Source organism: Hippoglossus stenolepis, chromosome 21, assembly GCF_022539355.2.
Source record: "Hippoglossus stenolepis isolate QCI-W04-F060 chromosome 21, HSTE1.2, whole genome shotgun sequence".
NCBI classification, from domain to species: domain Eukaryota; kingdom Metazoa; phylum Chordata; class Actinopteri; order Pleuronectiformes; family Pleuronectidae; genus Hippoglossus; species Hippoglossus stenolepis.
In genome coordinates, this window is record NC_061503.1 from 10,328,138 (window position 1) to 10,389,323 (window position 61,186).

The 61,186-nt window shown below is 41.7% G+C and overlaps 5 protein-coding genes across 18 annotated transcripts; 3 read left to right on the top strand and 2 right to left on the bottom strand.

Moving 5' to 3' along the window:
- Positions 1-3,093: 3,093 nt before the first annotated feature.
- Positions 3,094-11,512, top strand: LOC118100272 (testicular acid phosphatase homolog). Of its 5 annotated transcripts, none has more exons than XM_035145182.2 (13): positions 3,094-3,153; positions 3,250-3,306; positions 3,846-3,971; positions 5,734-5,829; positions 6,759-6,845; positions 7,953-8,108; positions 8,340-8,438; positions 9,378-9,473; positions 9,913-10,045; positions 10,275-10,357; positions 10,463-10,569; positions 10,817-10,998; positions 11,174-11,512. In XM_035145182.2, exons 3-13 carry the CDS (start codon positions 3,882-3,884, stop codon positions 11,281-11,283), a joined length of 1,239 nt encoding a protein of 412 aa, XP_035001073.1. In that variant the 5' UTR covers positions 3,094-3,153; positions 3,250-3,306; positions 3,846-3,881; the 3' UTR covers positions 11,284-11,512. The 5 variants fall into 5 exon arrangements, with proteins under 5 accessions (XP_035001073.1, XP_035001071.1, XP_035001070.1 ...); XM_035145180.2 differs by having other exon boundaries at positions 3,119-3,153; positions 3,250-3,603; XM_035145179.2 differs by lacking the exon at positions 3,094-3,153 and having other exon boundaries at positions 3,160-3,603; positions 3,849-3,971.
- Positions 11,481-34,858, bottom strand: mybpc2b (myosin binding protein Cb). 9 transcript variants are annotated; one of them, XM_035145169.2, is made up of 32 exons: positions 34,632-34,858; positions 30,605-30,622; positions 30,113-30,136; positions 29,298-29,321; positions 29,139-29,159; positions 28,475-28,495; positions 22,829-22,897; positions 22,578-22,726; positions 22,384-22,501; positions 22,220-22,271; positions 21,944-22,003; positions 21,683-21,852; positions 21,381-21,513; positions 20,248-20,372; positions 20,034-20,139; positions 18,036-18,202; positions 17,515-17,680; positions 17,276-17,382; positions 17,143-17,172; positions 16,867-17,009; positions 15,457-15,616; positions 15,251-15,355; positions 14,942-15,130; positions 14,699-14,833; positions 14,307-14,474; positions 14,068-14,156; positions 13,052-13,247; positions 12,796-12,935; positions 12,456-12,615; positions 12,184-12,320; positions 11,868-12,054; positions 11,481-11,636 (listed from the first exon to the last, which is right to left on the bottom strand). In XM_035145169.2, the coding sequence occupies exons 1-32, from the start codon at positions 34,651-34,653 to the stop codon at positions 11,611-11,613; spliced, it is 3,417 nt and encodes a 1,138-aa protein (XP_035001060.1). In that variant the 5' UTR covers positions 34,654-34,858; the 3' UTR covers positions 11,481-11,610. The 9 variants fall into 9 exon arrangements, with proteins under 9 accessions (XP_035001060.1, XP_035001062.1, XP_035001063.1 ...); XM_035145171.2 differs by lacking the exon at positions 30,113-30,136 and having other exon boundaries at positions 34,632-34,857; XM_035145172.2 differs by lacking the exon at positions 29,298-29,321 and having other exon boundaries at positions 34,632-34,857.
- A 9,719-nt stretch (positions 34,859-44,577) lies between these two features.
- LOC118100655 (stonustoxin subunit beta) lies at positions 44,578-46,205 on the bottom strand. The gene is made up of 4 exons (XM_035145971.2): positions 46,066-46,205; positions 45,664-45,726; positions 45,436-45,578; positions 44,578-45,353 (listed from the first exon to the last, which is right to left on the bottom strand). Exons 1-4 carry the CDS (start codon positions 46,163-46,165, stop codon positions 44,925-44,927), a joined length of 735 nt encoding a protein of 244 aa, XP_035001862.1. The 5' UTR covers positions 46,166-46,205; the 3' UTR covers positions 44,578-44,924.
- Positions 46,206-48,229: 2,024 nt separating this feature from the next.
- LOC118100791 (stonustoxin subunit beta) lies at positions 48,230-51,817 on the top strand. Its single transcript, XM_035146204.1, has 5 exons — positions 48,230-48,457; positions 50,223-50,255; positions 50,347-50,409; positions 50,495-50,637; positions 50,939-51,817. Exons 1-5 carry the CDS (start codon positions 48,409-48,411, stop codon positions 51,365-51,367), a joined length of 717 nt encoding a protein of 238 aa, XP_035002095.1. The 5' UTR covers positions 48,230-48,408; the 3' UTR covers positions 51,368-51,817.
- Positions 51,818-52,509: 692 nt separating this feature from the next.
- LOC118100790 (tripartite motif-containing protein 16-like protein) lies at positions 52,510-54,366 on the top strand. Of its 2 annotated transcripts, none has more exons than XM_035146202.2 (5): positions 52,510-52,669; positions 53,054-53,095; positions 53,193-53,255; positions 53,356-53,495; positions 53,586-54,366. In XM_035146202.2, exons 1-5 carry the CDS (start codon positions 52,615-52,617, stop codon positions 54,009-54,011), a joined length of 726 nt encoding a protein of 241 aa, XP_035002093.2. In that variant the 5' UTR covers positions 52,510-52,614; the 3' UTR covers positions 54,012-54,366. The 2 variants fall into 2 exon arrangements, with proteins under 2 accessions (XP_035002093.2, XP_035002094.2); XM_035146203.2 differs by having other exon boundaries at positions 52,537-52,669; positions 53,002-53,095.
- Positions 54,367-61,186: the final 6,820 nt, after the last annotated feature.

Sequence of the window (61,186 nt, forward strand, 5' to 3'; positions counted from 1 at the left end):
GGCTGCTCCACCGCCGCTGCTGCCGCTGCTACCATTAGCATTAGCATTGTTCACACATCCTCTCATCTTAGGCCGCTTCCACACCCCTCCCCCCTTTTCCCTCCCTCTCTCTCTTTACCCCCTCCACCGCCATGTCTCCATCCTCCTCTTCCTCCTCCTCCCCGCCTGCCTGCGTCCTCTCTTTCCTGTTCTCGCTGCGGTGTTGCTATAGCAACGGAGAAATGTGGGAATACCTCCGTCCTTCAGAACGCAGGAGAGAGAGAGAGAGAGAGAAAGAGAGAGAGATGGAGGCAGAGAGGAAGAGGGGAAGGATGGGAGACAGACATAGAGTCAAGGGGTAGACAGCGGTAGAGACGAGGCGAGAGGAAGAGGAGAGGAGAGGAGAGGAAAGGAGAGGAGAGATGAGGAGAGGAGGAAGTGTGGAAAAGACTGTTAATTAAAAGACAGAGAGCAAGTGGCTGTGACTCACTGCCTGAATGGACACCATTGCCTGTCACTTAGCCCCTGACTCCGAGCAGTTGTCCCCCTCCTCGGTCCCCCTAAAAGCCGCCTTCCCATTGATATTCAGGCTCGGCGATGGAGAAGACGCCGCCGCCGTTATCCGACGGGAGGGCGGGTGCCAGTGTGGGTGGGGTGGGTTCGACTGGGATGGCATGGTGTCACACAGCCATTGCGTAGCTTCACGCTGGGCCCTACGCACGCCATTTGTTTGACAATCCATGTGTTCTGGATGTCTCCATTTGTAGTGAGGCTGCAGTTTCCATGACAACGCCCAGACTAAAATAGCACCCCGCTTTCTTCCCCCTCTCTCTCTCTCTCTTTTCTTTCTCCCTCTGTCCTCCGCTCACAATACACTCATAAAACTGTTCATTCCTGATCTTGGGCCTTGTTTTATCAAGCAGAGATGTCCCATACTGCTCATCTCCATTCATCATATGGATTGAGGACATGTAACACCCCCCCTTCCCTCGCCCCCCACCCATCATCACCTTGACACAAACACACACAAACACACACACACACACACACACACACACACACGCACGCACGCACGCACGTACACAAGCATCACTTCTCCACCTACCTCTTATCTTCCATTTTCAGTCTCTCGGTCGCCCTGCAACAGATTCTGTCAACATGCATCAACCTCTGCGTTGCCATGACAACGGTCTTGAAAATCACTGCAATTATTTCAACAAAGACAAAAACACTGCAGCCACTTGGGGGAGAGGGAGGGAAAGGACGGAGGTGTGTGCGCCCGTGTGTGCGCGTGTGCGTGTGCGTATGTTTCATGTTTTTGTGAGTGTGAGAGAGAGAGACATGCAGGGCTGTGAGTGTGTGCATGCATGTTTAGTGACCCTTCACTGAACTGTTGTGTATCAACTGTAGCAGCAAATGTGCATATGTTGGTGTGACTGTGTGTGCATATATTAGAGTACAGCGTGTATGTGTGTATGTGTGTGTGTGTGTGTGTGTGTGTGTGTGTGCAGGCCTCATATGATGAAACTCCTGTCATCCACTCAGGCCTCTGAGTATGTATATGTTGTTCTGTGGTGCAGCACAGGTGGACTCACTGATGCATTTGTGCAGGTGTATCAAAGCCAACCTGTACCAGCTACAGTGCCACGTGTGTACAGCATGTGTGTGTGTGTGTGTGTGTGTGTGTGTGTGTGTGTGTGTGTGTGTGTGTGTGTGTGTGTCAGACTGTGACAGGATTGGATTACAGTACACCACTGTGAAAGGCTGAGTCAAGCAGATGGACACAGGGAGATTTGCACAAGTACAGTTAATTATTTCCACATTAAGCTACTTTATTCTTTTACTTTACCATTAATACAAACATTATGTAGTCACTACTTCCACCTTGGCCTCATGTAACAGTAAAGTGTTGCACATGAATGCATATCTAATAATCAATAAGGAACTGTGAAGTATAATGTTACCAATGCAGACAGTATATATAATAAATTATATTATCAATACTTACGGCCCTGAGAGCTCCACGCACTGCAAATTATGAAAACATGTGCGAATAGACACAACACATGCAAATGGAGAAAGCATCATACATTTGAAAACCAATAATCAGCATATAGAAAATCACATCAGATCAACAACAGACAATACACCGTGATGTGAAAAAGCTAACATGACGTAAGACTGTTTCTCAGTTACTTAAGTGTATTTCACCAGGTTACTTGAATTGGCAAGTCAAAGTCGTGGTGGCTTAAGTGTCCCGACCGTATTCATCACCCCTTGAATCACCTCTGTTGTGTGGTGAGTATTTGCAGCACTTGCGCATGTGTAATCGTATTGACAAAGATGTGCTTTCTCACGTTGCAGTGTGTTGAGCTCTGTGGGCCACCGTACTCAGTACTATCCTGACTGGTGCTGCAAGCCCATTGGTTTCCACGCAGGATATAAATATAACAGAATAATACAAATCTAACAGACACTAATTAAAAGTTTCATTTATCTCTTTTATAAAGGCTGAATAATACAGAAACGCAGAAATTGTGTATTTGTTGGATCCATTTTCAGTGACAGGGAGTATAAGCAACAGTTACATGATGAATATGGAATAAACTGCTGTGTCCATGTTTATCATAATATAAGAATATGTTTTCCAGTATATGTGATTTTGAGGAATAAGCTAAGTCAGATTTTGGCTGTAGATTCAAAACATGGAATTTGTTGTAAGACAAATATATGGTTTCACCTGAATTATCTTCTACATAATTTTGGGATTACCTCTATCTGTAATGGAGTGTTCTAACATTGTGTTGACGTCAAGTGGATATTTCCACCTCCAGCTGTCAAATGTGGCCGCGCCGTTACTGCACATCAATTGTTCATTTAATGTTTAGATTAAACATGTTGCACTGACAAGCCGCCTCTGTGAATACAGTGCTGTGTGTTACTTGGTGCAATAGATCCTATCTTAAACTTATCAAACATGATGTCAACGCTGTATGCCTCTAAATCTTCACACTCGCTAATCCCATTGTATCCCATAAAGCTGCTTTGATACTAACAGATACTTACACGTGTGCCGAGTCAGGAAAAACACTCCAGGCACTGTAATTTCGGGGTTAAACCCATGACAGATGACATAGCAAATTATAATGAGTGTTTGTTGCCTGTGGCCAGTGTGTAAGTATGTGTGAGTGGGTGTTTACGCACGCAGAGAAAAGCCAGGTGGTCGCGTCTTATCTTAACCAATTTCTTTGTCGTTTTGTTCCTCTAAAGCTGTAAAAAGTCCTGCAGGATCCGTATCCGTGGCTCCAAAGTGGATTTATCCAACATGTATCCTTGAGTTGAAAAGCTGACTCAAATATGTATGCCAGGGTGAGCTGTCATGTCACTGCACGGCGAGGAATTGGCAGAGACAGTGATTTGGACTCCAGTCGACTATGAAGTAGATTGGGACCAGAAATCCCCGGGGAGAGAGAGTGAGACGAGGTCAGACAGGAGGGCTATAAAAGCTCTGCCTCCTTTACTGGAACATGCACTTAATGTCAATCCGGGTATGACTGGAGAGTTTGGGATGCACAGCAGTGAAGCCTTTGGCTAAAACAGCTAAATGTGAACAAGTATGCTGAGGTGAGTGCACGCGTTCTTTTATTCAGTCTGTTAAATATTTTGGTGACAAGGCCTTTTTTGTTGTTGTTGTGCACGCACTGGAAGTGACAGGGCGTTCACACATTTTTAATGAATATGGAAATCAAGATTATGTAAATTATGGACACATTTGAAATCAGGACCAAACATACCTGTTCTAAATGTTTTATAATTGTTTTATCACAACCTTGAATTTTTCTTTAACATGGTTTCCTTCATATCAGCAGAGGAACTCCTGAGGTTGAGAACGAGTCAAAACAATGTGGAAGTTGCAAAAAAGTTCCGGCTGTTTATTCTTCCTCTGTTGCATCTGCCTGACCGAGTGTCGGGTGCTGAAGTTTGTCGTCGCTGTAAGTTTTTATTCCGCTTAATAACAATAATAATTTTGTTTTATACTTTCACATGAAATTGTCCCACACACGTTTACAAGATGCATCTGTTGAATGTGAGAATTTCGGTATAAGCTCCTTTAGATTACACGAGCGGGACGCTACTGTACATGGCAGCTGATTCCACTGTACTCGGCTGCTGCTCGGTGAGCGGTATTACACTCACACGTTTATGTGACAAAGGATTACTTTGAGTCTAAACTCCGACAGTGTCGAGCGTATCTCACTCAGACACCACAGCTTAGTTCATAAACCTCTTTGCATATTTTTTTTCTCTCGCACTGGAGTTCAGTGGTAGAAGGAAAAAAAGAAAGTGATTGAAGGATTTAAGTGAAAATCACAAATGTGGAAAAAGTTGTTTTTCATCCTTTTAGGCTCCTTATCTGTTACCTCCCATGTTGTACTTATGTGTTTTACACTTACTACTGACTTGTCTTATAAAACAGGATGACGACAGTTTACAACTCAAAGTACAACATGACTATTAACATTTACACTAGTGAGGGTTAAGTTTACCACTTAACACCTACTAGTGCAGAGATTCTCAATACTTCGACACCCTATTGTCAATAACCCAGAAAGATGTCCTTGAAATATAGGGACTCAAATAATTTTCATCATGTCACCCATATTATATAATCATGAGTTTAAAGAATGAATCTGGAAATTTTTCTCAGACCACCTGTCAGTGTGCTGCGGGCCCCCTGAGGTCCATGGACCCCCATTTTGGAACCACTAGTGGAACCTTATGGTTAATGAAATAAGACAATTTTAAAGAATTACTTCAGTTGGCGACACACAAATTGTAAGACTTACAAGTTGTAATTCCTCAAAATTGTGTTGGTTCTCATGGAGAATTGTAGTTGACTATTGATTTTAAACAATGTATTTTAAATTAGTTTCAGCTTGACTTTCTATACAACATTTGTTAGTAAGTAATAATAAGTAGCTGTGTGTTATATTTGTACTTTTGATTTTATGTAGCACAGATCAAAAGAAATATATAAAAAAACGACAAATAATACACAGTGTAGAAAAGCACTGGCTTATTTTAAAGCCTCTAACTAAAAATGTTAAAATTCCCTGAAATTAGAAAATACAAAATAAACATGCAGAAAATAATAGGACTACCCTCTTTTAATACTAAAATTCAGATAATTAAATATTTTTTTTATTAAATGAACAAATTGATTAATTCATTTTAAAGTTTGCTGTTAGAGTATATGTGAATTTTGCCATTTTATTTTGTATTATCTGTGAAGTTTGGGCTGATTTCAGTGTAAAATCTTAGTTCCACTCCTAACGATTGTTTTTGGCATCAAAACAACAAGGATCTCTAACAGGGAACCGTGACTTTGTTGACTTCACTTTGTGCTCTGCTCTTTCCTTGAGCTTTCCAAGTCGCTGTGGCGCAAAAGCAGGAGTGAATCAGATGTGTCCGTAATCCGGTTTAATCAACCTGTGTGTAATGTCACTGCTCAGAAAGTGAGTCCTCAGTTTAATCACACTAACGGAGCCGCTCTCAGCGTTTGTGTCTCGGTGACATCACCGCTGTGACTCCGCGCCGTCTTAACTCACAGGCCGAGCTGCCCTGAGATCTCAGGGTTTCTATTTCTGACTTCTGTCCCAGGGTGTATTTCCTCCTTTAAGTACACAGTGTAATGGCTGACACAGCAGCGGGACATGTGCATCCAAAGTGACATCATGTGTTGTGAATTTTCAGGTGTTGCGCCACGGCGACCGCTCACCTATCGAGTCGTATCCCAGGGATCCACATGGGGCGGACGTGTGGGCTCAGGGCTTCGGACAACTGACTGAGGTACTGGGTGTTATTCTGTCTGTGTGTGTCATTAGTAATGTCTTGGGCACAGGCCTTGAACCTGTCGGGTAACCTCCAGATGTAGGTGTATGTATGATGTCCCCGCTTTTTTCTTTTTTCTGAAGTAGGCCTAAAGCAGGGTGACATTTTTTTTCGTTTCGTGGCTGCAATGCTTTATATGGTGCTGCATTACAGAGCTTCCTTATTTTGAAGAGTTGAGAACTTGGGTCTGATGATTGTGTCGTTTCTTAACAGAAACGCCAACATGCAATATATGGGGAAAAAAAACATCCGTTAAGTTAATAATCTTATCATATTTAAGAAAATGTAGATAAACCAGGTAGGATGAACGCAAAGTTCACTCTGCATCAAAGTCTATTTGTAAAAAGCTCTGCACAAAATGTCCAGCACACAAACAATAAGAAAGTAACTGTTCAAGGAAGACTTACTAATGACAAGGAATAATCTGGAAGTAGCTCCGGAGCATTAACACAAGAAAACGTCAAATAAAATGTGTCTTACAGAAAAAGGGAACTCACAGTGTAATTATGATCAAGGCAAACGTCCAAGGTCCTTTAGTGTTGAGCTGTTAGGTGGTGTCAGAAATCACAATAAATTTCACTTACCACGTTGCATTCTAAAATCTGTTTCTAATGAGTCCTGAGATGCAAGAAAAACGTCTCGCGCAGAGTTTTAATTAAACTCCTTCCTACTGTGACCCTGCTCCGCTCTCAGGCAATTAGGCCGTTTGCTGTGAATCAACGTATTATTTTGGGCTCTCGGATGCCCCGCAGAAGGGGGTGAAATAACTTGTTTTGTGTAAATAACGTCGAGGCTGACTTCAAATCTGCCACGTCCTCGGCGAAAAGGTCCGATTTTTACCCCCCAATTGTTTTTTTTACTAACAACAAGGGCAATTTTCCTTTCAGCTGGGCATGAAACAACAGTTTGAGCTGGGCAGGTTTCTGAGGAGGCGCTATGGAGAATTTCTCAGCGAGGACTACGACAACAAAGAGGTGAGCGTGTTTCCGTATTTGTGTACGCGTACTGTGGGATTATTCCATTTTTTTCTCTGCTTAGCTGAACTCCCCTGTGAGCCATGTGGGCTTCAGTGTCACCTAATCCTGTTGCCGTGCCGGGCCCCCTCGCCCCCAACATGTGAAATCAGGTTCATGTGTGGCCCCGGCAATAATCTGTGACGCCTGTAACCACGCTAGGTTAATGAGCATGACTCATATTGGTGGTATCACCGGCGTGGCCCTGGTAATGGGCTGTAACATGTTGGGGGGGGGGGGTAATGTTGTTCCATGTGCAGTGCAGTTGGCAGCATGCATGTTGCTTCAGTGTGCCCCTGGGCTACATGCTCAGCACACTGTCATTACCAAGATATGATTTCTTTTCCTGCCTGTTTTTTTTTCTCACTGTGTTCCCTTTTTTCACTCCCCCATCCCCCCTTCTCTTTGCACCCATGCATTAATTTCTCCTCTCTCTCCCTCTCCCTCTTTTTTAAGTAACACACAATTACCACAAAAATAACAACTCTTCTCAGGACCTGTCATTGGCGATTTGTCGCCCAAACCTCAGTCAACTTGTAGCGTACATTTCCCCGCGCTGCCATGTCTGTTTTAATTTGACAAAAGCAAAAGGGGGGGAGGAATAAGCCTCCCCTGCATCACAGGGACATCCAACCTTATCAGCGTGATTTACTGTGTGCAAAAACCTGACACGGGGTGACAGAGAGATATAGACGAGCGAAGCCTGATGTCAGAAGAGATCACAGCGAAGACGGATGCTGTTCCCCCTCCTTCTCTCATCCATTTGGATCCTTTCTGACTCCCCTGCTTTCCATGCTCAGGGAATACCTCAGTTAACTTGGGATAAATGCAGCTCACTCATGATACACTTCAGCCTTGCTCCGTGCATTTATTAATCCGAAATAGCAACAGAATTATGTGCATTTCTGCTGTGCAAATGCAAATTCATTCCTTTTGAGTTTCCAAAATACATTTTCCTTTTTCTATAAAAAGCAAACATGTCCTATTTGGAAGAACGCAGTGGAGTGAGGTATCTAGTATCAGCACATGCTTTCTATTTTAACACAATCTTTCCTCCATGCTTCACAGTTTTATGTCCGGAGCACTGACTACGACCGGACTCTGATGAGCGCCCAGGCCTGCCTCGCTGGAATGTTCCCCCCATCCAGACGCCCGCCTCCCATCGTGCCCCAGTTGCTCTGGCGGCCCATTCCAGTGCACACCATCCCCAGGGCTCAGGACAAGGTGCCGCTGCAGGGCCACATAAATATTTCCTTCCACCAAGCCGCAGCACAGAGCTGAACAAAAACCTGCACGGGTTCATTCGAGTCTGTCCTCACAGCTCCATGCTCACCTCAGCCATGTGACCCCTGCTGTTTTAAAGTGTGAAATGAACATATAATTGTGCCTCAGAAGAATTGCAGTACCTGCAGTTAAAATGCATTGATGTTGTGCTGTTGCTTTCGATCCCTCAAGCTGCTGAAGTCTCCGGGCAAAGACTGTCCAAGGTTCAGAGCGCTGATGACGGACACCTTTGAGAGTGAGCATTACCAGAGGTTCCTGAGGACTCACCAGGTGAGACAAAGCACAGAAAGGGACGCCTACCTCTAATCACACAGCTCTGCAGCTCGTCCCCCAGCATCTGCTCGGTGACGCGAACGCTCCACTCGCAGCACAGTTTGTGATAAAAGTCACTTTTCTATGAGTCATGTGCCTGTTAACCACCGAAGACTAGTTTGTAACTTGTTGTCTTATAGCGTCAGCATTATATAATCAAAGTTGCTGTGAATAATACTTTTCCTCCTCGGCCGCGTCTTTTGTTCCCTGCGTATTCATACCTCGATTTGTCAAATAACAAACACTGTGAAATGCGCATTTCTGTTAAAAAACGGTGAAATATAAACTTCACACACAGTAGCTGGTGCCAATGTTATCGGCACCTCCAGCGGACGTGTTAGTTATGCCGTAGACATCGCGTCCTCTCAGTGATTTTTCTCAGGCACGGTGACTCTAGTGCCTACAAAAAGCTGCACGGTGCAATTTCTCTCACATTCTCAGAGACACTAATTAACGGTTGGATTGAATTAGATTAAGAATTACGATGAAAAGGTTTTAATTAAACCGAGTCCCACGTGTGCTGCCCAATAAGGTGGGTGTTTGAGATCAGGACAGCAGGGTCTCCTGGATTGAATTTTCACACCCTCTGCTGGAGGCACAGCACCTGCAAGTCACATGCAACAACTGAAATGGTGCCATTTTTCATTGCGCCGTCAGTCCAGAGGTTAAACCCGCCATGACACCAGTAAACTATATTAATCCATCGAGTTAAGTGGCTTTTGTGCAACTTTGCATCCTCGACACAGAGCGAGAGATATTTTATTTGCGGAACTTCAAAAACAACCACAAAAATGTTTAATACTTCTCGTAAAAATGATAATTAGTGTCGTATTTCCTGGAGCTTTTTCATTCAGCGTGAAGATTTTAATGCCTTCTCTCTTCTCCTTCACCCTGCAGCACTTTGTGGAGGGACTCTCCAACCACACCGGCTACCCTGTGTCCAAACTGGTCGGCAAAAAGATATGGAGGGTCTACGACACTCTTAACTGTCAGGTGTGTGGATATTCTCTCTCGTTACGCTACCTGGGTTCTGCAGTTTACAAATGCCTCAATTATTGACACAAGCAGCAGCCGCGGAGCAGAGAGAGAGGAGAAGGAAAAAAGAGCTTCCTTCAGCACATCTGCAGAGGGACGGGGCGGCAGTAGGCGGTGTGGAGACATCATTTTTATACACCTAGTGAGACATGAATAGGACAACATATTGAAAGGATAATTAAAGCATTATGAGATGGGAGGATTCTAGGCCAGGTTGAATACACTCATTCAACACTTGCAAAAATGAGCATCTGTTATCTTCAGGACCAGCGCTAAAAATAGCCGGGATAATAGAAACCATGAAACGCTGCCTTTTTATTTTATTTTATTTTTCCATGTGTTGTGTAATGTGATTATTAGCATGATGCTGATGTTTCGTGCATTTGTGTGTTTGCAGAGGGTCCATAACTTAACCCTCCCACGTTGGGCCACACAAGACGTCCTGGACACCCTGAAGAGAATCGCGTCCTTCGAGGTCATGTACAGCATCCTCAGCCACAAGAGGAAAGAGAAGGCCAGGCTCTCGGGAGGTGGGGCTTCGCATCAGTGGCGAAGAATGTGACAAAAATCTTATTAGAGCAGAAAAATGATCTGTATTGTTGTGACTGCTGGCGGAGCGGGGTCGTGTTTCCCAAAAGCATATTAGCACCTTTGCGCTGATGAAGAGGATGATTACAGATGCTCAATAAGGTCAAAGAGGATTGTGTTAGTGTGTGAAAATACTCAATTCACACTGTTGACTCTGTGTTAATGCACCAGGGGTTCTGCTGAATGCCATCCTGAGGAATTTCTCCCGTGCCGTCGAGCAAGGCAGCAGCCTGAAGTTCATTATGTACTCAGCTGTGAGTTGAGTGTTTGGACAGAGCCCACACACACATTTATAATCTATTGCACAAACTGTGTCTCCTCAGCTGCTCACTGCCGTGACGTCTTGTTTCTCATTCCAGCATGACTCCACACTCATCACCCTCCAGGCAGCGCTGGACGTGTATGACGGCCTTCTCCCGCCTTACGCTGCCTGTCAGCTCTTCGAGTTCTACCAGGAGTATGATGGGTAATGACTCTCCGTTATGACATCGCTCTTCTCTATGCATATTCAAGTGCGCTATCACACACCACAGTTTGAGTAACCGCATTCCGCTGCCGAGCCACAGCAAACCATTCGAGTGCAGTCGCTGTTTTTTCAATTCGATTAAAATCTGGCCAAAGCTCCAGGAAACATAATGGACATCAACACATTTACATAATGCTCACCATAATTGCACGTCATCTCATTCTATTCATCCTAATAATCCCCCTAGGTCCTATTCTCTGGAGCTGTATTACCGCAACGACTCCAGGCGGGAGCCCTACCCCAACGCCGTGCCGGGATGCAACGGGCTGAACCCCTGCCCTCTGTCCCTGTTCAGCGAGCTGGTGCGGGACGTGGTGGCGGAGGACTGGGAGGCTGAATGTGGGTTTCGGACAAAATGGTCCAGCACAGGTGAAGATTTTTTTGTATCACACCACAAACCTTGGCACTGTTAATTGCTTCAACCGCAACACCTCTATACCGTTATTTATCCGAGATCCAGTTTGGGGACTCGACAGGGGTTTTGGAGAATCCCCCAAATGTGCCATATCCACTTGTACTTAACCAGGATCGTTGTCTCTCACAGGTGTCATAACAGCTCTTGCAGTGGCTGTGGGTCTCCTGGCAGTGGCGCTGTTGTTCAGCATAGGAGTGGCAGTCCACAGGAGGAGAGCGCACTACTCTAGGGAGGTGTAATGCAACGTGCCAAAAATACAGAGAGGTGCTCAGGAGCTGTGGAAACAGCTCTAATAATAATGACGTGCCATGTATTTTGATAATTCACATGCTGACTGTGTGTGTTCATGAGCTCTTTGCCTCATGTGCGGACGACGAGAAGACTATGCATCATGTTCGTGGATTGTTAATGAAAATAATTTAACAGAGAAATGAAATGTTTTGAAAATAAATGATAATTTATAGCAGACATCACTACATTTTATTTGAATTATTATCACAGTGTGAACTCTACATAGTGGCATTCACCGTTCATTCACTGTTTCACATTCGCTGCTGTTGGGTTTCTCACTTCTTCTCCTGTTCTACGAAAGCTGTGGAAATAACAGGACACAGGATGAATGAAATTAGACCTTTATGTAATTGTGGTCAGAATCAAGGTGACTTCTTATGTTCATACTCATTAAATTCATATTCATTCTATAATATGATCAAAACTAAATATCGTTCAGCACAAACAGAGAGACTGATTTAGCAGACTCCTCCCAGTCTGCCCGTCTCCCACCCTTGCCGCCCTCTCTCCTCCCCCTCTGTTCTTTTCTTACCTTTGACGTCCAGTCTGCACTCCACCTCGTCCTTGCCCAGGTCATTGACAGCCATGCAGGAGTATTTGCCGCCATCAAAGGCGCTTGGCTTGCGAATGTTCAGGGTCAGCACTCCTTGGTTGTTCTGCATCAAGTACTTGGGATCCCCGCCGATGATCATTTTGTTCTTCATCCAGACAATCTTAGGCTGGGACACAGAGAAGTCAAAATATAAACTTCTTAGATATGATAGAGCAGATTTTTTTTCCCTTGTGTCTGGCCGCTGCAGGAAAACACAAAAACAGGCGTCCTGCTGGGAATCTGGCCCCACATTTACCTTGGGGTAGCCTCTGACGGCGCAGCTGATGGCGGTGCTGTAACCGGCAACCACAGCTCTGTCGATTAAGGGCTGTGTGAACTTGGGCATACAGGCCATGTCCATCTCCTTGTAGGGGTTTCGTTTGATTTCCAGGCCTATGGAGAGGAGTGAGAGGGGGGGCAAACGCAGTCAACCCCAATAAATCGGAGCAGAGAGGAGGCTCATTTCACTTAACCTTTGTAGTGCTAGTGGAAAAATGCACCCACTACTGATGCACAAACTGCCCGCACCTGTCTTGGCGATGTTTGCCGTGTTCTTGCTGAAGCGCACCTCCTCGCTCTTGCCACAGAGGTTTTCACTGTAGACGCGGAACATGTATTCATTGCCCATGATCAGATCTGAGGCAGTGCAGCTTGGCCGTCTGTTGTGTTCATACACGGTGAACCATTCCTGGATCAAGAGGAGAAAAGTCAAATTATTATGTTAAAAAAAACGTAAATACCACAAATTGAGCTGGCAAAATGAGCCAAGTGTTGGTATCAAACACTGGCAGGAGGTTGATTGGATCCTTTAGCAGGAAACTGTCGGGGTGATCGAGGTTTGACACATCACCCCTTCTCCCTCTCTCACCTTGGTCTTCATGTCCGCCTTCTGGATGGTATATCCGGAGATCTCACAGTTGCCATTGTCCTTCGGGGGCTCCCACTCCAGCGCCGCATTGAAGCCCCAGACGTCCATCACCCTCACGTTTATTGGAGGCCCAGGCTTGTCTGTTTGAATCAAGCGTCAGTGACATACAGTATCTTAGTAAAAGATATTAATTTGACACAGTCCAAGATGTAGGCTACTCGCGATGAGAATTAGCGTGGGATCCTGACAACATTACCAACAATCCGGATGAGGATGGAGGCCCTGTCCTCCAGGTTCTCAATCTGTAGAACCAGCTCATAAGTTCCAGAGTGCTCTCTCTCTGCTGAGCGGATGAACAGGATGGTGTCCACGTTTGAGTTACGCACGCTGACCATCTTGTCGTCCACGGGTTGACCATCTTTGTACCAGGTCGCGATGGGACGTGGTTTACCCTACGAGACAGAGGCGTGATCCTTCGTCATGTGACATTTACTAAAATGACTGACGGCACACCACACATAAACAACTGCTTTGTTTTCTGGTGATAGGTGAAAATGAAAATTACATTTCGAGGTAAAATGGACAAAGAAAATACAGTCATTGCATCTCATTAAAGTGAGATGGGTTGTGAAGAAGACAAATTGATCACATATGGTTAATGTCACCGTTAATGTCTTAAACTTAACAACATTCACAGCAACATTAGAAAGCACTGTAGAAAACAACCTGTAACAAGAAACAGGTGCTTCGAACATTTGTTTTAGTTTCTCATGAATTATGGTTATTTATACCTCTGCCAAGGAGGTTATGCTTTCACCTCTGTTTGTTAGTTAGCAGGAATAAACAACTGAATGGCTTTCCATGGATGTGGTACAGGTCAGGGTAGAACCCATTTGGTGCGGTCATCAATTTTAATTTTTTATATCTTTTAACACTGAAAGACCTTCTTACCGTTTTCCCAGGAAAAACTCATAAATCTTGATTTTGAATAATCTGGCACAGGGTAATGATATCTGTGAGTGTGTGAAATTTGGTGCAGCTTGGTTAAATTTAATGGGAGTGTTGGGCCTTGGTGGAGGTATACACTCTGCTGAAGGCCATTCTATTTTTACTATATATTTTAGTATGATCTCCAGGGTATAACCCCGCCTTTTGCCCAATGTCAGCTGGTATTGGATCCAGCTCACCTGCGACCCTCAAAGTACAGCAGTACAGATAATGAATGGATGGATGGATGGATATTTCAGTACGCGTTAACGCAGCCTATCTCACCTGGAAGGGGATGGTCAGGTTGAGCTTTTCTCCTACTTTTCTGATGTACTTTGTTCTTAGTTCACGAGGAAGGCGGATCTTTGGATGTTCTGAAGCAGAAACAGACATTAAAACAGGAGACAATGTCATTATACATAAAGATGATACATAAAGCACAAGCCCGTAACAAATGCTGCAAAAGTCAATCAAAATGTTATAAAATATAATAATATGAGGTGAAATAAACTCGACTGACTCACCAACGATCTCGTGGATGGTGACAGGCTGCTGCAGTGTAGCAGGGGCACTGCGTCCAGCGATGTTTACAGCCACCACCCTGAAGTTGATCTTCTCTCCCATGGGGAGGCCACGCACCACGTATCCCTGTCTCTCACAAAGTTCCTTGTTGGCCACCACCCACTCAGTGTCTGAAATCCAACAGAACAACATGCGGTAAATCACAGTGAGTGGGATTTGAATCTTAATACTTTTTTTCTTTGTTATCATATATAATCTGCCCTTTTAGACGTACAATATATGCTCTGGTTATTAAGTGAAGGTCCTTAAATCATAATTTAATTGGAGGATGTTTTTAAATGGTCCGTGAAGGTTCAAACTATTATATTCTAAGCATGATGTGTGGTCCTATCACCTCCTTCCTTGCAGTATTCAATAATGTAACCATCCAGGCCTCCAGCTCCAATCTTCTCCGGGATGAGCCACTTCAGCGTGCATGAGTTGTTCGTCGTATCGTACACTGTCAGGCGCGTCGGCTCACTGGTCGGGGCTGAGTGAGACAGAAAGAGAGAGTGAAAGAGAATCCCTGACAGGGCGGGCAAAGGACGGGACAAGGAGAAGCTGAGAAAGAGGGAGTAAAGACGCCGGGGAAACGTACCAATGGGCATGAAGGGTTTGGAGCTGAGGCTCGGCGGAGACAAGCCGATGCTGTTGACGGCGAACACCCTCATCTCGTACAGGACGCCTTCAATCATCCTCTTAGCTTCGTATGTGGTCGATTCGTAAACGTCGAAGTTGAGTTTTGTCCATCTGGAGGAGCCCTTCTTCTTCCTCTCCATGAGATAACCTGATGGTGGAAAAACACAAGCAGAGTAACAATTAAGATATGTGACTTTTTTGGGAAATGTAATATAGGTTCCGTAGAGTTAAGTATAAAAAGCTGGGGGGAAAAAAATCCATCGTTGACCTTTGACTATGACACCGCCATCAAATACAGGGGGGTCCCAGACGATGGTGCCGCAGTCCTCTCCCACGGCTGTGCATTTGACATTCTCAGGGGGGTCGGGCACATCTGAAATAAGATTACAATATGTTTTAATGTGCATCAGAAAAGATCAAGACACAACAGAACAAATCACCAGCTGATATTTTACTATAAGAACATTCACTTACCCACGATCTTCACTAACAGCATAGCCTTGTCCTCTCCGGCGGGGTTAGTGACACAGATGGTGTAGTTGCCCTCATCCTCCCTCTCCGCTCCCTCAATGACGAAGCAGCTCAGGTCTTTCCTGGCCTCCACCCTCACACGGCCTTGATTTTCTGTGATTGGCTAACAAATGGCAGATTGTGGCACAGTAACAAGACCTGTAACTTTTGACAAGTTGCGGCATAATACACAAAAAGTTGCAAAAAGCTCCAAGTTAAAGGGTTAAATGGTAAATGGACTGTATTTATATAGCACTTTTCCAGTCTTATCAACCTCTCAACATGCTGGACAGTAAAAGTTGCTTTCACCTGTTCACACGTACACATTGATACATTGCTTCCTATCTTCCTATCACACACTGCTCCCACGCAGTCGGCGCAGCTGTCAGGGAGCAATTTGGAGCTCGGTATCTTGACCATAAACACTTTGGAATGCAGACTGGAGGAGCCAGGGATCAAACCACTGACCTTCTGGTTAGTGGAAAACCATCTCTACCTCCTGACCAACAGCTGTCCCAGTTCATGTTTGGCCTCAAAGTGGCATTTCAGCCCACGACACCAGGGCAAACCATAGGGGCACTTGGGGGCCACTGCGGTTGACCTTTATATGACGAGGGCAGCACTTGGATGTCTTAAGTGACGTACTTGTGTATTATTAGGGTAAAATAAGAAGTCGTCCCACTTAGGAACAACAATGTCTTGTTTTCAAAAAAGGGCACTGTGCTTCTCCAAACAAAGAAATGTGGGGAGGCCATTATTTTTCTTGCACCCCTGTTCCCTTTACGGGCAAATACTCCCCAATGATTGGAGCAAATGTGTTTTTTTTCTAACCTACGACTGACGCCCAGTGAACGAGACAGAGAGGAAGAGTCACAATAACTAGACTAGAACCTGCTGACCCTCCATGATCATGACAACAGGGTTGTTGCAACAGGGTAAGGAAAGCAAGCAATTGGGTCCCAGCTGAGAAGGGGGCCCCCTGAGAAAGCTCAATTACTTAAGAACACAGAAATGATCATTTTGCGGGAACGACTTTAAATGCTATGATTGGCTATAGAGATTCCCATGACACAAAAGTTGGAAACCTTCTGATGAGATTTGGTTGAAGACTATAGTGTTTATATGCACATATTATGTAACTGCGATGGTGGTGGGGGTTCATTTTGGTGCGATGTAGGGCCCCCCAGGTCCCCCTTTTACCTTTGGCCCTTAAGGTCCCTATTCACACTCCTGTCGTAAACAAAATGTTAAAGATGCTGTTTTTCTATTTAATACAATTAGCTGATGTGTCAAATATTTGTTTCCTCTATGTAGCATTGCTTTGTTAAACATAAACCTACCCATACTGTATCGTGACCCTCTTCCCATCCTTACCTTATCTCCTTTGGACCAAACAACAGTGGGTGCTGGTTCTCCTGAGATCTCCACATCCAGTCGCAGCTTGTTGCCCGCCACCACAATGATAGTGTTCTGGGAGACCATGTTTCCAGTGGTGTCCAGGTGGATCTTTGGAGGATCTGGTTAATGTATAACATATATATAAAGAGAGGGCTATGTGGAAGTGGCTTTCTTATGATGGGCCAATGAACTACACACAAGATTGAAAAGTTTTAAATTATTTGTAAATCAAGGTAATTTAAGTTGACTTACCTTGTCTAGGCACATAGTCGATCTTAATTTCTGTTTTAAGAGGAAAAAAACAAGAGTTGACAATATTATCCGGGCTGCTGATGATTAATGCATCCACAGTAAGAGCCTTTTGTTATCGCGTCGTCTTTCTCACCCAAGAAGTTGAGTTTGGCAGAAAGTGACAGAGCGTATCCATCAGGAACAAACGTGTAGTCTCCGGCATCGTCCGGCTTCACATCCTCAATAATCAGCCGGTGGAACCTGAAACAAGCAACAGAGGCGATATGATGTCGGGAAAACACGTGTCCCGTGAAATAAATAGGCTGTTTTTCCGTTTTAGCAAGTATACGGATATTCTTTATAATCTGTGTGTATTCGCCCTCATCTTAGTACCTTCCAATGTGAGTCATTTTGATGCGTTCGCTTGGCAAAACCTCCACGCCATCTTTAAACCACTTTCCTGTGACCTTGTCGTCGGACACTTCACACTTGAACATGGCCTGGTCTGTCGCCCTCACTGTCAGATCAGCGATGTCCTGCAGCACCTCCAGCTCTTTCTCTGAATGACACAGAGGAAACCAGGGGGGGAAGAGTTCAGGCACGACACATGAAGATGTGGGGGAGAGGGAGGTATAGGGGCTTTATGACATACATGACATACTGTACACGACATACATGACATGGCGGCCGTTGCCACAAGTTGCTTGTTTGATTGTAAAAAGAGGCGTTAAGCCCTCAGGCCGCATAGTTAAATTCAGCTGCATCCTCAGCACTAAACAAACATTTTAATGACCAGACTAAATAAATAGTAAATCTAGTTAAAAAATACAGTCTGTGCTTGATTAGCATTATCTTTTTTAAAAAACTACTTAAATGAAATAAAAACATTCATCACTCATATGCATTTTTAGCACCTTCCACTTCCAGCTCTCCTTTGGTGTGCCCCCCGTTTGTCCAGGCATGGTACATTCCGATGTCATTCAGCGTCGCCTCGTGGATGATGAGCGTGTGCTTCCTTCCGTCCTTCTTGAAGCGATACTTGGAGTCTTTGTCTTTGTGAAGCTCTATATCCTCAAAAAACCTGGAGATGAATAGAGAATGGGTTTGTCTCAGTGTGAAAGATTTGTCCGCTAAATATTTAATACAGCATCACGGCAGCAGCCGCACATCTGATGCGAACCTACCAGCCACATTAATATTTCCACCATTCACTGAGAGGAAAATATGAATGGGCTTTGAATTCATCAATGGGAGATTATAAAAATAAAATTGTTGGAATTGAAAAGACAGAGGGCTTCTTTTAAAGTTCTCAAGTTGTTAAACAAGTTAATATGGCTGCCTTTTGTCTTTTATATGGTAAAAGAGGCGTGATTGGGAGGCGATGGCCACTGCTACATTGGTATGACTGTGCTGTAGCGATGAAGTAAACAAATGCCAGTCTGAAAGAAACAGATTCAGACAGCCATGGTTTGTGATGTCACAAACCTAAGGCCACATCCATACGTATATATGTATAAATATATCCTACTTTTTAGTTGGTAAACGGCGTTTTCAATCCATCGATTAAAGCATTTTGGGTGTTTATCTGTTATTTATTTGTAATCCCAGTTCATTCTGACGCATATGACCACTCACATACACTTGGCATTCTGCGCCGGTCTAAACAAGACGGCATGTGCTTCCCGCTGGACACAAATATTGTTGGAAGATCAAAATAAAAATTTCTACGCATGTTAACAGTCGTTGTAGAATACAGAATTTAACTGCAACAGAATCAGTAAAGTTTGTAATTGATTATCCTGCGATCCACACGGGTAGCCAACGCTGATGCCGGTTGTTTTTGTCCAGGAAGGGTTGCAAGTGACGAATCAGTGAAGCCCACCCCGTGAGCGAAAAGACCCAATCAGCAAGCAGTTGCATCTGCGCGTCTACGTAATTGTTTCCATCTCAACTTCTGCTCGCCAACTAAAATGCAGCACCGGAGTTTTCAAACTTAAACAGGGCCAGCGGCTCTTCCAAGCTTCTCCATTTTAACGATTGTAAAACTGGACACCAGGCGTATCCATAGCAGAGTTAATGCGCTTTCAAGCGAAAAATCTAAATGTGAGGGTCGGGTGATGGCGAGCATCTCAGTAACGAAATGTGGAGGGAAGGTATAGACTTACATTTAAACCACTTTAAGCCCATGTGGGGAACTTTTTCACAAGAAACCTTTTAAATATGTGATATATATATATATATATATATAATATAATATATAAAGAGTTTTACTCTGTGTAATAAGCTACTGGAGCGGTGCTTAGAGTTTGGCACCCCCGCAATTAAAACTAGACCACATACAAAAAAACCTCAGTGAAACAAAGGCAAAGAAATAAAGAAATTCAGCTCTGAATTATGTTGCTCAAAGCAGAGTTCCCACACTATTCATCATTCAAAGCCGGTCTTCAGATTCAATCTAACTTGTTCCAGATCTCCTTCAGAGATAATACATTTAGATTTGATCTAAAATGAAGCAGAAGTCTGTCTGGTGCGGCGATGTGTAGCATAAAAGTACAAATCAGTTATGGCTCTTGAGACAAAAGTGGTCGGTTTTTGAGAGCATATAATTGTACACATAGATGATGTCTCATTTCAATACAAGGAGGTGAGTGATTAAATATTCGGAGACTCAAAAATGTGACTCACGCGGCACATCAGATAACAGAGGGCTCCGAGCGTATATTACATTTTTATCTGATTTGTTGAAGACAAGAAGCTCAGTGGCTTCAGACAATATACGACTGTGACACTGAACTCAACATGAAGTGGTTTCATTGTACTCTGCCAGGGATTAAAGACATGTCCCGAAGCCGAGTGTAGTCTGGTTGGTTGTTTTGATCGTGCAACGCCCCAATACCGTGACGTTTACTGACCACATGACGTGGGCGCCCTCCTCCGACACTTCGACCTCAAACTCCACTCTCTCTCCCACGACCACATGATAGTCATCCATCAGCTTGGTGATGGTCACAGGGGGCTCTGCACGGAGCAGAAGAAAACATTATAGCTTGAACATTTAGCAGAAACTCAATGTGAATGACACGAATTCAGTCAGTTATGGTCCGAAAAAAAAAAGAGATGAAGCACCTTTGACAAACACCTCAGTGAAACACTTGTCTTCTCCCACCACACATTCATACGCAGCATCATCGGCCAGGGTCGTCCTGTTGATAGTGAGGGTTCTCATGTTGCCGTTGGCCTCCATGACGTACCTGAACAAGAAAGATTGAAAGTTAAACAGAAAAGTCTGTGGGTCAAACAAAGGTCAATAAGTTCATCTCAAGTTTTTACATTTAATTTAACATTCGATGATTTTGGCAATGCTCTTTAGGATTAGGTATTGTTTTTGTTTTTTTTCAATACTGGTGCTAAATCGATACTTCAGATCGGTTCCAGTGCCTAAACATCACACAATATTCAAAACCAACTACAACACGTAACAGTTTCGGTTGTTGCTCGGACATTTACTGCTCGTCCTGGAGTTGGAATCTGGTAGCGTGAAATACAGCCACACTTTTGATCGCTTCCCTTTAGGCATTTTGTTGTCGTGTCGAGTTTGAGGTAGCTACCGGCTAACTGTAGGCTAACGTTACACACGCTGCCAAAGCTGAGTTAAATGTAATGTTAACTAGACATGTGTGGTGATGTTACCTGCAAGCAGAGCAACTATTTCAGTTCGGAGCTATGGCACCGAAATTAGGCACCGAAATCTGCATTGTGATTTGGTCCAGTAGGAACTGGCCGAGTGCGAACCAGTGCCCGATTGGCAACGGGTTTCACCAAGACAATCATTTTCTATATACATTTCACTTTTCTTCTGAGTCATAGATATTTGTCCACATTAAGACCTTTAACTAGAAGTCTTAGAGGTATTTGTCCTATGGGTAGGTCTGCATAAGTCTACATGTCTACACTGTCTTGGCAGGGTGACTCGCTCAACCCACTGGGAGGCTTCTTATGACCGCCTAAAAATAAAACGTGTTGATGGCAGCATCATTTCAGGGTATGACCTTGTGGCACAGATAATTTTAACTTGATATATTAAAAGCGCTGTCCATCAGGTCCTTCTAAGCTATGATGATTAATATGATACAGCTAGCGTCCAATTAGGCAAATATCTTGCATGATGCTTAGGATGGTGAAAAAAGAAACTAAAACAGGTCTGTGTGGACCACCGATTATCAGTGTGCGGGTGTGTTTGTGGTTTTATGCATTTGTACTTGGCTGAGGGTTTGATCTCCTGGCCATTCTTCAACCATTTGACCTGGACGTTGGGATCGATAACCTCGCACTTCAGGACAATCTTCTTGCCCTTTTCCACCGAGTAGCAAGACTCCATCCTTGTCAGGAAAGCTGGGAAAAGGGAAAATGTAAGAATTAAGAACTCTTTAGTTCACGAACACCTTTCTCTTCTTATTTTCTCTGTTCAGTTTTAGGGGGCCCTTCCTTTTCCTTGCCGTCCCCCACTTCAAATGCTCCTCTACTTCTTTCCTCTCCCTTTACACGTCACCTGACATCTTACCCTCGCTGTGCTTGGGCTCGACCACCTTCATCTTTTTCAGACGTTTCAGCATGCCCCTCAGGTCAGTGATGCCATACTCAAAGGCGATTTTCTCGTACTCGCTTGGATGGGCACTCTGGAGCAATTCCCACACATCTATCGCTGGTTCCTCTTTTTCTGGCCTCTTCTTCCTGGCATACAAGGAAAAGAATGTTTTTTGAAGGAATGAATCATACTATGTACTTATATAATAATTGGGCTGAATAACATGTAGCTTCTCACTTCTTGGTGGCTTTGAGCAGAGCACTGAAGTCCAGATTTCCGTCATCCTCTCCAGCATCCCTGTGCATACGGAAAGAGTGTAGTGTAACCAAGATCGGTTTTATATCTCTGACACATCATTAAAGTGACCACCGTCATATACCGCATGTGCTGTAAGACACCTTCACACCCACAAACACGCACACATACACTGGGAAAGATCATAATTAGTCTACGTATGCACATGTGCGAATACACCACTGAGACGGGCTGAAACACAAATCCCAGTGCACTTACGTTCTCTTGAAGGCAGACAAAATATCCCCCTGCTGCTCCTCCTGATGTGCAGCTGTAATGAGAGAAGTTGCAGAGGCGGCAAATGAGGCCTGGATCGGATCTAAACATCAGCAGATATGGAACTAGTGTCAGCCTCAGCAGGCCAGAGTCCATTTTTCACTCACACTCAACGGACACTTCAAAGATGGAGCTGTCACACTTGTCTTTGGATGTCACCTCGCACCTGTAGCCTCCAGCATCCCCAGCGACCACTTTGATGATCTTCATCTCATAAGTGTAGATCTTGGGGACGCAACATTACTTGATTACTTCTCAGGTATTTATGACAGAGATTTATCAAAAACACACAAACACACACCTTGGTGTTTCTGTCATAGGTTTCTTTAAACTGCATATGTTTCCCGGCCTTGCTGCCAAGGTCCAGCCACTTGCCCTTCAGCCACTTCATGGTGGGTTTTCTCGTCAGGGTGGTCGAGTCCACCCGAGCGATGAGAGTGACGTCCCCTCCTGCCATTCACAAACAACGTTGAAATCCTATAACATTATGTAATCGGGCTACACATGCTAATGTTCCCTGTTTTTGGACATCCATCCATTTGAGTTTCAAACCTGCAACGGCGAGGACCTCATTCGGAGGTTTCTCAAGGAAGAGCCCGGTGAGCTCGGTTGACCCAGGCTCTGAAACGAGGGAGGTAAAAAATCTGTTAATTTGCTCATTTTAGAATAAACTCTGATGGAGTATGAGCCCTCACGTGACACGGGAAACAACACTGTGCAACATCCGACTTGGGGATGTTTTTTTGTGAACAACCACAAATCCCCTCGGCACACGCACATATGAAACATTACAAGCACAACATGACAAGCAAGCAGCGTTTGGCTAAAAGGAAAACAGAAACATAGTGACATAAAAAACATGTTCTACTGACTTGCTGAGCTTTAGCTGTAAGTAATAATTATGTTTAATCAAATCACGAATGAGCTCAAAGCTATATCGGACCTATAACCAGTTGTGTAACTTCAATGTTTGCTTTCAATCTTAATGAAAGCATTTCTCTTGCTTATTATGAATCTTATTACTTCTGTTGGTTTAGATTTGTGAAAAGTGTGGTCCGGCTTTTCTCAGCTAATGACATTAAAATATGTTAAGTTTGACTCCATAAGTATTTTTAAAACTTCCTCTGACATCAGTCTGAGTAATTTATGGAATTGTCGCTACTCACAAGTGATACTTAAAGTGCTTCTGCTTCGTGGTTTGTTAAAGGTTGAAACATATAAAAGTAGCGCACAAATGTTTCCATATTCATCAAAGCGCTGTCATGGCTTTGAGCAACAGGACACTTACTGTGCTCTACTTTATGGATGTTTTGATTGGCTGGAACTGCTGTTTTCTCTTATTCATCGTAAGAGCAGAGATGGGGTTTGTCTTCCCCCGGTCAGAACAGATAAAAGTCAAAGTGGCTATTTAGATCTATATTTTTCATCAGAGTTCTTCACGTGAAAGAAGACAAAAATACTTTTAAGGTTTTTTTTTCATTATTTAGAATGTTTAGAGGCAAAAATAACACTGAATCAGATCACAATCTCAACTGAGCAGTAAAACACTGAGCTCAGTGTGGATGAGTTTTCATAGTCAGTGTTCCATTGTTAAATCATCTTTGCAGATGACCTCTGACTGTGCTAAAAGTATAATCTTTATACAAATGAAACGTTTTATACTTTATACTGTAAGGTATAAAACCGTTCATCTGTTGACCTTCTTACAGCAGCACGTTCTCCCTATAAGAGAGATTTAAAGTAAAATCCGTCAAAAACGCAGGATTTGTATTAGTATCTAGATAAAGTCAAACTATACAGTGCAAATTCCTGCTTCAGTTTATAACATTGACCCTATATAAAGATGGATGCCATGACTGCTTCCCAAAAGTTAAGCCAAACCTTCCCGATCGCCACCCGCTGGCTGGCAGCAGTATAGGTCATGAATCTTGCCTCCTCCGTGTTAGCATGGGACATGGGCCAAAATAAATAGATATCAAGTAATTTTGTTCAAAGGTGGTCTCTGTCATTTTTTATGTAGTTCTTATCACACCCCTAACCGCATCTACTAAATTTGGTTTTATTAGTTGTTTTATGCTATAAAACTGGGGTGAAACGGATTGATTGACAGCTGAGACTGGCTAACAACTGGTAAAGCTCATGTATCGGCAGGACGTCCCTACCGTAACCCCATCCCCTGATCGCTACTGCACAGGCTCCAAATGATCAAAATGGCGGCATTCATATCCAGGCTTTATTTCTGCAAAGCGGGAGGAAGTGGAGACGCGTCGTCCATCTTTATATACAGTCTATGGTTTAACCCTAACAAATCAAATCAATATATTAATCAACCATATACTAGCCACCCCAAAAACACTCATTGAGTATGATGTATGACAGAACAACACATAATCGTCATACATCTGTATTGACGAACATCGTATTTGCATGCAGTGACATTCACAGTCCTGAGCTGTGCCTTCAGCTCGTCCTCACCCTCCTCTGCAGGGTTTGCCTGACATTGAACATTAAACTGAATAAACATCTGGAAATACCATGAACACAAGTCGGTGCAAATTAGGTAAAACAAGACAAGTGATCATCAATGACAGAGAAACTATTCTATGGACGCTTGACATTGATACATCACACAGTGAACTGCAACCAAAACTGAATTTAGCACACGAAGGTGACATCATAACTGTTAATATCAAAACAGGAAGTAATCACCTATGTTGATTACTGCACTTTTAATCACCAAACTGGGGATAAATTATTATTTGAAATTACCGTGATTACTCCTTATGGACTGATCTTGTGAGGCTGCTTCTCACAAAAGGAGGCAATTACTCTACCTCATACGGACTGGGTTTCAACCCCAGGCCGCCTAAACAAACCACTGAAGTGTGACTTAAAAAGACATTCGTTAATTATTGTTGGTTTGGAGCATTGACGCGTCGTGAATATTATAATTCGTATCAAAGTCTGCCGCATTTGACTCTTATGACACCCCGAGACTAATTCAACTGCAGGCATTGGGCACATCCTGCTTTCCATGGCAGCAAATTCCTCCAAACATTCACACATGGTGCTGGTGCAAGTGCCCAAACAATCTGCAGTTGGCGAAATGATGATAATCCCCCACACACTATACCCCATGGGTATGGCTTTAAACAGCCTTGGTATGATAAACACTTCCCACACAGAAATTCCATCCCTATAGACACACTGACATCAAACTCAGTGTGGTGCAATTATGTCTCCAGAGTTAGGACTGGGAGTCGAACAAATGGTATATGATATATCACACCCAAACCAATGGCTGCTGTGTATAAATGTCAAACATGTCCTCCTACATCGTGGGCATGTGATTCTTTTGAACACGATTTATATCTCATGAGCACCTTCTGCACACCAGCTCTTATTCACCAACAGGAGACAAAGGCCAGATCACGTCAGATATGTCTCTTACATTTTGTGCATGTGCAGCTGTCAGGTACATATTTAAGTTTCCAAAAAAAGTTTTGTTTTGTACTCTCTCTTCTTGATGCCTCAGAACTCTTCCCTCCAAGGTAAATGGCAGCTTAGTCTTTGTATGTTCCATTGACTAAAATTGGATATGGATGTTCAGGCATCTAAACTGGGCTGAGTTCTGATCAAAGAAAAGTCCATATCCTCAGGTTTCCATCTGAAGTTCCCTCAGCTGCTGTCTTTGGATTAAGTTTAGCTTGGTAGCCAATCAGCTCACTACACTATGTAACAGTAGCATTACGCTAAACATAGCTTTTTTGTGGACAGCATAGGGTTAATGCTCAAGAGAACCAGTGCTCCCACTGTGCTAGATACATGGCTGATAGTAACAACCTCAGAGTGTTTCTCTTGTGCAGCGTTTACACTAGCTTTTCATCTTTGTTCCATGCTTCAGTTTCCCCCCTAGTCATGCTGTGATGCCGCGATTGTCTTTGCTTCTCTTCTGTATGTGTCACAGCTCACGCTGAGCTCCGTCTGGAACATCTGCAGCAGTGTATACCTCTCCTTCCTCTGGGCAACCGGTGCCACAGCAGGAGGAGCATGCCGAGTCCTGCATTCAGTGACAGGAATTCAAGACAGGAAGGGAAGGATGACAAGCCGTTAACTCGTAAATGCAGCGATACGGTACGACCTGCAGAAAAAGCACCCAATCCCGGTGTAATTTATGGATGTGACCTAGGGAAGCAAACTAATTTTGACATTTAATATCCTCACCCTGCTTTTTGACCCCTCTCTTGGTTCAGCAGGCCATATTTCAGGGAATCAGCCCAGCAGCAGCCAAGGCAACGTCAGAGGAGTCTGAATATCCTCCTCTCATCTGTATACCCCCCAGGTCCATCATCCATGTCTCACCACACTGGCCAAAAAGCCCTAAAAGGATGTTGGACGCATTGGCCTACCAGCCTTCTCAACATGTGATAATGTGAACTGCACAGAAGATTAAGGACTGCTCAGTTCACACAAAGCCCTTTGGTTAAGCTCACCCAGGTGTCCTTCGTCATCCCAGGAGTGGGATGAATGGAGGATGTCAGTGTTGCCCCTCAGGCACAGTGGGCATAGGATATCCCCATACAGTATATTTGAAGGACACCACAAGAAAATATCAGCATTCAGCTCTCTAAAGCTTTGGCACCTCCATAACCCTTATCCATCCAATCTACTCCCACCATGTCCAAATAGAGCAGATTGCTCTGGGAGCTGTGCCCATGAAAGACGATGGCAGACAGGGGACAGCTTTGAAACCTGAAGAACAGCTCTTGGATTTCACTTGTAAAACTTGACTTGTGGAGCATCCCCAACATTTTTAGAGCATTGATTTATAAGTCCCACTGATGGCTGTGATATATACCCAAGGTGTAATTAATAGGCGATCCACAGGCCTTTGGACATCAGATTAAGATGAGATGAGACGCTCATTTGATGTAGTGTGATGGTCTGACTAGAATTTCTAAGATAACTTGAGCTCTCCTTGCGGCTTCCTTGTGCAGCCTACTGGTAAATGAAGAAGTGGACCATAAAAGAGTCATCACATCAGATGACAGTGGTATGTTTCAACAGCTGCCATTGTTGAACATGAACCGCAGCTGTGTTGCCACTCTCATTGTTCAAAACGCCAGCGGGACAGAAGCAAAGGAGGGATGATATCATGGGTCACAGATGGAAAGGGCAGCTATTCCTCAGATGGAGAGGCAAAGTCTGACAAAACTTGCTGAAGGAGCACAAACAGAATAATTTGTAAGCAGGTCATCTGCCAGCATAGACTCATGCCAGTAATAGAGAAGAGGACAGGTGAGTGAGACAAGCATAGCATCACGAATCACTAAATCAAGACCAATCCAGTCAGGTCTCCTGTCTTCTCTCTGACACAGCTCAGTATCTGGTGAGTCGTAGGCCTGAGGTGTGGCTCATTCTGACAGTAACTGCTACCAAGGAACAAGAAGCTCCGAGCTCTGAGGGGGATTTTCATGGGATCAGTAAGATATGAGTCCTGCTAAGACCATTTGCTTTTTTGCAGCAGAGAAAGGTTTTCTTTGTGACATTGTGATCAAGCAGCCTGATGGACACAATTAAGATCTCTGTGATGAGGCTTACTTCATCCTTAGCAACAGGGAAGTCACAATATAGGGACCTTGATTCCATGAAAGTAACTGAATACTGTAGACGAGGGACACGATTTTGGGGTCGGGAGCCTTCTGGTTTCCGTTTTTAGTTTGACCAATCAGGCTTGAGCTGGCTTTGGTTGCCTGCCGGTAAACAGTCCGTGTGGAGAGCAAACGAGGCAGAGCACGTTGATCAAAATGCAGTAGCTATCAGATTTTTAATTTTTCTGAATTCATATGCAGATAGCTAAAATATTGGCCATTGCCCCCAGAGCAGAAATTCATCGTCAGATAAAAGACGATGGGCTCCGAGATTGTCATAAAAGTATCTGACACTGCTTACATATAACTCTAGAGTTTGGTAAAGGTCCTTTTAATGTAAAAATCAGTCCACATTGGTGTGATCTAAATTATTTCAAATAATATCCCTAGCCCTGAACACTTCATATATTATGTGACATCTTAACCAGCACATAATACCAAAAATGATACACCGCATCATGTTATGGACACTCAAAGTCATACTTTTGGAGGGGCAAAAGTAAAGTGTCAATAGACACGTTATGTTTAAATGTCGCTCTTTTCTTACCATCCCCATCAGCTTCTGAATCTGTTGCAGACAAGGAATTAAACAAAACTGAAAAACACGGCTGACAGGCGAAACGCTCTCTGTTCCACGAGACGGCACACAGTTGCAACAGAGACCAATGAACAAACATAAAACAGGTACCATCACATGTGCATGCATTCAGAACTAAATACGCAGATCAACGGAAGACAGAAAAATGCATTAACGCTCACAGGAGAAGCACACGGACACCAGGACGTACCAGTATATTGTTGTATACTCTACTATACTGTTGGAACTAAATCTAAACTCACGCATATCATATACTTGTAAAGTATATGTGTGTATCAGTCATATTATGGAAAAACAACACTAAAATGCATATTCCTACTTCCCACGTCAAGGCAAAATTAGTATTCGACTTATCCACTAACATACATCCATTCACATTCACATATAAATTCATGTATTTTTGGGCTTTATAAAAATACATTCGAAATATTATGCAGGTCACCTGAGACCAACCTGAAAGATCTTTGAAAGTAAACCGTCAGGAGTCATGCAGGTATTGTCATTACCACACAGTGTCGCACATGTATGCACCCCTACAGTGTGAATACATTACGCAGATTATACAGACAGATGGATTAAACCAGCGCATTCCGGGTTCAGGATTATCCCTTACCTCCATCTGCAGGGGGTAGTTCTGAGGAAGATGAATTAAAATTAGCTCGTGTCCCAATATGAAGTGTAATTATTCTCTATATTCAGTCATAAAGAAGAAGCGGAGAGGAAAAGTCAGAGGAAGGTGAGTATTATTCTCTGACACGTGAGAGGTGCCTACCATCTTCATCTGGCTGCGGTGTGGCTGTGCGGATAAAAGTCATGGTATAATGAGAACGGTGACGAGACATTGATGGGATTGCATTTGGGAGCAAGGCAAAAAACAAAACAGCAAAAGTCACATAAACAACCAAATCAAATAAACAGAGACCACTGGATAGTTCCGAACACTTCACATGCCTGCAGGTGACCAAAGACCACAGGGTGAAACAAGAGTTAACAGGAAGGAAATTGCACCCAGTTGCAGTCAGTAAACATGTAATAAAAACTAGACAGGTGGTTTGTCTTCGTACACATGGATCTTCTCTCTGCAGTCCATGACTGAGCATGCAAGAAAATTCAAAGTCAAGTTATTTTTCAACCCCAAAAATAGAATCAAGACCATTAATTATCATTAGATTGGTCATAAAAACACATCAACAAAACAGGAAGAACAGATTTAGAGGATGCTGTGATCTAAAGTACAGACATTAGGTCATACACGAGGACTTTAACCAAACAGCTTCTTCTATAACGCATGCTGTCGCCTAGCGAAGAAATGCAAACACATTGATTTAAAGTGGCATAATAATTGCATTATCCCCTTCAGCAGCTTCATGCTGTCTCATAAAATGCCACAGACTCAGAGGCCTGTCCTCTTGACTCGCTAATTGCTCGACTTATTATCTATAGCAAGACCACTTGTTGTGTATTATTCAGATAATTACCCTGACTCATAAGTGCAAATGCTTTTTTTTGTTTTCAACACTCAAAATCAACACAAACCGATCACTCAAAGACACAGAATTAAAAAAAAAGCAAAGCAATGACCCTCACCCTCTTCAGCTGGTGCCTCTGGGGCTAAAATTAGTGGATTTGTGTTAGCAAATGAAAAGTAACACCATGGCTGCCCATTTGGAGAACAACTAATAAAGCAACTGCAACAGCTGATGAAATAGATTGTGTCAGTGTGTAACGCATAAAATCCGGAGCAGCGTCAAATGTGACTTATGGAAGCCAAAGCATGTTTTCTCGTTGTGCTGTGTGATGACCTCAGACAGTTGAGTAAACAGCGTCAGTGACAGATAATGTGCTGTGGGGCAGATTTTCAGTCAAGGACAAATAGAGCAGCGAGCTGTTTTATATAGATCACACCAAAAGTTCCTAAACGGTGACGGTGCTGGTTTACGGTGTTAGCTTGGCCAACGGGCAGTTCACAGGGTACGTGAGTTAAAAAGTGAAAATGTGAGAGCTATAATCAGGTCCCTGCGTGATAATGTATGACACACACAAGGTCAGAGGTCAAGTGTTGTGGAGCAGCCGACCTACCTTCCCCCTCCGGTTTGGCTGAGGAAGAGAAAGAGAAAAAAGTCAATTAGAAACAGGCATCACAAACAGTATTTATATCCAAATAGTCATATTAAGAACATATCAACATATATGGTTCATGTCTGTGATGTAATTCAGAAAGTCCTATAGCACACATGACAAAAACATATTTTGTCTTGTAACTACACTGTTTCTATGATATATTGCTGTTGGTGTGAATCATTACTGCTCTATATAAAATGGTTATTTCAGGAGTCTTTAGAGTATATCTGTTTTCATGGTGAAGCTCGTAACATTGTCCCTGTAACCCTCTCTGGAAAATCCTTGAAATCGATATCTCAACCTCAAAGTGTGACACCACTGTCCCAGGAATGGGAGTCGTCTGCGACTTGAGGTTTATTTTCAAACCCACTTATTTCAGAAATGGTCGACACCGTTGTAACATGTGTTTCTGTGGCCAAATTTGAGCTTCGGAGGCAAACGGACACTCGGGCGTGATTGTTGAGGCCTAAATCTGGTTAAAGGAAATTCTCAAACTGAAATAGTGTCCCAGTGGGGGTCACATCAGTCACTGGTAAAGGCCATGGGCGGTGTCTTATGACCTCCCTGAAGTCATGCCACGTTCTCTTAAGTTGAAAGCAGTTTCCTTGAATAGCCACACCAGTTTGACCTTGTTTGCTTTACTGTTTGCTCAGGGCTTGTCGTAAATTTCTTGCTAATATACAGTAGGTGTCACAGAATCACACTGTGTTCACCTGGCTTGAGACAAACATAGAATCGAGGTATTAAATGTGTTTTTATATCTGATGCTTTGATTTCTTTCCTTTCTGGGTACAAAACGAGAAGCTGGAACGCTGCTCACTACGTAGAGTCTCTGGTATAAATACTTTTTATCCGCCCAGTGAGAAGATTTAACACCTGCACAGAGCGCAAATCTCCATCAGCGTCTGCTAAGTCAATCCACTCGGGGTGCGAATCTTCATTATCTCCAACAAGTTTGTGCTGAAGCTGGATTATGAAGTTCTGAACAGCTGCTCGGCAAAGTTCAAATCTTCCCCCCCAAGACTGTGTGTGGTGTCGTATATTGGCAGAGCTGCCGTGGGCGTATAATCCCTTAGATTTTTTTAAGGTATGCTTGTTGGGTGTGATTGTATAATTAAATTGAGTCCACATTAATTTGTGTCTCAGTTACCTCGCCGTTAATCCCGGAGGAGTCACGGATATGTTTTGGTGTTTGTACTTTCACTAATTATTTTTCAAAGGTCAGTTTAGGTACTGCAGGTCTTCCTCCTTCATATCCACCACTGACAGCTTGATTTACTGAGTGTGTGATGACCCAGAGATAAAGGAGGGTATGTGACGACCTGACCTGATCAAACCTCTGAGGAGACAGCGTCCAACACATTTTATGAGGAGATCTCAGCGACACATAATTTATTGCTTGAGCTTTTGGATCCGCTAAAAGCAAATGTGGATATGAAAGTCATTTAAATATTTCTCTTTGGCTACAGGTATTTGCTGTGTGCAATTATAGATCACTGTGGAGTTTTTCCTACACAGGGCAATGGTGAGTGTTTTGGAAAATTATTCCGGGACAGCTACTAAACCAACAGGTAAAAAGTTCAATGCTTAATATTTAATAAATATGTTCAGAAATTAATGAAAGACTAATTGATATAGTATAAATTGATGAAATGTCAATACATTAAACAATTTTGGGGTATTTATTAATCTTAATAGTTATGTAAAAATGTCAGAAAGTCGCAGACTAGCCTCATATTTAGTGCAACATGTAAGATAAAGCATCCAATTTCACAAAATGAATCTCTTTGTTTTGTACAATGTCATTGTTGATCTATTTTTACACTCAAAAAGTATTAAAAGACCTGTCCAATCAGTCTAGGAGTCTGGGATTTGGATCAGACTTAACCTTTATTTGATTTAGATTTTCATCAATAATAATTCCATGGCATGGATTTTGTCTCCTGCAGGAGATGGAGCTGTGTTGGGGACTGGAGAAACTTCCCCCAGCAGTTTTTGTTTCAACTCGCCCTCACAGTGTCTGATCAGGTCAACGCGATGAAAGAAATTACGAGCATGAATCATGCGACCACTCCTGACCACTGAGAAGAACTCTGTCATGTGCTTGATTGACTACATTGGAGCTAGCGAGGCATTCGGGCAGGGAGCGTCAAGCCTGCTGACCACAAGGGAACTTTGTGCACGAAAGTGACAGATTATATCTTGATTTATCTCAACTGGGCCCATGAGAGGCTTTTAGCAAAACCTGATACACGCAGGTGTGTGAAACTCTATGAACTTGTGAGGAATCAATAGAAAGAGGAAAAGGTCAGGGGTAATTCTGGATTATTTTTAGCCAGTAGCTGAGGGCGGGTTCTGGCTGCCAAGTGAAGCAGTACAGAAAATATGTCACCTCATCTTATGTAAGAAATAAACATTATTGTGGGAAAATGAGTGTCGCAATGTAAATTGAATGTGAAAATGCTGGGTCGTGTTCCGAAATATGATTCACAGGATTTTCGAGCTACAAAATTTGGAGCTGGCTGTTATCTGAGCCTCACACTCGAAGCTCTGCAGTCGAGTTTGGTATGACGGAGCGGTGGGAGGTGAGACATACAGTGAGCTAAGTGGAATCACATATTACATGGATAAACTCTGTGGCTGTATATGGTGAATAAAACCAGCGCCTGGTTATGTTCCTCGGTTAAAAATAAGAGCAGCCCTGGATTAGATCTTTAAACAAATTCGCCCTAGGTGAGAGACGCAGAGGAAAAAAGAATAAAAATGCAAAGTGCGAAAAGGAGCGAATGCGAAAACAACCCGAGCAAAGTCAATTACATCCACAATCACAACACGGTCGGCGTCGAAATTAGTCGGAGGGGTTTGAAGGGCTTAGCTCGCTTCACATCATTTTGGCCTGTGAAACTTCGAACAGACTAATCCGCTATGACAGAGTCTTATCTCAGGTTTCTGTCAGTTCAGTGATTTAGAGACGCGCTCGGCAGACAGATGGTGCCACGGGGGGTGAAGGACACGAGAAAAACTGTTCATGAGAAAGTGGCATTCGCCTGAAAGTGCAAAGTGTGGGCTTTTATGTGAGGAAAACTGTGGATTTTTTTTTGAAGAATGGAAAAATATACTCTAAACTACTTTGCTATAAAGAATTAAAAATGTCCATGTGGTGTTTACCAGCCACAGTGTTTACTTTTAATGGTGCTATTAATAGTCTCTGGAGGTTTTCCACCTTGGTCAGTTAGGTGGCAGTGACACCAGCCTGATGATGTCACTGAAGTTGCTCATATGATTATTTATGGCCTTTCAAATATTCTTTATGAACAAAACAGGAGACAACATTTTTATATTATAAAATAACTGGGTTTGTTTCGCTTGCAGTTGAACTCTGGGTATTTTTGTTTGATATCGTTCTACATTTTAACATTTTGTTTTATGAAAATAACATTAATACGAACAGGGAAAAACTTTGTCAAAGACTTTACTTAAAATGTGCATTTACAGTCACAGTGATGGAGGAGAAAACAGTAATCCCTGACTGTCAGTCACACGGGATTAAACTTCTGTGTGTGAGGCTCCTGAATCTCATCACTGCTTCTGCAGAACGTCACATTGAGCATTTAAGTAAACTACATTTTTATCTAACACCTGCTTGTATCTTATACCTGCTATAGTACTTTTATATTGTCCATAACAATACGAATCATTTTTTTTCATCAAATCACTAATTTTGTCACACACCAGATGATCTTAAATACCAAAAATAAAATAATTGTTGCAAAAAAGTAGGAAATTGCATGTTACGCTGAGCATCACTGTCTGCAAAGAATTATTTACTTTCCAAGCAAACATTGGACTTCACTAAAACCCTTCAACCAAACTTCAAATTCAAGGATCAACATTGCGGCTGCAAGAAGACTAATTAGTCGCCTAATTACAATGAGATGAGACTTTCCCCCCCAAAAAAGAAAAAAAAAAGAAAGTATGTCCATACCTGCAGGGACTGGCTCAGGCATGGTTATTCCTGTGTCTTGTCTTTGCCGCTGAAAGGCTGAGGGCTCGTGCTGCTTATTCCTTTTATTTCTCCCCTCTCGCTCTGTTATTCAAAGCTCTCCTGGCACTCGAGTCACCCACACCCTCCAGTGAGCGAGGAGCGCAGAGGAGGCTGACGACACTTGAAGAGTTCAAGAAGAGAGGAAGTCAGGACTTGGAGTGTGATAAGGTGCAGAAATAAGTGGGTGAGGTGGTGCTGAAAGGGCTCCGGTCACTTTTATATCTTCACTCTTATAATGAGATTAATGAACTGTCTAAACCCGTTGAGCTCCGGTGTGTTTTTGGACGGAAGCACAAAATACACCGATGACCAACAACTGACCCAATTTTAGACACTTTATATAGCGACTAGTGGTGTCACTCTAATCTCCCAGTCATCACCCCTTTAATGCCTCATTAGGAGCGGGATCAACAAGTATTTGCACATAATTTTTGTGGTCTGTTTTAGTAGGGCTCACTTGATGCTGCACTAGATGTGCCAGTTTGGCTGGAACACAGAAAGTGAACACAGACGTCTCACACAGTTTGATGGTCGACCTGGTGCTTTTCAATCAGATCAGACATTCAACACGTTTTACAAAAGGATATTTTCATCCATTCTTTTATTTAGAAATAAGGAAAACTGGGGGCCCAAAACATAGTTTTTCTGAATGTTGTTCATTTTAAAGTGATATCACGTGAGTAGACAGATACCACTCACATTATATATATGTGTGTGTGGATAACTTGAGGTTTGAGCAAGGAAGTAGCTTCTACTTGAAAAAGCAGGGAAACGCTAGCCTAGTCAAAAACCCATGCACTGAATCGACAGGACTTAAACTGATAGTTCACCCAAAAATGAAACTTCACTCATGATCTACTCACCATATGGCGATGGAGGGGGTGTGTGAAGTGTTTGAGTCCACAAAACACTTTTGGAGTTCTCCTGCGTGGATCACAGAGGACATTTAAGCTAAAAACATGGTGTGGATGTCACTGTTTCGAGTCCAATTTGCATGCCGGGGCTTCCGGACACTTGGATGACATCACACGAGCAGTATGGAGGCACTTTATGTTTTTTCCTGTTGTGTTTTTTAAGTTTGTAGAATCGTTCACCATTTACTTTAATTGGATTGGATTTGGCTGCAGCACTGTTTACCCCTGAAACTCCAAAAGTTTTTTTGTGGACTCAAACACTTCACCCACGACCTCCATCGGCAGAGTGCTGAGTAGATAATAAGTGAATTTTCATTCAAAGGGCTTTACAGCACAAGTCGCATTCACCCATTCAAATAAACATTCATACAACGCTTTTTTCTATGCAGCAGATTTTCTATCAAACACTGTCAGCACAGCCATCGCAGACAATTTGGGTTCGGTATCTTGTCAAAAACCAACACAAAAGTTATAATTCAACCCATAAAAGTTAATTTTTTGCAATTGTGATTATTTTCTTTGCTGAGTCTCAGCCGGTTACCTACCTAGCAACCTGTTTCAAGTCTATATAATAAACTAGACTCACCGTGTGCTGTGTTAGCTTTATATCGATCAGAGAAACATAAAAGTGAAAATGTACTTTGTACTTACCACCACTGTTGCTTGGTTTCCCAAATGGAGCTCTGATACTATTAAGGTCCGATTTGCCGTTTAAAAGCCAGACTTGCTGTACATGGTCAAGTGGCCGCAGTAACAGAGCACATTTATAACATTACCCCCGTGCAGCAGCGTCTGCCTCCTGGTTCCTGGCATCCCATTGGGAAGTTTAGAGCATGTCTTCATTACCTGTCGTCGTCTCCGCCTTCATTTATCAGAAATGTGCTTACGCCAGCAGTCAGAGCTTCTGTGGAGACATCCCCCCCCCGCTGTGAGGTCAATGTGTCAATGTGTGAAAGGGTCAGGAATCTCAGGCGACAGGTTCCAGCGTTTCTGAAGCTGAAGGGGTTGAAATAGCTTACGGGAAAAAATAATGGTGATTAAAGATTGAGAGGACAGGAAAGATCAGAATATAACTTACTGTGAAAGCCCCATAGACACAGAGGTATGCAGTGGTGAAATATAACCAAGTGTATTTACTCTCAAGTACTGTACTGAAGCACAGTTAAAGAGATATTTGTTTACTTTAGTAACTCCATGTTTTACTTTAATTGACTCTATTTCAGAGGGAAATGTACTTTTACTACATCAATAAACAGTAACATGTTACTGATTATACTTTTTTCATTCAAACAAAAAAGATCAAATTGTAAAAGTTCAAACTGCCCAAAGTTACACAAAGTATTATTCTTGTGATATTTTAAATATACATTGCTGATATCCTACAGATATATTGTAGATAATTCTGTCATATTTATATTTATGTTGTATATATTGCTGATATCTGGAAAGCTGGAAGAGATCAGAGCAGGGAGAGTCACATAGTCATTACATTACATTTCATTTAGCCGACGCTTTTATCCAAAGCGACTTACAATAAGTGCATTCAACCATGAGGGTACAAACACAGAACAACAAGAATCAAGAAAGTACAATTTTCTTCAAGAAAGCCAAACTACAAAGTGCTATAAGTAAGTGCCATTTACAGTTTTTCTCGATTGCTTAAGCACGATTTTCAAAACAGGGCCCGGTGTTTCAAAACACTACACACAATTAGCACAACCACACACCCAATTAGCAAAACACCTCAGATCCTTTGCAAAATGAAACACTCTTGTAAAAACTATACACTAATTTATCAAAAACATATTTTGTTACCATATGAAACACACACGTTTCATACTTAATTCTGTTTGAACCAGTTACACACTGCTGTTGCTAACCTAAAACACTTTTAGCAATTCTACTTCTCAGTGATTAGAGTACTGTAAGTGAAGTACACAGAGAAAGTGCAAATATACAATAAATTCACCAAACACTACACAAGACCAATGCTGCAGACTGATGAAATTATAATTTATTTCTCTCCATATTCCCAAATCAGTCAAAATGTCAACATGGAGAATCACAACAAAACATGTCCCAGTTTTCACGCTACTACACTAGTGTGCATAACACTGTAAGCTCAGCAAATATCAGACAAACAGAAAATTCTGTATCCAGTACAGGTTACAATGACAGATTTCACTGTATATCTGCTAAGATTTGGCTGAACTCTTAGTCCAGACTCCCTCAGCGTCAATCCGTGGTTCACGACATGGTCAACTAGTGTTGCGTGAATTTCATTTGATCAATTTGGTCCTCTTCTTCTTTGAGCACGTTCTCCTCCTGCTTCAGGTCTTCCTCTTCCTCTTCCTCTTCCTCTTCCTCTTCCTCTACCTCCACCTTGGCCTCTGGCACGGCCTCCGCTTCTTCCTCTTCCTCTTCCTCCTTCTCCTCCTCCGTGGATTCCCCCTCTCACCCTCACTCTTCTTCTTCTTCTGACTCCTTCCATTTTGGTTGAAGACAGGTGAACTCACCTGCTGCATTTTTATAGTGCTTAAACCTGATTGGTGTGTCTACAATTTAGCTATCATGTGTTTGCGCACCTGATGGCTGTGTTGAACCAATTGGCTCATAGGGGGGGTCATTTGACAGTCAGTGCTTTGGAATTGCAAGGAAGTGACATCTTGATATACTTCTGTGTTTAATGTATACAAGTGTGTTTCGTGTTTTGCAAATACTGTGTGTATTGTTTTGCAAAAAGTGTGAAGCTGACATTGTGCTTATAGTGGTGCAAATCTGGGCCGTTGTTTTGCTCCTTGAGTGTAAGGTTTTGATAATTGTGTAATACTTTTGATTTTAGTGTTTATGCAATCGAAAAAAACTGTAAAGAGATATTTGTTTACTTTAGTAACTCCATGTTTTACTTTAATTGACTCTATTTCAGAGGGAAATGTGCATTTACTACATCAATAAACAGTAACATGTTACTGATTATACTTTTTTCATTCAAACAAAAAAGATCAAATTGTAAAAGTTCAAACTGCCCAAAGTTACACAAAGTATTATTCTTGTGATATTTTAAATATACATTGCTGATATCCTACAGATATATTGTAGATAATTCTGTCATATTTATATTTATGTTGTATATATTGCTGATATCTGGAAAGCTGGAAGAGATCAGAGCAGGGAGAGTCACATAGTCATTACATTACATTTCATTTAGCCGACGCTTTTATCCAAAGCGACTTACAATAAGTGCATTCAACCATGAGGGTACAAACACAGAACAACAAGAATCAAGAAAGTACAATTTCCTTCAAGAAAGCCAAACTACAAAGTGCTATAAGTAAGTGCCATTTAAGTGCTACTAAATGTTTTGTTTAAACTAAAGTTTGTTTGTTTTTGTTTTTATTCAAGGTATAGTCAGAAGAAGTGTGTTTTTAGTTTGCGGCGGAAGATGTATAGACTTTCTATATATATATAAGTCAATAAGGCTGGTAGAGAAAAGGAAAATTAAAAAGAAAGTTAACAGCATGGTATTGTTGAGTGTGTGCGTGCGTGTGTGTGTGTGTGTGTGTGTATGTGTGTGTGTGTGTGTGTGTGTGTGTGTGTGTGTGTGTGTGTGTGTGTGTGTGTGTGTGTGTGTGTGTGTGTGTGTGTGTATACGAAGCATGGCATGTGCCTGAGAGAAGTAGAAGGGGAAAGGGCGTTGGGTATATTAGGTTACACAAAAAATATCCTGACCAGTTTGGCTCCTGAAAAGAATATCGGACATAGTGATGAGACAAACACTTCGACAACTTGAGAATACCTCCGGCCCATTGAGTTTCCTGTGTGTCTGACGTGATCGCTCACTGATCAGTGCAGAATCTGTAAAAGATGCTGTTTGGTGGAGTGTCTGCGAGTACACATTCAAACTGAATTCACGGTACATGGAAGGGATTCCAGCTGATGTATTATTATCAGAAGAAATGCTAAATTATAAATTCACACTTGTATAATTTAACAGATGAACTAAACTCAGTGGCAGGTGGCAGAGGTAGAGTTTGAACACTGCTCACTGACACGACTTCACTTATTTTCTTATTTCACAAGGTTGATGTAGACACTGTCGGACATATAGTCCACATGTTAAGAGTCAGACTTTGGTTTTTCAGAATCCCTCTTTTTTTATCTTCTCTCTCCGTTGGGTTGCATTTATTCTCCCGCCCCTTTAAATCCTAACATTCACATTGAAGCCCGCCACAGCAAACCTCGAGACAGACTTTTTTTATCAAGTTAACATATGGATCTGCTGTTTTCCTCCAGAAGATTTGACCACGTCGTCGGTGGCTTTGTGTCCCCGGTGCAATGAATTTTAAAAGTTTACGGCCTGCTTCCAGCCCCCATCCCATCTGATAAGGGAATTGAATTATAGGGCGACTTTAAATGCAGCCTTTTCAATGATAGCAAACTTCACAAACAATCACGGAGATGATTTGCAGGGCAGTTACATTTCCCGTAAAGAAAATGAAATCTCTGAACGTCTGCTTAAATCGCGGTCTCGTTTCACCAGGTTTTATTGTGTTAGCTGCTCATTGCTGCTGTTGAGTGACCCCAGGGCGCCTGCTGCCCCGAGCTACACCCAAATGATTGACTAACTTTGAGAGCCGTGTGCTGAAAGACGAACATCTTTTCTGGACGTACAAGGGGAAGTGATACTCTCTGGCTGCTTCTCCTCGGTGGATAACACTGACGGGCCAGGGCCAGGGACGTTATTTTTTCCATCTGCAATCAGGCGGCCTAATTTAAACTTGAGATTTAACAGCAGCCCAGTTTCTGTGTACTGAAACGACTCGGTAATGTGCACTAATGATTGAGCAATTACTGCACTGTCTGGTGGGAAATATAGGTATATCATGTTGTGTATTAAAGTGCATTTATATTGAGTTTCTTTTATTTTAAACTGTGCTCTAACTCATCTTATTGCATTATTTGTTCAGTGCTTTTTTGCTTCACTTATTATTACCTAGTACAACATTGTGGATAGAATTTCTGAGCTATAACGTTGTTGATGTTTAAGAGACAATTGTTGCTATATAATGAATACAAAAATGACAAAAAATGGAAATTCCACAAAATCTACATTTAACGTTTTTAAACTTTAATGTGCTTCTTGAATAGGTTTTTATAATTCATAGCAAAACCAGACCAGTCAGTCCTGTGGAGATCATGTTAAACTACTTTAATGAAAGACAACACTCCACTTCCCTCTTGTGGATACAGTAAATAATGTTGTTGTTTTTTTCCACTTGAGTTACCACCTGTTTTTGTCAAACGCAGCAAGATTTTGATGCGGAGAATAAATTGTGAATCAGCATCACTCAGAGAAATCGATTCACAACGAACAAATGCATATAATGAATAAAATTGTATTATGATTCATATTTTTTTGCACATGAAATCAAAGTCAATGTAGAGAAACAACTCGCTGTAACCCAGTGCATTAAACCCGAAATTATAGATAAAACAAGGGCTCCATCTTGTGGACATATCATGAGGTTCCATTAAATTTACTGATGCAGAACTTTACTCTGCATAAGTTGAGGTACTCAATGAGTTTTTTAAGTAATAAAATTTACAATTAATGATAGAGTGAGATAATATACATGCAGTGAAATGCTTCATTCCTTTCATATCGTAAACTTTACAGATTAATCTGTATATAAAGTCTGATCTTTATATACAGACGGATCTTTATATGCAGGCTGATCTTTATCTTTATATACAGACTGATCTCTATATACAGACTAATCTTTATATACAGTCTAATCTTTATATACAGACGGATCTTTATATGCAGGCTGATCTTTATCTTTATATACAGACTGATTTTTATATACAGACTAATCATATTATGCAGAGTGATATGATATAAATATATCATATTCTATATGACCCACAGAGACAGGGGACCGGGACCATCGAGCACAGTGCAGGGAAGTAGAGGGACGGTGAAGTAAAGTAAAGTCAGTAAGAGTCACACAAGGTAAGTAACTTCAAAATAAAACAGGAAATGACATTTCAAAAAAATTCAACAAGAGGTTAAGAGTCCAACTCAAAAATCATATTTAAATCTATAAATAACAAGCTCATACAAAGAGTTTCACCAGATAAATACCAGAATAAAGGCAGACAAACTCCACAACAAGCAATTACCACGAGAGAAGAAATGATCTGTTGACAAATGTAAGGTTTTTACACAACATATTAAATACGATGATTTAGTTTAACTTCACATGTATCGAACCAAATAGTTTTAAAAATGCTTTGGGCACTATGTGTCAAAAGACTGACAAAAAATCACACTGCCCTTTTTTATTTTAATGAAATAAAGCTGAGACTTAAATGTAATACTGATTATTTTATTTAAATTGAATGTGCTGGAGATCAGAGTATGAAGAACTTCAACTAGCTGGACTGTATAACAATGTCCTATCATAGAAGGTTCTAATAAAACTGGACACTGATGCAGTACTGGTTACCAGAGACGCAACAACACAACTATGTCAATCAAAGGCAAATAAGTAATGTTAAGCTACATAATACAACCTCCATTATATCAACAGTTACTCAGTGAGCAGTTGAAATAAACTCAGACAGCGTATCAACATCAGGGAAAGTACCTACAAGTGAGACACATATGGAGACGGAGTGTAACTCACCTTACTCGACCCTTCAACACTCAATTGACGATGAGGGATATGCATCATATACAGTTCCAGTACTGTAATAACTCTCTAACACATAACACTCCCTGTGGTAACCTTATCTGATCATCCTCTGCCACTGCACTTTACCTCGATAACATTTGTATACAAACCACTACACTGAAAGATGTATATGTACTTACCGTTTTTACATTTGTTATTCTCTCGTCTATCTCATTCTGACCTGCCTGCTGCTGTAACAACTGAATTTCCCCGGTGTGTGGATCAATAAAGTTTTATCTTATCACTGACATTACTGAACAACAACTGTTCGATAAAACTTTTGTTTCATTTAAATATGGCACATGTTTAATTGTTCATTGTGAGGTACAATTTTGAAGGACTTTACTTGTTTCCATCCCAATGTTCCCAATTGCCAAAAGAAAGAAAACATTTTAAATAAATCCAATTCAAATAAAGTAAAGAGGAGAGGACCCGCTCCCGATGTGAATATAGAGTATTCATATATAAAGGGCCCATTCTAGGGTAATGAAAACCACAATTTGTACAATTTAGATGAAAAGCACAAGTGGAAACATCACTAGGATTATTTTATATTCAGTTTCTGCCAGTAGATCCCTTTCACCTGAATATTACACACTGAACCTTTAAAGCATGACATTGGCTTCCAAAGGAGTATTTTTATATTGCTTGCACTGGTACTTGAACTTAGTTCAGTGATCTAATCACTTCTACCACCACTAGAGGTCAGATTGCACCAGGCCTCACTTCAGAACTTTTCCAGAGCAGCATCAGAGCTGAACAGTGAGCTCACACGTTGGGGACGACACAATACTGTCCTTAACTGAACTGTTTAATTAGCATTCATCTGCAGGTACGACTCAGAGAGGCGCTGTTCCACTGATTTAACTGATGGAGACATTACAGCAACATCAGAATTAAAGATTATCTCTTGTGTGACGAAGAAAATTATCAAATATTTGCATTAAAATTACAGTGATATGCATTTTGGGTGATGAGTCCTGGTTTTCATTGGTTGCTGAGAGAGAGCACCACTGCATTTCAGAAGGGCCCTCATCTCAACCAGCAACCAGCAGCAAACTGTGGGAGAAGGGACTCAAGAGCCAGGAAATAAACAGTGGGTGGGAGTTACATTTTAAGCATTTCTGCAAAAAATATGTTTCAGAATAATGGTTTAACCTGCTTCTCTGGCTTTGCTGTTTCATTTGCCTTATTGATGAGCTGAAAGTCATGCTTGAATGTCACCTTTTATTACACTGTACTATGTGAAGGATTAACGGTGGACAGTTATGAGAAATAATCAAAATCATTTGTGTGAGAAGTTAATAGTTAATCATGTCTCTGCCTCTGAAACTCTCTGCAGCAGTTTCTTATTCCTTCTCTCTCCCTGGTCATGCGCTGATTCCATTTTTTCATAATTGCTTGATGTTGTTGTTGTAAATTAAATGAATATGAGTTTAGTCCTGCATCTTCTTCTGTTATATTTGACCAGGTCCTCTCCTCCATGCTCCACGCTCCCTCATCGGCCCTATTTGTGTGCTCAAAGTCCATCTTGTTTATTGCCCCCAGGATTTGCTTTCATGTCACCAACCTAATCCTGCGGTTCCACCCTCCTCTCTGCACAGTGTTAACAGTGATAGTTGGAGAATGAAAGATCCAGAGCAGCTGCAGGTGAGGTCCACTTTGAATGCTCCTCATGACATTGATGGATTAATGTTCCTGCGGTGTAAACTTTGTATTTATAAATCATGACCCCTGAGCTGAGGATAACACAAAGCGCCACAGGAAATGTGTCTCCTTTGACCCCTCATGAACAGTAGCCTTTAGCTTCTGATCCAAAGACAGCTTAATCTTTCTTTTGAGAGCTGGCCTCTGAAATGAGTAAATTTCTATATCGCGGTCATAGTATTAAATACTCTGTGTGATTGATGCTGATATATTTGGGATGTTTCTCCACATTGTGGAAATCCTGAGGAGTTTACAGATGTGGAGGTACCATGAATTGAGCGTGTGTTCATTTTCTATGCTTATTCATTGAATGAAATAAGCTTAAATATTGGTTTTAATGTGGTTCCATGGACATGTGCATTGGACCATAGTTATATTAATATATATACAAATTAAATTAATTTTAATTAGTAGCCAATATCAGTTTCTAGGTGTAATCTCTATAAATATGAATTGCTAAATAATAATATAAATAGTCTTTATGACTCATGACAATTTCAAAAAAGTGTTTTCATTTAGAGGAAGTCACACAGGGTAATGTATTTTATTTAAAGTGCAGATTATATAGATGTTATACAGATTGCTAAAATACAAAGTTCACAATGCTACTATACATATCAAATATATGACACCAATAATCAATATTTAACATTCAGTTTCAACAAAATTAACATTCATATACACTGTTCAACAAATAGCAGCTTCTGGAGAAATATATTATTATCTATAGAAAGATTTTCTATGCATGGTCAATGAATCTTTTTTTAATTTCACTTGCCACAAAGTGTCTGACTTATGGATATGTTTATGTGTTATCACTGGAGTTTATATTGAAATGTGAGAAATGGAAATAAAAAACTGCACTTTTTATTACTTTACTCCTCCTTCGGTACAAACGTACATGATGATTTTTGTCCGACCCACAAACCTGGCACCATCCTCCCCTTGAAGGAGCCTTTAATCTGCTGCAGCAGCCTGATCTTCCTCCTGCCTTCGCCCTCCTCTCCCTCCTTCACCTCCTCCACTGCGTAAAAATTGATGACACCAGCTGGATGGTCGAGGTACACCCCGATGGTGGTGCACTGGGGAATGTCACATATATCTGAGTTATTGCCATTGAACCACAGCTGGTAGTGGGATCCCACCCACCCGAGTCCCCAGGAGTGCTCGTTCTCCCCCAGCCCGCAGGGTCCGTCGCTTCCCCTCCTCCCGGCCCCTTCATAGGCCACTCCGACAACCACCCATCCTGAATACTTGACTTCCCAGTAAGCTCTGAAGCCCAGGATGCCTTCTTTGCAAAGAACCTTGAATAGAAAGAGAATTAAAAGTCAGCTGAACATTTCAGAACTGTCGCAAAAATTCGTGACTGTTGCTTAAAAGCTGTACCTGGGGGGCGTGCTCGTATCTCTCCGGTCTGTCGAGGACGGGACAAGTGACATCATCAGTCATGCGTGACGCCTTGGATCCACCCTCTGTGACCCACAGCATCTTATTGGCCGTCTTGTCATCCAGGGAAAATTTGACCCAGTCTGTGGGATGTCGGGAAATGTGCTTTCAGTACGAATTATTGCAAATATTATAGGAAAAAAATGGAAGAAAAATTACTTTACTTACATTTTAGGAGATCAGCTCTGCAGGTGGGCTCAGGGATGTTGGGCTCGTAGACTGCGACGTTATCTGAATGATGACAAAAGTAATATTAAGGAGGGAAGCTGCCTGTAAAGAAGTTGCTTGCTCACATATTTAGATTTTGTCCCTGGAGATATGAATCAAATATGATTGTCAGTCCAGTTCAAAGGCGTCAATATAAGAAAAAGTTGTAAGAACAATACATAGACAATCTGCCAACAACGAACTGTCAATACTTGAATCTGAGAGCTGTGAAATTGAACACGTTAGAAAACAAATCTTAAAAACTCAAATCAACTGTACTAAATAGTTTCCCGATAAACTTATATGGCCATTACAGCTGGTTGATGAAGCTTAGTTTTCTAAATGATCATGCACTTCCCTCACCAGGTCTGCCGGCTGCAGGCATGATCCTCGTACTGGGAGCGCTGGTCGGCATCTTTATCGCTTCTTTCTCCGTTGAGGTTTCCTGAATGTTCAAATCCATCAGCAGCACACTTCAGCAACGACGCAAATTACTTCTTTATATACCCCCAGCAAAGGGGGCATTAAAGGTTTTGGGGCCCCAGAGGCTCCCATATGAGAAATTTTGGTAAGGTATGTGGACATAATGAGCTCACTAATGGGCGTGCCACGGAGGCTGCTAAAGCCAGGATGTGAGTGTCAGCGCCAACGCCTGACCCACTGACCCATATTTATCGGAGCAGTTCTGAATTAGCTATTGTCAATTAGCGCCTGTTGCAGGAACGTGGATTAGAAGGACGGAACGTTGACGCATTTTGAAACTTGTAGAAATGGCGATTGGAGAGGAGAGAAATCCTGTTTGGAATTCATCAGCGTGCAAGAGGAGAACTGAAAGGTACTCTCTCGTTGTGGGAGCTTTTGAATTTGTCATGTCTGTGGCACTAAAGAGAGAGGTTTAAACACTAACACCGCCATGTGTTCCCTTTAAATGTCAGTGTTTTACGATTTACTGTTACTGTGAGTATTTCCTTTGCTTCTAATGGCTGATTTAGTCGTATATAAGCTACCCATGAGTGGTTACTAATTCCCTGAATTGAACTAGTTTCAAAATGTCAAGTTATCAGCCAAACATATCCCACATAGCTCAGGCAGCACATTTTTGTTTTGTTTTCCCATTAGACATATCTGGTATATATACAGTATATGGTTTAATGTGAATGTAAGAGATTCAGACCTACAGACGCCCTGAGGCTTTAAAATTTGTAAATTGTGGCCTTGCACAACCGGAGCAGCCTCTGAAGACGGTCAGTGTTTTGGCAGAGATCCCTTGTCTGTCAGCATTCTGGTTTCTCTGGTTCATCGTGGCCCATGAGGGGAGATTCAGAGGAGCTCACATAGTAACACATTGCATACCCTTCACCCACAGTCCCCTCTGTTTGCCAAAGGCCCCACCGGGCTTTCTCGGACACTTGGGACTCCGACAGTTCCTGGTATGTGCTGTTGAGTATGTCAGCTGCACTACAATCAGTGCCCCAGTCAGTCATCTGCTGGGGCGGCCCGGGGACGCTAGAAGGACGGGCCAGCCTTGACTAGAGGTTTGTCAGGGTGATGAAAAGGCTGCAGCGGAGAGCGTATCACAAGGAAGGGTTTACCACCGGGGACACGCATTTTTCTTTTAACCCAGGCCATCTGCACCAAGGCATTTGAGATGGTAAATGGTGGATGTGGTTATGCGGGTCAAGAGCGCAGTTAGGCCCGAGTTTAACCTCCGGCCAATGGACGTAGTCGTCCTTTTTCAGTGTATAAGTATTTGATGTAATTTTTTTTTTTTAATAGTAAACGCATCAACAACTATATTATCACTATATCAGTGACCTTGCTTTTCCATCACTAAATTCACATTCGCTGGATTTTGTTTGTGTGTAAATATTTACAACTCTGTTGATCCACAGCATTTTTTATTTTGACATTATTTCAAAACTAATTTGTTTTGGTTAAAAGTATAAAATACTTTTCTACGTACTTAATATTCAAACAGCTTTAAATAGTCAAAAATGTTTTTTTTAATTAAAGAAATAATTCAAAATATACATTTTGAATTCCAATGTAGGAAAAGGAGAAATAACAATAAAAATAATAATAATAGTAATAATTGATTTTCTACACTTTTCTGTAAATAATGTTTTGTTTAACATCAACAATTTCTCTTATACAAAGCCTACGTCACTTGTCACACTTTTAAAGTGTGAATAACAACGTTGTACTTATATATACATTTGCACCTGTTGGATCTCACACTGCCTGACATCTCACAGCAGGAAGTCTGCTGATGAAGTTTTAGATCTTTGCAGTTGCATCTGTGCATGTGTATGCAACACAAACACATCAACGCTGACGCAGTGCAATGTGACGAGATCAGTACTGATGTAGATCGAGGGCGGGTTCTACCGGTTGATGGGGGATGTCCTAGAGACATCCAAGCATCCATCGAACCTTTTTAAGGAAAAATTATACACACAGCTCCGGTTACAAGACTCACGGCTCCCCCCTTCCTATTGGCACGTTTTTGTCTCACACTCTTGTCCACGCCACCCGGCTCTGATTACATCACCTCTGTCCTGTATTAAAGGTATATAAGTGTGGCATTAGGCTGTCAAACACCGAAGCCAACAGAGACTCATCATTCTCACACTGACCAGGGACATCAGGCTGAGACTGGCTCTCCAGCAGCTTAAACGGTTAGACCAGGTCCAAGCCGGAATCAGGATGCCGACCACGACGAGACTTATTTCGGACACTCGGAAGTCGGACAAAGGTGAGCTTTGATTTTACTGCTTTTCACACAATTTAGAATCATTATTTTTGACTTTTAATACTTTTCCCCTGCGAAATCTCAAATTCTTGAATTACTTGGTACTACTACTACTGCTATTACTTTTAATATCTTTGCAGGAAGCATTGGTTGGTGCATATAATACAGAAAACATTATTTAAACAATGCTTTTGTTGATTCAATAACCAAACTCAAGCTTTTCTTGGGGCAGATCCTGAAAACGCATCAGTGACTGATTTCATTTGTCATTTTGAGCAGCATGTAATGGTTTCACTGACGAGGAGAGAGGGTCTGCAAGGGTCCACAAGATCAGCCTTAGAAATAAATTCACATGCTGTGCTATATGTGTTCATCATGCAGCTTGTACAGTCTTGAAAATTGGCAGCATTGAACAGGATTTTGGTGTCATCCTCCATTGCACAGATTCAATTAAAGTTTTACTACTATTCTGCAATTGCAGTTACTAAATAACAAATTATTTGCTTTTTCAAAACAATTTGAATCAATAGAAAATGTACTTCTCACTATTGAAAGTTCAAATTGTTGCAGTATCGCTCATTACCAGAATGCTCAGTCAATTCCAACTTGGCTAACAGTGGGGCTGGGGGCTTCAATGTTTTGTATGGTGTCAGGTTGTAATGAGACCAGACAAAGCTGTTGTGTATTTTTTTTCTCTCATCCCCTTTGTGCTAAATCCAGCCAGGTGGCTTAACATTCCCGCGTGGTCTCGTTCAGCCTCCAGTCAAGGGAGAGATAAATGCCAGCTCATTTAGACATGACACGCATACTACGCGGCGTAAAAATAACCGTTAAGATGGAGACATGCAGACAAAATGTCGATATGAACGTATTCTGAGAGAATGCATCCTCACCTTGGATTCCGCATTTGCATGATTATGCAACATGCACTTTTTGTAACTTAGATTTTCCTAAAATTCATATGTTTTGCAGCTTTTTTTTCTGCCTCACAACATCGAGCTCATTAGCATCCAGAGTTGATTATCAATGTGCGAAAGAAGCAGGCTGTTCATGTTGGCGGTGATGTTGCTTGTTGGTATAAATAAAGCACTTTATTTATGTTTGACAATTTAATGCAGGGGGGGGGATTAAGTGACTCCTCTTCATGATCTTCATCTTAAACAAAAATCTGGAAAACACATTGAGTCCACTTGATACCAGCGTATTAGTTACTAGACATTGGCATCAGGGCTAAGCCTGTTATGCAACAATGATTTATTACTTCAACGAAAGTCGTGACACAATGATGCCGCCTGCAATCAATCGTTATCTGAAATCTAAATGCTTGGCAGGGCTCAGTATTTTCCAGCTATATTTCTATAAGCTCTTAGTCCCTACTTTATTGACTTGGAAAGTTTAACGTGTTACATTGTCTTTGCATCGCTGCGTTATCTCCTGTCATCTAGTAAAAAGATCAGAGTTTCACGCTGTGCTCTGCCCCCCCCGCACTGCAACCCACCCCACACACCCCACACACACCATCTGAGATGTCTTGTGAGGTGTCTTGGTAATTCCAACCGCCTGTCATCAATCAACCACTGGGTCCAGGAAGCATGCAGTTGCTGATATGTAGATCTGACAGACGCAGATAGTTTTCTAAGAATAACACCATTTTACAGAGACACCTGACATATACTGTAGCATATGGCATTTATCACAGCCCACTATTTTCATCTTACTGGTTGCCCTGGTGAAAACACATGTTTTATGATTTTGTTTTTCCTTGTAGCAAAGAATGTCAGAGCTGGAAACTCGCCCACAGGTAATACAGTTATCTTTATCTCACCAAATGTTTGGTCACAGTATTTGAATTTTAAATTTTCACTGATCTCGCTCTGTCGCTCTCTCCCCAGAAAATATTCCAGACTACGAGCCCAATATCCCAGAACCCAAATGCAGAGCTGATCTCATCAAACGTGAGATTTCATCTCTTCTACCTGTTTCACAGTTTGGTCCAAATCGGACCTTTCATTAAATGTTTTCCTTTTTTTATTTTCACAGACTGGTACAAGCTTTCTCTGGATGACAAGACGGCCAATAAGACGCTATGGATCGGAGAGGGCGGCACCAAAGTGGCCCGCATGACTGACGATTTAACTTGTCCCGTCTTGGATAGACCAGAGAGATATGAGTATTCTCCACAGGTATAGTGAAAACTTGCAGTTGTATTCATTTGGCCTAAAAATAACAATACTTAAAATGTTCATGAAAGGTATCAAATGATATCTGACGAGTGCCAGAGTCTTGTCTTTACCAGGCTTCAACTGGTTTGATGTGATTGTAAAAAACACTTGTGGACCTGAGGGATGTTCTGTGTGTATTTTTAAACCCTGAGACATCCGCTTTTGGCACGGAGCAGAGACACCAGTGGCAACCCTCATGAATCACAGGCTACGTGAGGATAACTCTTAACTGTTGCTGTTACTCTCATTCATGCTCAACAAGGTTCTTTGCAAGGAAGGAATCCTGGGTTTCCGAGGCTACTGGGAGGTGGGGTTCTCCGGGTGGGTCGTCGTCGGCATTGCGTACGAACGAGCGGGACGAAGGAACAGTGATGGGTCCTGCGGCCTGGGAGAGAACGAGGGGTCATGGGGCCTCGGCTGGTCCGGCTCCAGCTACAATTTCTGGCACAAAGGCCATAACGTGGAGATCAAGGGGATCCCTCAGTGCTCTGTCATCGGAGTATACCTCGACCAGCCCGCTGGCATCTTGAATTTCTATGCTGTGGAGGAGGTGAAAGAGGGAGAGGAGGGCGCAGGGGGAAAGGAGGTGAAGCCTCTGCATGAAGTCAGGAGTGAGTTCGAGGAGAAGATGATCCCTGGTTTCTGGATGGGGACACAATCGAAGTGCTCAATCATACAGAAGGAGGAATAAAGAACTGAATCCACAATGTAGGATACAATATTGTGATGATTAGCCCAGAAAGGTGTACAAATATCCCTTTCTATTGATATGGCCCCTTTAATTATAAAATGACACCAATGAGGTCGTCACCAATACTTGTCTTCCATGTCTGAAGATATAAACATCATAGGCTTACATGAATTTTATGCATATGACATCACCATTCAAAATATAGTAGTAAGTAATAGATGTAGTTTTCATATATAGTATCAGATAGACATGCTATCCATGGTTTAGTGCATTTAAGTAAAAGGGAACAAAATGCAAAGATTTATACAGATGTGTTTATACTATATTATATATATTTTTACCACTTTGTTGTTGTTGTTTGCAGAGAATGTATAGAGTTCCCTAGTTTTGAATGAATGTATGTAGGATGTGATATATGCAAAAGTTTGAATAAAAATAATAAAACACTGAGTAAGATGCATTTTGCCCTGGATTGTTCCTGCAAATCATTAACATAGTGACAGCAAATAGTGCTGCACGTCTACTCAAGTCATTTCCTCCAGTTGATTCGACTTGAAAAATACACCCAACCACACTTTAGCTTATTTGCTCCTCTTCTATATCAATCACCATTATTGTTGCACCAGCAAAACAAACGTCATATGATTTATGTCATTTTTTGTGCTCAACTTGAGAAAAAATATTGATAATAAGAAATCCTATATAGTAATATTTGGTTTTGCTTCTTTAATATACTGTATGTTGATGACCTTCTTGCATTACTTGGTGAATCACCTTTCACCTAGACAATTCCTACGGTTTAGAAATAGAAATAGATACATCATGTGGACCATAGTTCATCTGTCACATAGCTTCACATCTACTATGTTAAGTTTGACTGGTGTGTCTTAGTTTGGGGCCATCACGTGTCCGGCTCCCGCTGACAACACTGACTGATTCCTGAATTTTACAGTGGAACGTGTTAAAACGGTCACCGCACCTTGTTTTGAACGGATTCCTAAGGCTGCAGAGGAGTCAGGTTTCTGTATTAGCCTCACTCGTGTCCTTATGTCAAAGTCAAGCGCACGCAACCCTTTGACCCCCCTGCTGAGAAGCCTCATACTATGCCCGATCCCCCCCCCGGCCTCTCTATTGGTTCATCTTCCCTGAGGGTATAAAAGTCAAGTGGAAGACGATCGACTTCACACTTTTGCTTTGGATAAATTGAATTTTGAAGTGTTGCTTTGGAAGCGGATTACAGCCCAAAGATGCCGGGCAGACCTAATACTGCCGTTGTCAACCTCACTGAGACCATGAATCCAGGTACAGTAAATTTGTGTCTGTATAATGCAAAAATATTACATTTACTATGAAAACTGTTATACCAGTATATAATGTATCGGCGTCTTTTTTAAAGAGTATTTTCTTATCCGCAAAGGCAGTTTTTGGCAGGTACTAATTGATGCCTGGGACAGAAACACTTTATAAACTTCTTGTGTATACAAAACAAAACAGAATTAGATCTGTATATATATAAAGACATTATTGTGTATATATATAATTTGTATATATATAATGACTTCTTAAATGCTATTGTTTCTTGTGAAGTTGTTTCATGTGAGGGTTGGCACGTGTCACGTGTTTGTGTGAAACAGGAAACAGCCCCTCATCTCCTTAAAGTTTAACCATTGGCCTCTACACTTTTAGGAAAGAAGATGAAATCTAACAAGAAGGACAAGATAAATACAGGTAATGGATTTGATGCATGTGTCAGTTTATGAGAGTATGTGTGTTTGTGTGCGTGTGTGTGTGTATGTGTACTCAAGCCTGTTTCCTTTCCTTGCAGAGAAGGTCTTGGTTTATGAGCCGGGGATCCCGGAGCCAACAAGCAGAGCTGAGCTCATGAAATGTACGAGCAGCTTTTGTTTCTCATGTACTTTATTCTTCAATATTTTCCAGGTTTTATTGATAGTTAATTATATGTACTTTTGCTTCATTCTTTCCCGTAGATTGGATTAATTTGTCTTTGGATGACAAGACCGCCAACAAGATGTTGTGGATTTCCGACAGCGGCCTGATGGTGCGTCGTAGAACCGAGGAGATTTGTCCCGTCCTGGATCGACCAGAGAGATACGAGTACTCTCCACAGGTACGTCAGAGAATAACACAAATACAGATATCGGCTGTCTGGAAAACAAAGATGTTGATTGTATTCTCCTTTTTTTAATTTTCTACGAAGGTGCTGTGCAAAGAGGGCCTGTTAAACATGAGGGCTTACTGGGAGGTGGAGTACTCCGGCTGGGTGGTAATCGGAGCCACCTATGAAGGCGCTGGAAGGAGAGCGAATGCTGGGCCGAGCGGGCTGGGAGAAAACGAGGAGTCCTGGGGTCTGTGTTGGTCGGGAACATGTTACCAGATCTGGTTCAACGGCGTATACAAAGACATAAAGGATGTCCCGTTTAGCCCCACGATCAGCGTTTACATCGACCAGCCTGCGGGGATAATAAACTTTTACACCATAACTGGCGAGGGGGCGGAGAGGGAGGCGAGGCTGTTGTATAAAGTTAAGACGACCATCGAGAAGAAGATTCTACCAGGTTTCTGGATGGGAGTTCAGTCCACGTGCACGATGCTGAGGAATACAGACTGCACTAAAAATGAATGAATCTGTGTTAATGATGTGGCAGCCAGTCGAGCGCCACTTGAAACACATCTTATTTAATCTCTTTAAATAATATTTAACAGTATTTAATAGTATTTAACCTGTTTAATCCAAAATGCATCAATTCTGTTCTGATCGTGTGAGGTGTTAATAGAGATATTCATTGTACATTGACTGGTCATGATTGACTACAATATATTTTTCTATTTTTGTTTACTTGTTGTGCTTTTATTGTGAAATTTATGTCTCGTTATAAATAGCATCATAGTGCATATTAGTGTACTGATCATGTTATTTACAAAAGTTCAGTGGCATGTGACTTTATGAAAACTGAAATAAAACATGTATTCAAACCCAATAATTCTCTCCCGGTGTTTTTATAATTTAAGTTGACTTAATTTTCAACCCCACTGTTATGACGTTGCAAAACTTTGTCAACATATTATAAGATCAAACCCCACAGAGCTTCACACACATTTTCCACCGATGACCATTTCAAATGCAACGCCTCTCGTTTCTCTGTCCGTGATCATTCCCTATTGGCGTTGCTAAGATAAGGTTGACCGCAGCGAATAACACTTGCAGCATTGATCCCCTCTGGATTTAGCTGGTCAAAGAAGAAGGAGTGAGAATCGTTCCCCTATGGACGACAGGGGCTCACTTTGATATTTGAGGAGCTGCGTCCCCAAGATCCCATTCCCTACTTTGACAGGTGGCCCTCAACGCCTGCAGCCTTCACACCTAAATGCTTGAGCTTAACAGGAACTAAAAGTGGGGCACAGGGACAAACACAAAGCATTCACACTCGTGAATGCACGGTGTCTCACGCAACCTCATTTAACAAGTCCCAAGTAGAGCCCAGCTGACGATCCCCTACACATCAGTCAAACCAGGACTGTGATTTCGCTACTGCACAAACCCCCGAGACACTTACGTTATGTGAACCGACACTTCTCAAATTGGGGAAAATAAAGAGGCCACAATTAATATGTTTATCTACCAAACATCGGTCTGTATGTGACGTGCATATCTCGTGAACCGTTCAGCTTATTGGCTTCTCGCTTGGCATGTCTATTGTAAATTGCCAGAGGAAGGGCAGTGTCAAATTTGGTGAAATTTAGACACATGATACGATCAATATTAATCATCACGCCTTCAGTCTGGGGACCAAGTTGAACTTGTCTTCTTCTACGTCGTCGCATGAACTACAGCATTGGTTGGTAACCGCGAACTGCGACTAATAATATCTGTCCCAGTAGATCAATGTTTGTTTTTTTGTTACAGCGCTCTATGTTGAGATGAATTACAGAGCTTCTATTTCTAAAAGTAACATCAGTTACGTAAATCGTAAAACTTATATATAAGTTCAGTTTTATGAAAAAAAATTTACTTTAAAATCTTCACTGCAGATAAACCAGGTAGGATGAACGCATACTGTACAGTATATTGTGGAACTGTTTGAGGAGGACTCACTAATGACAAGGAATAACTCTGAAGTAGCTCCAGAGCGTTAACACAGGACAAGAGAACAGCCCAATCCAAACAGGCAGGTTGAGAGTGGACACTGTACTGGTGATAACTATGTACTGTATGTGACCATGTGAATGAGGTCGCTCATTGTGATGAACTTTAAGAGGAGGACTCTGCTGACCTCCCCTCAGTAGCGCGGTGTTTTACTGCGAGTTCCAGTTCAACGTTCAGGTGTTAACTGTTGCCGGTAAACGCTCAGTGCTGTAAATCATGAACCCCACTCCACACTGCTGAGGTTGGAAATATAGTTGCATTCAGGATGTTTCTGACCCACTCTGGAAAATCTGGGGTAATAAAAAAAGCAAGAAAATAACAGATTATAGACAAATAACAAAATTTCACTTTTCATAATAAGTGGAAAAAAAAATTCAGGAATAAAAATTGTAGGATGTTGTGATGTTTTTTTTAACCCTCCTACTCATCTAAGGTCTAAAACAGGCATTCATGCTTGTTTTGTCACCATCAAGAACATATTGACACTTTATAGATCTTTTTTCTTCATAACATCCTTCAGGAGCCGCACAGAATTACCGAACACATACACCACATTAACCCTTCTAATACAACAGCTATAACTGCTCCTGTTTGGCGATGTCAGATGGTAGTGATGATGATGATGATGATGATGATGATGATGATGATGATGATGATGATGATGATGATGATGATGATGATGATGATGATGATGATGATGTTGGACGTCGGACACCTAAACTCAGGTCTGTTCTGTTTATTTCCTGTTCTAACAAAATCTAGTCAACAGGACTTTTACTATAGGTCCGCATCACAGAAAGGGGCGGGGCAAATGTAAATCAGAATAATATACATTTTCAAACTTGGTAATATTTAGCTTGGCATGCAAAAAGCAAGTTGATGAAGGCTTTTTTAAAGCCTAATACAAGTGTCCCAGATTACCAAGAAAACATAGAATTACAGAAAGATTACAGAAAGGTATACAATGTTGATCTTATGTGTAAAATAGAATAAGTAGCAGAAATCAAAATTGCAAGAAATGTCCCAGATTACCCGAATTCACCCTATTTAAAATGTCAGTTTTTTCATTAAAGCCCAGAGAACACATTTCTTCAGTGTTTTGTCAATAACTTGTGCAGTATTCACTCTGAAATGGTTCTTGGAGATAAACTGACACTAGGGAGTTATTTCAGTTCAGTTCGAGCAGCTCTACGGAACCAACAGTGCTCTTTCTCAAATTCTCCTTCTGAACAAGGTCTTAACTTCTTAGCTATTAGTCCGCTGGCCACATAACTTTCCTTCATAAAACTCTGTCACTGTCACAATGTGCCAAAAACTACCTGAAAAACTACCAAAAAACTACCAGCTCATCCAATTTAGCTTCATGTTTCAGCTGTAACAATGTTTGAGATTAGCCATTAAGTAAACTAGACACACTGACTCGTCATTCTCTTTGTCCATTTCTCTGGGAAAACACAACACTCCACATCTACTTTTTCTTTCTTCACAGTCACCAGGATGCTTCCCTGCGATGACACATAACTGTTATGTCTTTTTCTGTGTCCCTGACCATGACCTGACAGGGCTAAAGCTTATTGGTCCCCTATTTTATGTTCTATTTTTTTTATTGCCGAAAAAAAAAGTAATTGCTTTTAATTCCCCGCCCCTGCTGGAGATTCCCAAAACTATTAAACATTTACAAAAGACTGCACACGTCATGAACTTAAAAACATTACACACGAACAAACATTTCTCCAACTAACGATAAAACAACAAACAGGGATAAAGTTACACAACCGTGTGTATATATATATAACTGCAGAAGTACATCTGTGATCAGCCACAGCTAAGCGTGATTTATACTGTGGTTCCCCCGATGAGCATTAGTGAGAATTTACAGTCAGTAAGCTCAACAGTTCAAACCTTTTTGACAGGAAGAAATATCCATCTTGGACCACGGCAAACCAAACTGGAGACCACAATCCAAGAATAATCTCACCCGGAGCGACAGCCCCCTACACGTCTGGATGTGTGAGGTTATGCGAGGCATGTGAACGACTTAGTAACTCTAAGCCTGTCATGAGCAAAGTGGCATTAGCTATATAGAGTAAGTGACACATATAGCGTTACATGTTAGACTTAGGGGACCCTGGCCCACATTTCACTGCTTGGCACAGAAACAAGATTGTACACAAAAACAAAAACATCGAACTTCAATCTTTGTTACAGCAAATGCAGCCAAACTAACCAGGAACTTGTTTTCTCACTGAGCCGAGGCTGTGAAATAACTTAAGTATATGATTTCATTATGAGAATCTTTTTTTTCCCCTCTGTCGCCCAAATATCCATGTCCTCTCATCAGATGGTGATTTATGAGCTTCGTGCTAACACTTGCGCAGCAGCTCGATGATTTGCGTTCAGCAGCTGGTTCTAAATTACATCTACTCAGTGAGCTCCTATCATAATATTCCCATCTGGCCCGGTGTCGCACTATCGACGAAATGCAGGCGTCATTTATTCTGACACTATTGGTCCCGCAGGATTTACTGTCATGTAGCTACTTGTCCATGTTCAAACTGTCTCCAGGCTAACACGGCCTGGTGGGAGCATCAGTTACACGTTACCCTCCCTCTCTCTCTCTCTCTGTCACTGCCTGTGTATGTATGTAAACAACACACACACACACACACACACATACACATATATATATGTATATCCCAATTCCTAAAAATCCCAATGGACTTAGACAGTACTTTGTACATTTGTTAGAAGAAGTGCTATGATGAAGTGTATTATATATTATTGTATAGTTTTTCAATTTTTTCTCATCAAGTTTCTTATACCTCAACAAATCACCAGTAGTAAAGACATTGAGTGTTGTGCAGTCATAGTACTTTTTACTTGGATCACAGATTGTACTTTTAATCCATACACTACTTTGAAAAACACAATTATATGTGAAATATTCTACTCGTTTATCATTTCTGTATCCCTATGTACACATTAGCAGGAATTGAAACACTCTTGGGCTACACAAGTTCTATCAGGTTTTTTTTCTGTGTTCTACTGAATAAAAAACAAAATATTTTAATATATTTTTGTGTCCTTTTCATTTTGTTTTTTATATTAACTGATGGCAAATGCTGGCTTGTATGAAGAAACTTATTAAACAGTGCCCTCTGCTGGAATCTTTCTGTCTGTACAACACATAGGCCTAATCATATTGACTTAGATTTACCAACACTGCATGTAATATGCTCAACCTTGTTTATGTTACACTTGGGACACGTAAAATAAAAACGAGGTCCAGCAAGTTTTATTACAGGCGGTAGAGAAATCACAAATTCTCTTAATATTAAAAGGAAACAAAAAACAAATACAATATAATATTGAATCCCACTTTTAACAATTAGGTCTTGTCTATATCAAAATAAACGCTATGAATAACCTCATAACTCTCAATTCATAAAACCAGATTGCTGTTGTCAGCTGAAGATTAGAAATGATGATGCCTAACAACAGATTGCGTGAGCTATACATTTTCTTTATTGTACATAGCATCATTTTCGTATGGGTCAATTTGTCATTTTAGTCGTGATATTAACGTCACCTTCGATGTAATGAGTTAAAGATTCAGTGTGTAAGATTTAGGTGAAAGGGATGTATTGGCAGAAATTGGCAGTTTTCACTAGTGTATTTCATCTAAAATGTACAAATTGTTGTTTTCTTTACCCTAGAATGGGCCCTTTATATTTAAATATTTTATATTTATATCGGGCCGCCATGTTTTTAACAGTAGCCCAGACTGGACAAACTAAACACCTTCTGAGCTTTTACGACAACTGAAGGCTACCAAAGGTTCTCTGTCATGTCTGAAAGGGGAGGGGGAGGTAAAGGGTATTCAGCTGCAATGTGCAACTTCACCACTAGATGTCACTAAATTATAACACACTGAACCTTTAATGCAACAGCCTGAAATATAAATCTTATACTTAAAATGCTCCAAAAATGCAAGTGCCCTCAAATCAACTGAGTTACTAATTCAGATATTCAGTAAAAAGTAAAAATAAATGTATGATTTGACTTTTCAACTTAATATTTTATTTTATTCACCAAATTAATACATTTTATAATTACAGAATTTGTAAATAGTTCATGCTGAGCACTTTCTGGCTCTATATATTACTATAGGGTCTGTTTTATGATATGCCCTGGCATCAGCTAAGTATCCTTTGGAACCACATTTCCCATGAGCCTTGAAACCACCGTCGCTGCTTCAGTGCCCCACAGGTTGTTTGGAACGTAACAGGAGATGATAAGTATCCCTGCAGCTGTCAGTCAACAGGGCCGGGAGTGAAGTATGCTAAATGGGAGGGGGCGTAAATATCTGCAGGCAGGCCTGATGCGTCCCCTGTGAGAAGTGGGCATCCTGGGCAGCTGAGGTGACGACCTTCCTGGTTGAGACCAAATGACGTGGACATGTGAGATGCTAATTATAAGACGGCATGATTACTATTCCGGTGCTGAGCAATGGCGTCAGCGTTTTGGGCCATACCTTCAGTGCTCTGTGTTTCAGGGATTCAGGGCCGTGTCACGAGAGTCATACAGTTGAACAGCGCTCAATCAGCCATGCCGGCCTTTAGGCTGCTTTCCCAAAGGAATAAATTTAGACTTGACTTTTGTCTTATCTTCCCTAGCACTTAACATACCTTTGATATCTTCTTCTTGTACAACAATAACACCAGCTCCCCTGAGGCATGTGCCGAGGCCCCACATACTGCTGAGCTTCAGCTTTCCATTTTTCCTCTGAGTGTTTACCTTTCTGTCAAGATTCTTCACATAATTACCACCACCATGTATTCACTCCCTGGCCGTTTGGTTTGTTTGTTCATTGGTTTTCTTCTCGTTTGTCTGGTCAGCAGGAGTACGCAAAAACTACTGACTGGATTTACGCAAAAATTATATTTGTATGTTGGTGTGGGTCCTGACAAAGAGGTGGAAGAGACAATAAACAAACATTTTCATCCATTTCCCAGACGATAGCTCATGGATGTTGATGGAGAAAACAATCAGGCATAGTAAGGGGAATAATATCCATGAACGTAAGCGATCTGGTGCAGCTTGATTGAATCTAAAGGGAGCTGTTGGTGGAGGTATGGGAGCCTTTCTCGCTGGAGACGCTTTCTGTCCTCTCACCTTAAAGTGCACACATGCTCTTTTCTCACTGCTGGATTAGTTGAGCACCATTTCTCTCAAGTCAAGTCAAGTGCATAAGTGCAAACCTCAGTTTCTATTTTGAGAATATTTGCAGAAGAACTCCACAAGACGCTGACTCAGGGCTGCAGAACCTAAATAAGAGCATATCACCAGCTTTTGCCTGTCTGCAGAGACCTTTAAAGTCTACCCTTGGTAATTAAAAAACAATGGTATTATGTCTGATATTTAAATGTTACATTAGAAGAGGATCAAAATGCCCTGATAGAGCAAAGTATAGAAATTTTAAAAAGTACAGAGAGGAAAAATAAATCCTTGAAGTATAAAATAGTGAAAAAACAAAAGATAACGTTAGAGGTCTGATTGTGGTAATTGATTGTAGAAAGATAATTAAATAAGTAATTAGATATACATGGATAAATATCTAAATAAGAAGGTGCTGAAATACAGAATCAAAGGTG

Excerpts from the sequence above, each read along its gene's own strand:
- LOC118100272 (XM_035145182.2), top strand. The coding sequence starts at position 3,882 with ATGTGGAAGTTGCAAAAAAGTTCCGGCTGTTTATTCTTCCTCTGTTGC. Across the intron at positions 6,846-7,952 it reads AGGACTACGACAACAAAGAG|TTTTATGTCCGGAGCACTGA; the intron begins GTGAGCGTGTTT and ends CATGCTTCACAG. Across the intron at positions 10,999-11,173 it reads GACAAAATGGTCCAGCACAG|GTGTCATAACAGCTCTTGCA; the intron begins GTGAAGATTTTT and ends TGTCTCTCACAG.
- mybpc2b (XM_035145169.2), bottom strand. The coding sequence starts at position 34,653 with ATGCCTGAGCCAGTCCCTGCAG. Across the intron at positions 22,727-22,828 it reads TGAGGTCCTCGCCGTTGCAG|GAGGGGACGTCACTCTCATC; the intron begins GTTTGAAACTCA and ends TGTGAATGGCAG. Across the intron at positions 12,321-12,455 it reads GGCAAACATCGCCAAGACAG|GCCTGGAAATCAAACGAAAC; the intron begins GTGCGGGCAGTT and ends TCCTCTCCATAG.
- LOC118100655 (XM_035145971.2), bottom strand. The coding sequence starts at position 46,165 with ATGGATTTGAACATTCAGGAAACCTCAACGGAGAAAGAAGCGATAAAG. Across the intron at positions 45,727-46,065 it reads GCCTGCAGCCGGCAGACCTG|ATAACGTCGCAGTCTACGAG; the intron begins GTGAGGGAAGTG and ends GTCATCATTCAG. Across the intron at positions 45,354-45,435 it reads GATACGAGCACGCCCCCCAG|GTTCTTTGCAAAGAAGGCAT; the intron begins GTACAGCTTTTA and ends TTTCTATTCAAG.
- LOC118100791 (XM_035146204.1), top strand. The coding sequence starts at position 48,409 with ATGCCGACCACGACGAGACTTATTTCGGACACTCGGAAGTCGGACAAA. Across the intron at positions 50,256-50,346 it reads AGCTGGAAACTCGCCCACAG|AAAATATTCCAGACTACGAG; the intron begins GTAATACAGTTA and ends CTCTCTCCCCAG. Across the intron at positions 50,410-50,494 it reads CAGAGCTGATCTCATCAAAC|ACTGGTACAAGCTTTCTCTG; the intron begins GTGAGATTTCAT and ends TTATTTTCACAG.
- LOC118100790 (XM_035146202.2), top strand. The coding sequence starts at position 52,615 with ATGCCGGGCAGACCTAATACTGCCGTTGTCAACCTCACTGAGACCATG. Across the intron at positions 52,670-53,053 it reads CACTGAGACCATGAATCCAG|GAAAGAAGATGAAATCTAAC; the intron begins GTACAGTAAATT and ends CTACACTTTTAG. Across the intron at positions 53,256-53,355 it reads CAGAGCTGAGCTCATGAAAT|ATTGGATTAATTTGTCTTTG; the intron begins GTACGAGCAGCT and ends TCTTTCCCGTAG.